At 43.3% G+C, this 71,656-nt stretch overlaps 2 protein-coding genes across 3 annotated transcripts in view; both read left to right on the top strand.

The window, feature by feature from the left end:
- The first annotated feature begins 1,021 nt into the window (after positions 1 to 1,021).
- SLC38A1 (solute carrier family 38 member 1) lies at positions 1,022 to 37,292 on the top strand. Its single transcript, XM_065743445.1, has 16 exons — positions 1,022 to 1,157; positions 8,787 to 8,965; positions 14,452 to 14,527; positions 15,026 to 15,141; positions 20,206 to 20,279; positions 21,626 to 21,718; positions 22,015 to 22,096; positions 22,908 to 22,990; positions 23,516 to 23,574; positions 23,697 to 23,822; positions 26,061 to 26,140; positions 27,292 to 27,392; positions 30,394 to 30,512; positions 31,022 to 31,163; positions 31,271 to 31,368; positions 32,054 to 37,292. The coding sequence occupies exons 2-16, from the start codon at positions 8,847 to 8,849 to the stop codon at positions 32,144 to 32,146; spliced, it is 1,461 nt and encodes a 486-aa protein (XP_065599517.1). The 5' UTR covers positions 1,022 to 1,157; positions 8,787 to 8,846; the 3' UTR covers positions 32,147 to 37,292.
- A 25,422-nt stretch (positions 37,293 to 62,714) lies between these two features.
- The window catches only part of SCAF11 (SR-related CTD associated factor 11), a 34,886-nt gene continuing 25,944 nt past the window's right edge, over positions 62,715 to 71,656 (top strand). The window contains exons 1-2 of one of the 2 annotated variants that reach the window (XM_065743426.1): positions 67,029 to 67,204; positions 68,377 to 68,561. The gene's annotated coding sequence lies outside the window, so the exon portion shown is untranslated. Of the gene's footprint in view, positions 62,779 to 67,028; positions 67,205 to 68,376; positions 68,562 to 71,656 lie in introns of those variants that run through there. The other variant, XM_065743424.1, reaches the window with a different exon arrangement.

The raw sequence follows: 71,656 nt of genomic DNA on the forward strand, positions 1-71,656 counted from the left end.
TCCTGCTCACTGGTTGACAGAAGGGTGCTCAGCTCCCGTCCTTGTTGGGTGCAAGGCAGTGAATTAATTCACTGCTAATGCAGCGTGCTTCACATCCAAAGATCTTCCCTAGTGAAAACAAAAGCGCACTGCAATCATCATAAAGGAAATCAAACCTGTGCACGTAACAATTTGAATACCACGGCTTCATGCACACCATCTGCCTTTGGGCCTGACAATTAGGACACCCTGGAAGGCATCCTAAGTTCCCAAGGCGTGCTCTCGGCATCCTTCTCCCCTCCACCCCGGGACATCCTGTGTAGGCCATGTGCTGCAGAGCGGAACCAGGCCCTGTGGTCTCTCTCATCAGCCACAAAGACATCTTGCTCCGGGCTTCATCTTAGAAGTTGTTGGATTTTTTTCCACTCTGGAAAGCTCCAACAGTACTTTGTTGAGATAATTCTGGAAGTGAGAAGTTAAAGTAAATCATCTGTGCAGTAAATCCTCCCCTTATGTCTGAAAAACATGGCTTTCCCTCGTTGAGAATGCTTTCACCTCCGGCATCAACTGCTGCATTTCCACTCTATACATTTTGCATAACGAAACAGGAAATCGGTAAGGACGATGCCAGATCCTCCGTGGCCATTTCGGGGAACAGCTCCTCAAAAAATCCGCCCTCCTTGCTGGAAGGGGCGAGCCCCAAAGTTAAAAGAAAGCAAAAAAAAAAAAAAAAAAGAAAAAGAAAAGAAACCCCAAACGATTTTTGTTACAAAAAAAAACCCAACCAACAAGAGTCAGTAAACGTGGTGGCTGCGGCGGAGCGGTGTGTGCGCGTCCTGCGGGGTGGGGTTGCGGGGCCGGGGTGCGGCGCGGGGTCTCCGCGGTCCCGGCACCTGGCGGCGCGGCCCCGGTCCAGCGCGGCGGCGCGCCCTGCGCGCTCCTGCCGCCCGTCCACCTCCACATGCACACACCCGCGGCGGGAGGAGCGGCATCTCCCTCGCCGTCCTCCTCTCCAGTTTGATTTCCCCCGGCCTGATTTTTTTTTATTTTATTTTCGTTGTTCTGTTTTTAATCGTATTCTCCTCGGTACGATTCTCCTCCGGACTGCTTCCAGCCGCCTGCCGCCGGGAGAGGCTGCACCGCGCGCCGGGGGGGGGGTCCCCGCTGCTCCTCGCAAGGTAGGCGGCATCTGATGCAATCCCAGGGACGGGGACGCGGCGCCCCGCGCTGCCTTTGTCTCGGCGCCGGCGCCCGCCGCGCTTTGTCCCCGACCGTGCCCGGCTTCCAGCCCTACGAAGGCGCGGGGCCGGCGGCGGGGAGCCCGGCGGCGTGGGGCTGGGGCGGCCTGGGGGAGCCGGGAACGGGGGGGTGGGGCGGCCATGCGGCATCCGCCCCCGGGGCTGTGGGGCCGGCGGGATGCTGAGCCGCGGCGAGAGGAAAAGCGAAATATTAAAGGGGGTTCGGAGGGAAAGGGGGGAATTAAGCGTAGTAGTGAAAAAAAAAATTAAAAAATGATAATTTTCGAGGGGTAGGAGCCTCAGAACGTGATCGCTGCGAACGCTGCCGTGCTCCGTGTGCCGCAGCCCCCGTCGGAGCTCCGGAGCGGCCCGGCCCCGCAGCCGCGGCCGTGGGGAACTCGTGCGGCATTCGGAAAATGCGGGCTGGGCCCGGGCCGCGTGCGGGCGTGTGTACATATGTGTGTGTGTGCGTGTGTATTACACATGTGAGCGTGCAGCAGGCGGTCTGCTCGATTTTAACGAGCCAGAGGCGAGGACAAAAGTGGGGCTTGTGCGAGTGCATGTGTGTACATCTGCTCGCATGGGCGCAGGTAGAACCCCGCTGCTATGGGGTTGCGCCCCATTATTTCCCCGAGTTTGCCCTGCAACCTGTGGCTATCGTTTATTCACCCTCCTGAAAGAGGAGCTGAGCAGCGTGCAAACCTGTGCTTTGTTTAGGTGACGGTGGAAGGGGTGAAATAAAAGCCCCGTGGCTTTGTGCCCACCGCAGGTCCCTGTGTGTGTGGGGCCGTTGCTGCCAGCTGTGCTCAGTGCTGCTTTGCCCTTGGGTTTAATGCTGCACAACGTGGGCAGCCATTGCTGTACAAGCACGAGAAAAAGCTCATTTAGGTTGATCGAATTCTGGAGGAAATAAGTGTATATATTCTGGGTCCAGAAGTAAAGGGAAGAAAGAGAGAGCGTTGCTCCATCCAACTTCATTCCCCACCAAATCACAAGCTCAGCTTAAAACGCCTCCGAAAGGAAGTTCTGTCTGTTGCTGAAGGATATACATAACGTCAATAACTGCGTTCCCACATGGCACTGAAGTCAGCTGATAGCAACCTGTCCAAAATCCGGGCATCACCACACTCCCACTGAGCAGAGCCTGCTGCCGTGGCGTGGTGGAAATTCACTGACTCCAGTGGGATCAGCTTCGCTGCCGCACTGTGTGACTCCTGTGTGACTTTGCCTTGAGGAGGCTCTCGTGGCTGAGGAGGCAGAGCAGAGAGCACGCTGCCCCAGGCGTGCTGCTGCAGCAGCAGCATCCCCTGCCTGTCTCTGAGGCTGCCTGTCCCCCACCTGACCCCCGGCCATGGGATGTCACACAGCTTGCTGGAGACCATGGTGGGCCCATGTCCTTGTGGCCATATCCTGCCTTTCACAGGGGTTTAACACCTAGAAGGGAGGATGGGAGCTCTCTGCTGGTGGTGAGCTCCCTCCCCCATGTCTCAGTGCTGCTTTTCTGTCTCACGTGGGGACGCTGGTTTTTACAGGGGGCAGAGAGGTGACACAGAAGTAGCATACTTCTCCCCCCTGCACCCTGTCTGTTCCTGCTGGCTTATCCTCAGTTTTCTCCATTTCTATTGAAGCAAACTTAACACCCAGCAGAATAATTACTCCTGCTTTAGAAGTTCATATGATGAAGGTAAATGAGATGTTGTGGGGGAATTTAAATGTTTCAAGCCTGAATGAAGTTTCCTTTCTGGCATGTAATTATTACTGTAACCTTAATCCAACCCAAGAAGTCTGAGCAGCTAGTCATGGGAAAAACAGCAGCCTGTTCATGTTGGAAGTGCTTTTTACAGCTCTTTTCCAGTTAACTCATAATATTTGTGTAAGGTTATCAGCTAAATATCACTCCCAGTCTCCTACAGTAAAGGAAACTGAAGCAAAGAAATTACACGTAAACTGGGGGGAAAAGAAGAAGCGAGTTGCATATAAACCTACGCAGAGGTGTCTTTCTGTAGTACACAGTTTACTTCAAATTGGAATATGAAAGCTGCTATTTAGCCCTGTGGACTTCTTTTTCTCATTGCTTGCTGTGGCCTATCCTGCAGCACTCACAGTACAGCCCCTGTGCAGCACAAGAGTTCGTTCATTTGTGGTGGTGCGTCCTGGGACCTCTTCAGCAAAACCCAGCCTGTTAAGAGGATTTCACAGAGAAATATAATTAGGAAAAAATGTGACTATATTCCTCTGCCAAATGCCTTCCCTAAATTGACTGGGAAGGGCTCAGAACAGAAATGTACTTAAAACCATTTTCCTTTATGGCTCATCTTTAAGTGTTTTGCCTAAAGTAATGAATCACTGGGTGAATCAGACGAGTGTTTTATGATTTCTGATTTGCCTGCCTTTGATCGACTGAGGAGCCTGTCGGGACTTAATCTGGGACTGTCCCCCCTCCTTCATGCAGTGTGGAAGGGCAGTGAGATGGGGAACACTTTCCTGCTGCAACACAAGGTCACAGTGCTGAGGAAGACTGAATGCATGTGCACATCACTTCTTCCCCGTCACATCCTTTTCCCATCTTCCTCATCAAGTCCTCTCTGGCTTGTTGGTTGCTCCCCCCATCTTACCCTATAACCATTTCTTGCATTGGGTCTGTGTGAGAGAGGAGACTGTATGTGAAGGGTGGTGGCTTGCAGCTGCTGAGCCAACAGCCACAGCTGCTGGAAGGGCTGATGTGGCCGCATTGCTTACTCCTGGCAGTGCTGCCACAGGTGGCATGGGCACACTGGCACTTTGGTGGCACTCATTGGTCCCCACAAGCAGGGATCGATCAGGATGAGCCTGCTTCCTTCCTCCAGCTCCCTGGGCTGCAGAGGGGCAGTGCCGGATAGCTGGAGGCAGTGACATTTTCAGCTCCACAGATGTTTGCTCACTGGATGTGAGTCAGTCTTTAATTTATTTCCAGGCTCTTTGTTATCTCGGTGACGCTCCTCTCATCTCTCAATTTTGTCCTTCCTGTAGGTTAGGAGTAAAATGGGAACTTGATGTTCCAGATGTCAGGTGTCTCTAGCAGAAAGGCTTCCTGGTTTTTCAACGTGATACTGTCTAAAACCTATTATTGCTTTCTGTCATCTAAGTGAATAGTCCACAAGCAGTGTTTCAGGCTGGGCATTTCATTATCTATACTCATGGAGTCTTAACTGGTAATGTTGCAGTTCTTTGAAAGAACTTTCAAAAGTGCTAGCAAAGATGTATCATATCTCAGGCTTTGCAAGAACAAAACAGCATGTGCAAAACTCAGATGCTGCATTCTGATTCCTCCTAACCCACCAAGAGGGAGATTTCTTAACAAAACTCCTTCTCAGGAGAAAGTTGAGTCATATTTCTTTTAAGTAAATTGTCTTGAATTCCATAGTTAGAATTGCTTAGTGTGTCTTGGATATTTGCCATTCCAAAGACTGCAGGAAATGCACTGTGTATGGAGCACGTTGTGAGTGTGCAAGTTGACATGAGGAAAAGCACACCCCAAGATGGGCATAATGGTGTCCATCCCCACTCCACACCCTGTCACATACCGGATCAGCTTTTAGGCAGCCTCACATTTTAAGATGGCACTTCTTGAATTATGTCATTCACAGGGTATGAAAAATATACCTTGAGTTATGCCATCACCGTTACCATCAGGAGTGATGTTACTCTTAGAAATGCTGTTTCTGACGTGTTTCTAGAAGTGCTTTTCTTGTATTATGCCTCTTCCAGGTACTGCCTAGAAAAGATTCATGCTTGAGCCAGAAGAAATAAAGTTAGATTGTCTGTATTAACATATGTTTTCAAATACAAACTTTTTGAGCCCATTACTGCCAGTGTGGAACTTTTGACAGTCCAGAAGAGAGGAGTTGCAGAGCGCTTTTTATTTTTCTTTTGATGTTTCAGAAGGCAACAGAGAAAAAAGAGTCCAGCTCTTGGAATGTGTTTTAATGGCTTGTGAAGGTCTCCATATCCTTGAGAAAAATAAGCTCGTTTTATCTTCTTGTGTCATCTTACAGTCCTCCTTCTGAAGTCTGTGACCAGTTGTAATCTTTCCCATATTCTACAAGGAGCATGCAGGGAATAAATTATCCACTGTGGGATATGCAAGACATGTCATGGGATGTCTAAAGAGAAAGCCAAGCTCCTAGGCCAGTGCAGGGCTTTTTCTACTACACCGGAGGCCTGGATCAACTACCAAACACAGATGTTTGAGGTTCCTTTAGAAGTGTCTTTAGCCCTTTCCTGGTTTTCTCTTGAGGCAATTCATGCTTCAAGAACTATTTGCCCATGTGAGTGGGGAAGTTTGAAGTAAGGGCAAAATTCTATTTTTTTTTCCTTCCTGATTTAGTCTGTGTGTGTCTAAAGAGATGTTTGACTGCAGGGATCTGGAGCTTCTCTGTTTATAAGGTTTAAAGATGGGCTGAGTAGCAAAGTGCAGTGGAATTGCTACAGTTGCATGTCAGATTATTTCTAATTCACATTAAAAGGCAATAAATAATCAAGTTCAGTCTAGGAATTTTTGCCAACATAGCATTTTTATCTGAATTTACCTTATCATGTTGCTTGAACAAAAAGGTTTTAAGTAAATACAAATATCTTCCAGCTCAGAATCAACATACAATAACTACCCTGAGGTGAAGCATTTATTCTTTTCCTTCCCACATCAATGGCACCTACACCAGAGAAACCTCTGGCTTCCTTTCCCCGTACTTTTGCAGAGCCTGCATGCAGCGTGAAGGATGTAAAGCTGGGAACTCTACGCCTAGGTACTGTGGGTGTTGTTGAGAACCTGTGTGCCATTTGTCACTTCCATAACCTGCAACATCAATGGACAATTTGGGGGTGAACTGCATGTGACCACCTGTATCCAGGCCTTTGGGGAGTGGCTAGCTCTGTGGAAGGGCTTGTGCTGTGTGTATCTTAAAGAAAGCTATCTTTGCAAAATCTTTGAACTTCATTTGGATTTATTTTTTTTTCTGGGCATCACACATATAGCCCTTTCTCATCACTGAATGCTTTTGTCACTATTGTCAGCCCAGCTTTACAGATGAAGGTGCTAAGGACAAGGTAGTTATCCTTTGCCAAAGCCTTGGAATGAGTTCCTGCTGTGACAGTCAAAGTTTCAGGCCTCAGCCCCACATTTCTCTCTTTGCTGCCCTCATGTTTTGGCACTGAGATCAGGTTTTCTCATACTTGGAAGTGCAATGTATTATTTCACTCCACAGTGTTTTTAGTTTCAGGGTTCTGTTTTGCTTTAGTAAACCACTTAACCTAACAAGAACCCGGTACAGTCTCCAAGATGCTGTCATGCTGTTGCAGGAGCCACTCATCTGTCTGAAATCTGGAATCTGCTGAAGTTGTTGCTGGTGGGTCAGCTGGCGTCAGTTGCACCAGCATCTTCATTCAACCTTTTTTTTGGTAGAGTCTGAGCTTTAGTTAAAACAAACAAACAAAGAACTCACCGCTTTTGCACTGCAAAGATTCCTTGCAGATAAATCAGCCAGACACTCTCCTGTAGGTCCGGCTCTCAGCGTAGCAGCTGTGTGGCAGCATGAAGGGGAAGCGGGAGCTGCACGCTGGTGAGACATGAAGCCCACTCTTGAGCATGCTGTTTACCTCACAAAAGGGTGAATTTCAGCCCCTATTTTTGCACACACTCAGCATAGAATTTATTAAGCAGAAGCAGTGTGATTGGGAAAATCCTCCTGGGGGACAGAGATGCAAAAGAGCCCCCAAAGGGAAAGTTGCACTGTTTGAATTTTAGATGAGCCTCTGCATGGCTTTAAAATGCCAGATAGAGATCTTGGTACACATTGGCACTTCTATTAAGGTGCACATGTTTATTTTAGGAACTCATGGTCACAAGAAGCCTCAGGATTCAGCATGCTCACTCCTTGCTACCTCACAGCTGCTGCCTCCTGTGGCTTTATCCTTTTATAAAAAGATCACGCTTCCCTTCCAAAATAAGTAGACTACTTTATGCCCCTGGGAAGACTGCTCCAGAATGTCACCATCAGAGCCATCCCTTGTTCACTGGTTTGCAGCCGTTTGTCTGCAGCTGGCATCCATTTTGCGTCACACCACCACCCTTGTAAAACCTTGCCTGTGCTCTGCATCTCCTGTGCAGGAGAGCTGAGGAGGGCCTGGTCAGGGTCCCTGCACATAGTACTCCCCCAGCAGCCCTGTGCCCTTCCTGTGCCTCCACAGCTGGCCGTGAGCTGCTCCCATAGCCCGGGTGGGCCCCACTCCACCACCAGCACGCAGCCTGTGCCTCTGCCACAGCCAGGACACATGAGGAAGTTTTTTGAAGATTGAAGATGAAAGTACTTTTCTCAGAAACTTAAAGGGAAAAAGGCTTCCTTGCAAAGCTCCCCTCTGCGTGGGGGCATGCAGTGTAAATCAGGACTATTGAGCCCTGTGAACTTATTTGGAGCAGGCCGGTGTCACAGCCTGGGGACACCGCTGCTTCTCTGGCTGTGTTAGAGTAGCTTGGTGTCTTTGAGGCGGCTCTGCTAATTTGAGGAAATATCCCCAAATAAATGTGGTGTGTGGGCATTCACCAGGTACCCCAAGAGGAATTGCAGATCATTGCTTGGTGATGCAGCAGAACGTTCGTTCACAAAATGGGAACGAAATGACTGTGCTATGGAAGTTGATTTCTGAATAATGTTCTGGTGCCTCTTCATCACCTGGGCACTGTTGTTCAGCTGGGGAGTGGTCAGGCTCCAGAAAAGGTTGGCCTTCAGCTGATTTGCATTTCTAACAAGGAAACATGCCATAGCAGCCCTATCCAAATGGCTTTTGGTGCCTTTCTTGGCATCTAACAGCGGAGAGGCCTCCTGGTCGATAAGTAATAACTACTTGACACAAGATGTCTGTTATTCATTTCTCACATGAGATGTGTTCTTAGGGATTTATTTTTGTCTGGTTTTGTCCTTGCTTAGAATAAGTGCAGCCGTACACAGAGCGGCCTCTGTACCTCTTCTTTACAAAAAAAAAAACCTAAGATACTCAAATGCCTTGAGTACAGACATCAGTAGAACAGAGTGCCGCGAAAACTCTGCCTCACTGTTCCTCCACTTAGCAGCAGCATGGACTTGAGGTATTTTATATTTTTAAGTAAAGAGCAACATGGAGAATGTACTGAAGATGAACACTGAATAACTAAACAGGACTTAGGCAAGCAAATAATTTTTATTCCTTAACTTGTAAGTCATTAAGTCTCTTCTGAATCAAGGATGGTAGGTTTGCTCCCTAGTTTCAAACTACAGGCACCATCTCCTGCAGTCAGTTGTGGGACTGGGTAAATCTGTAAGGCTGGTGGAGTTGATCTCATTAAGGAGTATGAAACGTCTCTATTGGTCTGTATGACTTCTGTGTTAAAACCTGAAGTGTTTCTAACAGTATCAGATAGGGTGGTGAGGATGGTCCCTTATGTCCAAGTGTCACCGTGTTCTTCTGGTGACATTACCTACCATTGGTGTGTATATCTTGGGCTTTTTTCTTGTTTTACCTAGGTTGCTGATACTGTGGCTGCCATTTTCCCTCCAGATTACAACCAAACACTAACATTTCAAGAAACACTTGGATACGTACAGTTCCACACCCAGGATGCAGTTCAAAGCTGGATTAGAACTGACTGAGTTACAGAATATGACTATCCCTGAAGATGATAACATCAGCAACGATTCAAATGATTTCACAGAGGTGGAAAATGGCCAGATAAATAGGTGAGTATTTTTCCATTGACACTGCCTGTGCTAAGAAACACACTGTTTAAAAACAGCATTCTAATTTTCAGTATAAGTTTTGAATTATTCATTACCAAGTCATGCTCCATTTGAAGACGTAATTTGAATTTCATATGTGACATCTGTTGGGCATAGGCTGCAACAGCAGATAAAGAAAAGAGAGCCACAATTTATTCATCGTTTCAAATCTTTCAAATTAGTCTAATAAAATGCACGAAGATATAATGTAGCAAAAAAGCCCAACATTCTGAAACATCTACTTGCATACAGCAAAGAAGCAATAATAATAAATACAGTTAGATCAATAGAATAATTGGGAACAAATTGCTTTGTTGACCTTTTGATGACAGCTGAAACCTGCCTGGCCACGTCCACATCCCCAGGCTGGTGGGGATTTGCAGCTGGCACTGCTCAGACTTGGGGAGGATGACGAGAGGCAGCAGCCACTTCACCCCAGGGCACAGAGGGTGAGGAGCTGCTCAGAGACCTGCACCTAACTTGTATCCAGATAGGGAATGCAGCTTTTTGTCAGCTTTAGTAAAAACTGGCCAATTACTTTTCCTGTAGTATAGTAGCTTACAGAAGAGACTAATGCTGCATGGTGGTGTGTCTTCCAGGCCTCGCTGCCAGGCACCATCATCCCACAGGTGCTAAACTCCACTGTGTGCAGCATGGGTCTATTGCCATGCACCAGCTGGGTTTTGCAAGCTGCAAAGCAAGAAGCTGCTTTTTGACCAAACTTCCTGTCAAAGCTCTGCACCCCAGGGGCAGGGGCTGGTGCTACAGCCAGCTCAGCTGGGAAAGGTGTGGGTGGCCACCAGCTGCTCCTGCTGCAGTGTGACCATAGTGTGTCTGTACCAGTGGAGATTAGGGCTGATCAGTAATTTTCTGATGCAACCACTTTGAAGGATGCCAGGGCAAAATGCAAACCACTTCTGGTTTGTTTGTTTGTTTGTTGTTTTCTTTTTTGTTGTTGCTGTTTTGTTTAGCTTTTTTTTTTTTTTTTAATATGACTTTGTCAAAACAAAACTCAAAACCGTTCCTGTATGAACCTGCTGGCTTTGCTGCTGGCTTCTTTGGAGCTCAGGAGCTGACAGTGGTAGAGGTGTTTCCTGGGGCCTGCTGAGGATTTATGTCTTCAACAGGAGGAGAGGTGGCTGTGCCTCCTGAGCTCATCTGGTAATTGTCAGGGGAAAAGCCCTGTTAGCCCATCATCTTTCAGTGAGCACTTACAGAGGCTGAGCAGGGAACATGCTGCGTGTGTGTAACCTGCAGTGCTCACTGCGTGTTTTGTGGAGCTGTGGTGTGAGCATGGTGGCATCTGAGCAGGACTGTGTTGAAATAAAAACTGGGTGAGGAAAGTGTCAGAACTGAGACCGAATTCCTGAGTCCTGCTCTGGCTCTTCAAGCACGTGAATGTATTCCATCGTTTTCCACTCCCTGAAGGAAATCCCATAGCTATGTGAGAAAACACCCAGTCTGTGGAATATGAGGATAAGGGGTGTATGGACATTCATATTTTGTGCCGTCTGACACATGGTGTAAAGCCTTGTGAAATGCCCAAGTACACCAAAATCAGTGGAACTTTTTTTTGTTGATTTCACTTGTGCTTTAGATTAGATCTGTAATTTTCAACTGACTTATTTTTGTAGTTGTTTCAGCTTGTTTGATTCCACACACTGTACTTTGTTTTTAACCTTTTTCGTTTTTTAACCAGTGAATAATTTTTCAAGCAGAATGTAGAGCAGCATTTTTAAGGGTCTTTTGGGGACAATGCAGCAGTAAGAAGCTGATTCCAGGTCTGATTTAAACCCCAAATAATTCCTGATCTTAGGAAAGAATTCTCTAGTTCCCTTTAGATTTCTGGCATTTTCTGGGCCTGAATGTGCGTTTGTATATGCAGGAATGGGATATTATCTGGGAGGAGCCCTATTGGGAGGTGTTTTTTCTTTATGTGCAAATGTTAAATATTTTCTGAAGTAGTTACAAAGGAATTTACATCAAATTTAGATATGGATTTGCCATCTTTAAATGATTTATCTTGGTTACACCTCTTTACCATCGCTGAACATGACATAAATCAGTGCTTAGATGACCTACCCTATGATAGCAGGACAGATCTGCTAAGCTGTTGAGCAGGCTTGGATCTGTACCTGTGGTGACACTGTCAGGAAGCTGCTGGCTGGATGCTTGTCCTAGTCTGCAGCTACAGGTAAGTTATGATCACTCCTTGTTTGTTTGACAAGGCTGCTGGTAGCTATACCCAGATCTTGTTAAAGTTTCATAGTGTAAGCCAGAGCGAGCTTTCTTCTGCATTTCTTGTTCCTGCTTGCCCTGCAAATCTTTGCCATCGCTGAAGCTGCAGCTCCGTTTAAGAAATCGCCTGAGGATAGAGTTCTGTCATCTTGGCAGAATGAGCTTTCCCTAACAAATGTTTAAGGCATTGTCAAATATCTGTTTAAGTTAATTATGTTTAAACGTATCTGAGATGGCTAAATGGTTTTAACTCTGCTTAGCCAAAATGGTTAGCTCCAGGATATCACCTTTATCAAACATTCCTCATTTAAGTCCTTTAATAAATTAAATTTGGAGACTGTGGTTAAGTACGGTCCTTTTAAAACCACTTTATCAATAAGATTGAGTTTCTGCTTTTCACTAAATCAAGGCAGAAAAATAATTGGATTACAGAATTCTTTCCAAGCCAACCGCGAGGCTTCATGCATCACAAGGGTAAGCAGGTCATCTTTTGACCAGGATATTTTATAAATCCATCTGAAAAGTTTTGCATAAACTGTTCATGCTTGACTGTGATGTGGGAAGCACACCAGGAAAGCAGAAACATAAAGGAACACGTTATGACTGTCAGTGATGAGTCGAGCATTCAAAATAAAGACAACAAACAGCCCAAATGGATTTCATGCTTGTCAGGGGCCACAAGGATCTGGAGACATGGGCTGCCTCACTGTGCATTTTTGCAGGACCTGTCTCTGGCTCCAGTCCTTCTGTGGGCTGGGAGGACCCTCATAAAACAGTTGTATTGCTTCATTCAAATCCATTTTATAAAGGTCAACAATATACTGTTGTATTAAAAAAATCCTGAAATTAGATTAAAGAAAAAAAAAAAAGAAGTGAAATGTGTATTGAAAATAAGCATATATTGGGAAAACTTCTTTCACTTGAATCCATTTGACTACCTTCTCCCTCCTTTCCTTTCTCCTCCTTTCCTTTCTCCTCCTTTCCTTTCTCCTCCTTTCCTTTCTCCTCCTTTCCTTTCTCCTCCTTTCCTTTCTCCTCCTTTCCTTTCTCCTCCTTTCCTTTCTCCTCCTTTCCTTTCTCCTTCCCTTTCCCTTTCCTTGAGTTCAGCAGTGAATTCCATTTGTGACAAGCATGGTGTGTCTCACAGTGCATCCATACCACCTACTGAGCATGGTCCCAAGGCAACCTTCCTGCCTGGGCCTGCCAGTTCCATTGCCTGTACCAGCACATGTAGCCACAGACAGGCAGGTGGCCATCCCACAGCCCTGGCTGGTGGCCCTGTGCAAGCTGGGCAATGCTATGCCTCTCACAAAAGGTCACAGTGGCTGCGTTTCTGTTTCTGATTTTGCAACAATTTTTCAATTTTTTCTGATTGCATAGAGCAGACACAGAGGAAAGTGTGCAGTGCAACATGGTAAATGTGGAGTGGATAAGGAACACACCTTGTCATAGGAGATGAGAGGATTTTAACGTGTCTAACTCCAAAGAAAGTACTTTGGAATATCTCTTGGATGTTGTCTTTGTCATGTACTAGCTCTTTAACAACAATTTTCATTGATCTTTAATGCCAGGTGGTGGTAATGACAGTATCTACAGATTTGTTATTTTTGTGATGATTATTGAGCAGACTGAACGTGAGGGGCTGAGCAGGAGCAGGGGGAGTGAACCAGCTAACTTCTCCCTCAGTGACAAAATCTGAAATGGCACATTATCTCCATGGTTGACAGAAGAAGTCAAAGCCCACAGATGTTCCCAGCAACGCTCAAAACACAAAAGAGACAAAACTTCTCTCTGCACTCCTGCCTGTACAAATTGCCTGCAGGGTGTTTCAAGAGGGAGCTGGAATGTCTTTGTCAGACTGCTCATGCTCAGCTGCCTGCGCTCAGCTTTGAACAGACATGGAAAAAAAAAACCCACCATATACTCTGAATCTACAGAAGATCGGGTTGAGATTTTGTTCCATCAGAGTGAAGTGCCTTCCTGATGAGATTCAGAAGGTTAATTTTGGATCAGTTCACCTTAGCAGTGATTGTCTTTAACCCCTCAAAGCACTGAGGGAGGATCAGCCATATATATTCCAACTGCTTTAGGGCTTTAGAGCCTGGCTCGGTATCTGTTTTGCAGCAAATTAGTTTCTGAAGTTAACCGTTTAAAAATAAAGGAGAAGCCTATGGTTGGTTTATATTTATACAGGGCAAATTGAAGCAGATTGATTGGTAGGAATCAAAGTTACCACAAAGCCAGCAATAATTGCACGGTCTGAGACGGACTGGTGAGTCCTTGGCCAGGAGATGTTCCCAGCTGTGGGAAAGGACCATTAGGGCTGGTCTTTGTGTTCAGCTCACTGCTTGCTTTAAGAAGAGCCACCTTAATCTGCCTACAGCAAAAAGGAAGCTTGGTGACAGCCACTGGGTAGGTAGGTGTGTGTTACAAACGATGGCTGCAGTAAGCAGTGCCAGAGAACCATCTGTAAATTAGCAGAGATGCCAGGGACTTAATTGTGCATAAACCTTTGGAAGATGAATAGCTGAAAGAATGCTTCATACAAAGTAAAATTGTTTGCTGAAGAGCAGACCAGGGAGAAACTAACAGCTTACCCTAATCAGAAGTGTCGTAAATCCCTGGGATACTGACACAAAGGCAAGAGGCAAATCTTGCTCTGGTGACTGTGTGTATTAGGGATAGAGAGCAAGTAAAGCTGTAGAGGAGGAAAGTCATTCAGCTCATGTTCCCTTGCACAGAGATGTTTGATTTTGCAGTATGGTGAAGTTGGTACTGACTTTTGAAAGGCTTTTTGGTGACCATACAGCAGCCCCAACATGAGGCACACCCACAGAGCACGCAGCCTGATTCAGGATGGCCTTGGCAGCACTGCTGCCTGCAGCACCTCATCTTCCTCTTGACTCCAACCACATCAATCCCACAGCAGCAGAGGGCTTGTACTCAGCAACTTGTCAGTGCCCTTTAGATCTTCTAAAATACCACTCCCTATGCACATATTCTGATCTATTGATACCTTTACTGACACCCAGTCTGTGCTGGCATCAGGAAGGCATAATTGGTCTCCTTTAACAGCTATGAGCTTGACCTTTTCATGTGTACAGCATGTATACATTGTGTATTTTGTAATCACATGCCCCTCATGGAATTAGCTTGTTTGCATTTTCTAATGGCTCTTTGCTGTAAATAAATCCTCTGACTTCTTTCAGCAAGTTTATTTCGGACCGAGAAAGCAGGAGAAGTCTCACAAACAGCCACTTGGAAAAGAAGAAATGTGATGAATACGTAAGTATTTTTGTAGGTTTTCAGAATGAACTGTCCATCACGTGTGGTGACCCCTTAGACATGGTCCTCAAAAGTGCTGAGTGCAGGCATTTGTAACTTAAATCCAGAAAACACAAAAAGCATTTTTGGCTCAGGCAAGGGAAGTCCTCTGGCCCATGCTGGGCAGGGGGCATGGCTGTTCCTCATGGCCTTATAATGCATCACTCTCAGAGCTAAGATGTCCCATAGGCGTGACAAGAGATTGATTATAAAGTTCATCCTGTAAGTATGAGTTGTATATTGCCCATGCTGCTGATGTGAGTTTACAAAATCTTTACGACAGAAATCAGAATATGTGTGAAAAAGAGTGGCAGCCTTTTTTCACTTTCAAACCTCACAGTGTTCCCACAGCAATAACTGCTTCTATCTGATTGTCACATAGCCTGCAGGTTGGAGTGTAGTATCATTCCTGTGCTCTGATCCAAATTCCTGCTGACACACAAATTTTTGTTTCTCCAGATTCCAGGTACAACTTCTTTGGGAATGTCCGTCTTCAACCTCAGCAACGCCATCATGGGCAGTGGCATTTTAGGCCTCGCATTCGCATTGGCCAACACAGGAATCCTCCTTTTTTTGTAAGTGTGAATGTGTTGAGGAGCTGATCTCTGCACTGTGAGTGAGCAGAGTGATTTCTGGTCCATTGGAAATGTGATGTTATTTTTCAACCTGTTATAAGTAGCTTGGATTTCAGGGTACTGCTGGATGGGTCAGCTGTTTCACTCTCTAAAAATGGATTCAAATACTCATCTGCAGCTTTCAAGCCTAAAAACATTAGCTACATTTTTCAGACATTTATTTTTTTCAGACAAAATGGTGGAAAAAAAACCATTTAATTGACTACTGACCTGAGCCTAGCCAGGAACTTTTCCTATGGTTTATGAATTGCACATACATTGAAAATAGCAAATTTATTCAGTAGTAATACTTGCAGTGTGACAGTACTTCTTACTTGTGTCACAGAATCTCTACAGCTTACAGCAAGGCGTGATGCAATATCTAATTTCGTAGGCAAGAAAAAGGAATATTTATATTTTTTTAAATGTTGGATATAATATTTTCATCTCACTCCTACAGTTTCTTCAGTTTCTTATGTGAGAGTCCTTAAAAGCCAACATAAATATAGCCAAGATTTGAGTATAAAAAAAAGCTGAGGTACTTTACAAAAAAAAAAAAAGTGGCATTTCATAAAACAGAATTTTATAGTTTAAAAATGAAACAGTGCCAATGAATGAATAAGACACAGAATACTGTGTTATTTTGGTTTGCAGCATGAGGCATTTCATTGTGAAAAGTGATTGTTAAGAAATCACTAAGGAATTGTGTGCAGATTCCAGTAATAAATGTTCATTGAGGGAAGAAACACAATAATTTACAGTATTTGAGCACTGCTCAACATGGTTATTAAGTTTACAGATCACTCTACAGAGGTGTCATTTCTTAAATGTCAGAACCGAAAAATCTAGAACTTAACATTTCTTAGTTTTGTTGGAAAAATTATAATGTGAGCTCTGCACACAGCAGAATGAATGGCCAAAGTGGTATGTACAGCCATCTGCTCGAGGATTTCGTGCCAGTGTAGCTGCAGCCATGCTGCTAGAGTAGTTTGCAGTGGTTGGGTAAAATCTGGGAATAATCCGAGGAATTAATCCACTTACATTAAGAATGTACAAAGCCTCATTATTGTGTTGCAACTAAGCTAGGCAATAAAGTAGCAGGACTCAAATTTAGATTTTTCTTACGCAGAGGGACTGAGTTTACTTCAGTTTTGCTGATTTTAAACAACATGTGATACTAAGCTCTCTGTGATTCTCCTCCATGTTCTGATAAGCACACCTCTGAGAGTGGAGACAGAGGTTTGCAAGAACTCTTGTAACCAAAGAAAGCTCAGCCTAGTTGTGTCTTCTGAGCTAATAGTGTCAGCACAAGAGCAGTACTATCTAAATCTACTTCTTAAGAGGGCACCATATGCATCTTCAATTTCACCCCCAAGTGATTTATATTTCTGTAAGTACATTCTCCTCTCTCTCTCTCAGTGAACAGGTGTGGGTTTGTTTTTTTTTCTGTGGGAGTTTAAGTGAAATGCATTTGCTCTTGAGGATGTAGAAAGGCAGTTTCTTTCAAGATCAGGCCAGTGGTATAAACAGTGGAGAAACTTCTAACAACCTGTGGGGAGACTGAGTTCATCTTGGTTCGAGTAATGAGTGTTCAGATGTGAGCCACCTAACTGCACAAAATCTGCCAAAGCCAAATGTTTGGTAGTTTTGTACAGCAGATAACAGCACTACTCTCTTAAGAGTTGGATTGTGTTTAGGAGTGGATAATTGTTGTTGATAGTTTTATGATATGTGTAGGCTTGGAGATGGATCAGCCTGCTGAGATGAAAGATAAGGAAGCTAGCAGAACCTAGCTGACCAGTCTAGCGGAGATTTTGCTTTTGAAGCTTGGAGACAGATCATTCAAATGTGCTATCTGTAGTTATGCCTGAAAATTGAAATGCTTGATATATATGTATGGTAAAAATACAATGGTCTCATAGTTAAAGCTAGACCATTACTTTTACAGTTTTGATCATATTCTCATTCAGTGTGTTTTTTCAACAAACATATATTTCTGCTTGCTATTCCAAGTATATCTTAGAGCTGTTTCTTCTTTACAAGTGATAAAGGATAAAATCTTGGCAAAAAATCATTTGCTTTTTGCACACGAGAAAGCACTTACATTCATTGCTCTTGAACAGCGGAATTCTAGAAAGTTTCCAGGTTTGCCTTGCCCAGGTTGTCTGCCTGCCAGTACTGGCCCATGCCATCTCCGAACAGTAGAAAGCAGAGGAGGAAAAATTACAGCTGCATTTTCAGGGCTAGTAAAACAGACAAAACTGGTTTCCACTCTCACAACCTTTGTGCTTCTGCAGTGTGAAGAAGGTCAGTTCAGATCCTATATTCTTGTAGAAAAGAAATGTGGAGATAAGTGCTCTCACATGCCATTTGCAAAACTGATTGATGCAGTGAAGTGTCATGCTTTCTGGGCAAAACAGCTGAGAAAGTCAAACTTTATCCTGATATTGTTAACAATGGCAACTTAGATCAGAGAAGAACATCCTTTCTTGTATGAAAAAGGGAGGAAAAAAACTTTGTACTGCAGAAATATGGCACAGAAAGTTGGGGAGCTTCATTTGGGCCCAGCCAGCTGGGAATGGCAGGAGCACCCACAGGTAGCTCACCCTCCATGTGGTTTCATCCTTGTCCCAGTAGCAGAGTGACAGATCACGTTGCAGACATACAGGCCATCAAGCACAAGGTGCCTTCAGCCTGGCTTTAGCCTGGCTCTGCAAAGGAGCTGATAAGCTATTCTAAGACACACGGCTTGTTGGATGAGGTGTGGTTTGAAGTGACAACTGGAGCTTCACACTGCTCCCTACAGGCACCTCTGCTCACGTTGGCTGGAGGCAGTCACTGGGCTGTGGCCACACAGTGCCATGACCCTGCTCTTCATACTCCATCGCATCTGATCCCTGATGGGTTCAGAGAGTGAAGAGGGGACTGCATGATCCTCATTGTTCTAACCATGCATCCACAGGGGTCTGGGGACAGTACCCGTTTTCAGCTGCTTTGGTAATGCAGCTGTTGGCAGACAGCAGTGGTGTCATAGGAACAGTCTGTTCTTCATAGCCCTGTATCAGTCTCCTGCCCTAAGCTGTTTATTCTGGATTTGTTGGAAGGAGGTGACTTTTTCATGTGCTGGTTGCTTGCATAGCTGCCAGCACTACTTTAAAATTAGGCAAAATAATAAGCATTGAGACGGCAGTGTGAGCTTCCCCGCTTCTGTTTTGAATTTGCACAGGATGAGTGGTATGGACATTCTCATTCCCTTCCAAGGGGTGTTTCTGGCATGAGCGTCCTGACACAAACAAGTTCTCCATGCAGTGTTAATGAAAATGACAAGCTTCTCTGTATTAGTCCTACGGGGATCTAAGGACAACAGATCAGATAAATACCTGGCTGCTCAAGAGTGTTATTTTTACCACTGCAAAGGCTCCATGAGCTCAGTGCCTGAAAAACAGGAGCTTTTAATATTAAAATAGCCTTGATGCTGGCCCATGCAGCCAGAGCCACTTGGGACTGGGAGTGTTAGCCCGGCCATGGCAGCTGTGAGCACCATGTCTCCACATGGACAGGGGAAGCAGGGCAGCAGGAGAGCTTAGCACATCTTTAAAAATGGAGCAGCCAGTGCAGTCTCCTTTCCCTTAACCTCCCCAAGGAGAAATACCCTCTGGCCTGTACAAAAAGTGGTGTGTTATTGTGAACAGTCATTCTCTCCTGGCAAAAGAGCAGTTCTTCCTACCATCTCAGCATTTCTCCCCCCCTCCTCTGGCTCCAAGAAACCAGTGGGTCATTATTTGACACAAAGGCATTTATAGTCCAAAATAAGAAAAAAGGGGAGGGAGGAGGCTTGTTCTGTTCTATGTGTGCCAATGAAAGAGATGTGTTACTGTCTATCTGTGGCACTAAGTAGACAGTTTTCTTTTACATTTTAGGCTTGTTTTCTTTGGTGTCCCAAGGGTAGCTGTCATAACAAAAAGAGGAATCGCCAGCAGATTGTCTGAATGCTCTTCACACACATCATGAAAACATCACCAGGCCTTAATGTGTCAGTGTCGGAGGGGAAGACACACGTAATGTTTGGCTAAAAGATGTAGAGCAATGAACTAAAGTGTTTGTATGTATTTACCCCCCAGCACTGACTAATTATCATTTGTGCCAGCAAGTTCTCTACACAAACAGTTTGATCATTACTTCCTGCAATTCTTTTACATGCGAAGTCAAAATCCAGGGAGGAAATACCTGTCCCTCCCTGGATGAAGCACAAGCCTTTGGTTTCTGCTTTTACACCCAAGAAAAGGCAGTCCAGGCCATGAAGGTGAAGGGTCAGGCACAGGCTCAGCTGTCTTAATGCCCAACACCTAAAGCCCAGAGTACTCAACTCTCAGGATTTCTCATTGTGAGCATAGGGTCAGAATTGAAGCTTGAGACCACCTTCTTCATTGAGTGAGTTGAGTTCATGTCCAGGTTCCATTTGCACATCGGGAGCTGGCCAGAGCTAGACAGCTCTGTGCAGTGTTAGCCTTCCTCCTCTCCCCACTCCTGGGGCAGTGGGAGGTTACCTTTGGTAGCACGTTGCATGTGTCTTGGGGGAAGATGCTTACACTTGGCGTGGAAGTCCTTAAATAGAGGACTTCCCTCTGAAATTTTTGCTTTGCTTCCAGAAAAAAAAATTAAAAAAAGCTTTACACTGTGCGGTGAGGAACATATGTGGCTCATCCCTGCTCTGATTAAATCCTAATTCTTACATGTTGAGACATCACCATTCCTTCAGCTTGGGAGGGTATAACTAAATAGTAGGACATAGTTCTACTAAGTTTTACTTGGTTGAATTCCTCTGCATACAAGGCTTCATACCTCCTCTGTAGTCTATTAGAACTGCAAAAAGCATGTAAATCACTTTTGTTTATAAAGCTTTTTGCATTCTCAGAGGATTATAAAAAATATTTTGGCATCAATGGGAGTATGACCAAACACGTAAAATATTGCGATGTTAGAGCTCTGTTCTTACAGTAAGCTTTATCTTTCATTCTTTTGTAGGCTGCTTTTGGTTTCTGTGACATTGCTGTCTATTTATTCAATTCATCTCCTGTTGGTGTGTTCAAAGGAATCAGGTAATCTAGGATTTTATTGTACCATTTCAATGGAATTGTAAAGAAGAAGAGGTGAAAAGTGCTCAGAATAAAGCCAAATGCTTTGTAAAACACAGTAGAAAGTCCTACCAGATTTTGGGTCAGGAGCCCAGAATTAAAAATAATTTGTGTCACGCCAAAGGAGACCATCACTATAAAGAGATGCAGTTGCAAAATGTATTTCTAAACACAGAAATTAGGAATTATCTACAGGGTTAAATGACTGTGTGTGTGTTCTTAATCCAAGAGAGTCTTTCCTTGAGTAACAATCACTAAAGCCAGATTTTTAAAATTATCTGTACATAAGAGCACGGATATATTTAGTATGTAATTTGGATGCAGATGAGTTACTATTACGGTGTGTACAATGGCAGCAACTGCCTATTACATTAGGTGTGTAGGCCTGATTGTGAACTCTTTTGCCCCGTTAGTTCCCAGAATCTAAGCCCTGTTTTCTGTGCTGCTGGATCACAGACACAACACTACATTTAAGGTCAATCTTGTTGTTTATATGAGCTTCAAAGAAGAAATGTCAGCCATAAGGAAATGTAGAGAAAAACAAACAATGAGCTCCATTTTTAAAACAATCTGTTCAGTGTAACATCTGCAGTATTTCTCTTTCTGTTCTTATGAGTCTCAACAGCTTCACCGTGTCCAGTCTTATTTTTTTCTCAGCCTGAATCACAGCCAAGAAGAAAAAAAACCAAAAAACATTTAACAGAAGTGCAATCCAATTAATAGTGGAGTTTCACAAGCTTGACAGATATTTAAAATTAATTTTTGTTACAATTTACACTGTTCTTTGCTTTTACCAAAAACATACCACATTCTAGAATTCACAAGAAACGGTCATTAAAGACTGTAAATCATCCTGTACAACAGTGGCTGCCTTCATTTTGGTCATTTAGTCAAACCAAGCAAAATTACAGAATTAGAGTCTAGTGTCTGTTGTGGCCAGGCTGCCATTGCCAGCTTGTGGTCTCTGTTGTACTGAATTTGGTCAAGAGAAGGCTTTCAACCTCTCTCTCACTGAGACTGCAAACCTAGTAGGTCAGGATGTGGATACCAGGAGCTAAAATGCCCCCCAAAGGTATAGATGGACTCATTAAAGGAATGCCTTGGTCTCATAAGTGATTGGTAGCCAAAGATAGCATTTACAGATAGCAAGAAAACACTCCTCCCTAAGTTTCAGCCCTAGCAATTACAAGAGAGCTCTCTGTTCAGTTGTAACAGGAAGGTATGGTTGCAGAAAGGGAATCACAAGTGTTATGTTTCAGTAACTTATGCCATTGTATTCTTTACCTTTCTCTTCTGTTCTTTTAACTCAGGCTGCATGGTATATGAAAAGCTTGGTGAGCAGGTCTTCGGTACCCCAGGGAAAATGATTGTCTTTGGATCTACATCTCTTCAGAATATTGGAGGTAAGGAGATGAGGAATATTAAAAAACACAACCCCACAAACACCTTAATAAATTTATGCCTATTAACTAGGCAGGTTCCCTATTCTAGTAATGTCATAGGATTTTCATGCTTGATCTCAATAATGTTTTCCATGTGGCCTTTTTAAAATATTTTATTACTGAATGATCAGTAGTTTATAGTCAGTTACACGTCTAGATCTTCTAGCTTTACAGGCCAAGACTGGAAAAACTTCAGCATGTGCTTATTCCGCAAAACATCTCATCTGTTTCTTAAAGTGACTTTCTTCTTCCTCCAGCGATGCTGAGCTATCTCTTCATAGTCAAAAATGAGCTGCCTTCTGCCATAAAGTTTCTAATAGGAGAAGATGAACATTTTTCGTAAGTTAAATTCATTTGGATGATTTTAGAATTCAGTGTTGCATAAGGAAGCTTAAGTTAATGTTTATAAAACCTCTTAAGTATTCTCTAGGCTTGACTCCAGCAGGTCTTAAATATTTCTGTGAGTTAATAACAAGCAAGAAAACTTTGGGAAGGAGAGGAGGATGGATAGAAAATGAAAGGTGAACTCATCAGCAATTGCTCTTCACACAACAGATTTTAGTGCAGAATTATGACTCATATTTTACAAGTGTTGGTAACACTTGAAGGTATTGGGAACAATGCAAGTTTAAGATATTATATACTTCCTTGCATTAACATCTCACAGGACTTTTTTTTTTTTTTTGCCCCTGAAGCACTGTTGATAGTATTAAAATTTTCTATACTAATATATGACAATAGAAGAATATTATTCATAGTTTTCTTCCAGGTGTCACTTCTTGACATTTTCCAGCTTCTTTAGTAGAGGGATGGTATTCTTCTATAATAGTCAATACCCTTTACGCTGGGTTACCTAATGTAGTGTAGAAAACCAGAAGAAAATAGAAATCCCATTCCTCATGCTTCCATACTAAATTGGCCAGAACAGTGGAAATGCACACTGGTGCTGCATCTTATTCAGAGCAATGTTAGGTTTTAAGAGCTGGATGCTGAGTGATTCTGGTACTCTTTTGCAAAGTTCAGTCATGGTCCCCATCTCTCCTTGCATTGTGTAAGGATACAAAAGATGATTCTGTAACTGAAAGGACAACTGAGTGTAAGGAATGCCAGAAAGGGTTTGTTCATGGTACTTTTTAAATGTTTTACACAGGGTATGGTATGTGGATGGGCGGATTCTTGTTGTTGCAGTGACGTTTGGTATCATCCTGCCTTTATGTCTCCTTAAGAACTTAGGTAAGTTGCAAATGCCATTGAATGAATAAAATACAGGAGCCCAGTCCTTTTCAAATGTTTTTGAGTCCACAGGGGTGCTAGTAGGTACACTATGTATTTTTTAAACCCATATAACAAATTTTGGCACTGAATTCCTTTTGGGATCTTTCCTTTGAGAAATTAACCTGTAGTAAGCTCACATTTCTGCATCACAGGGAACCTGGGTCACATTCTGATTGCAGTTTCACATCTTCCAGTTTATTTCAATTACCACAGAAGTGAAATTAGTTAAATTGTCATAGCAGTGACCTTCAGGAAGGAAAGCATAAGTCACACTGTTTGGATCAAAGCTCTGCTCTGTCTGAAATCTCAGGGGCTTGCAACGTGGAAGGCACCAAATGAAGATGCTTTTGTCCCACCCAGAAGCCTATAAAACATATTAAATGCGTAATGCATTAAAATTCCTGCTTTGAGTAGAAAATTAAAAAGCAGGATGCATTTAATAAAAATATACTTTGTATAACCTTTCTTTTTAATTTCTTTCAGGATACCTTGGCTATACTAGTGGATTTTCATTAAGTTGTATGGTATTTTTTCTGATAGTGGTAAGTTCAGCTTGCTTTCTTTGTTGGATTAATCACTTGATAGGATATTCAGAATTTCTGGATTTAATTTTAATTTTAATTTGCTTTCAATTATTATTTTTAACACTTAGCTCTTGTTCCAGGTTATTTACAAGAAGTTTCAAATTACCTGTTATGAATCGGAGCTAAATATAACATCGCCTATCCTATCAAATAGCTCAGCACATGAGCATATGTGTAAGCCAAAGTATTTTACCTTAAATTCCAAGGTATGTTTCTTTATATTATACTTATTTTGATTCACATAATGTATGCACCTATACTTCACATCCTTAATCAGCTCAGCACCTCTAGGGCTTGCCCTCCGTGCTTCCACACGTATTCTGATGGTGAGTGCATGACAGGTGTCCTTGCCCAGTGTTTTGGAAGAACCATGATGCCTGTAGCTCCTTGCAGCCTTCCTCTGCTGCTCTGTTCCTCAGGAAACTGAGACAGAGTAAGCTGCCTTGGTAGCAGGCATGCTAAGACTTGAGCTGCCACTGGATAACAAATGCTTACTTTATGAGAGTTTTCCTTTCTGCTGCTTCTTACTTTCCATGCTGCAATTGAGTGCTTAGGCTGTGGTTCAGCAGACACTGTAAGCCATGCCTGCATCCAAAAGCTGAAAGTAATCCATCTGTCCTGCACACAAACCACCTTTCTGTGACAGGGATACCACCTCTTTGTGACAGGGAATGTGTTTCTATAGCTGTATGATGAACAAGATGAGGAAAAAGGATACAGTTGAAAGCAAAAATTGGATGGCCTTTCAGCTGGACACTTTCCTTGATCACTGGACAGCTGCACAAAATGTTGTGCCAAGAGAGTGCAAAAGAGCAATTGGCTGTAGCTGTCAGAGCAAGGGGATTTCTTCTTACAGCTCTGCTGGTTTGCAGTGCTTCTTGAATGGCACCTTATCCAGTAGGGCATGCTCCTCAGGCTGTCACTTCTGCGTTCGTAGAGATCACATATGCATAGTACGTGCATAAAAAATTATTATTTTTTTTATAATTTATCCTACCAGCTTCAGTGCAAGAAGCCAGCCTGAGTTAACATGAGCACTTTCATTCAGCTGGGGGCAGCTATCAGCCCAGACCCAACGTGACTGACTTGCCAAGATGCAGTTAACTGGGTGTGCAGTAGCAACACAGCTGTAGGTACAGTTCAGGCAGTGGCAAAGTGCAATCTTGTTCTCCCGAAGTAAGGGCTAGTGTTTACTTCAGAGCTGATGGATGCCCATCAGAAGGAACGGTCAATCTGAATTAGGCACACTGGACCTGAGCTGTAGAGATTTGCTCTCAAGGCAAACAGTTTGCTAATCACTTTAGCAACTTTGGTACATGAAAGGAGATCCATTTTGAGGCTGGCAGGACCTCTAGGTCCATCTGCTCCAGCTGGGACACCCAGAGCAGAGTGCCCAGGATCATGTCCAAATGGATTCTGTGTATCTCCGGGGAGAAGATTCCACGGTAGTACCCTGGAAGTGAGGCAGGGAAGGCAGCACAGGCCAGGGTGTAGAAGGGCCCCCACTAGACAGCAGCCAGTGTGTTTTCTGAATCCTACCTCACTGGGCAGCCCCAGAATGGCTTCTGTGGTGATAGGTGTCCTGTGGCCAACATAGGAAAACCTCGTAGCACCAGGGGGAGTTGCTTGTAGAGATCAACTCCTTTTATCCTAACAGGAGGACATTTTTCATGTGATCTCAGCTCATACTAGTTTCTTGGGGAGAATGGAATTGCCTGAGCTCTGAGATCATTTATAAAGCTTGGCCAGATGCTGACCACTGAAACCTGCTCAGATTTTTGGTTGAGCTGTGGGTGGGGTTCGCTTCAGAGGCCCTCTGCACTTCATGGTGACATAACGGTCTCTCTCTTCCCCCAAGGAAAAGCATGCTCCCTCCACAGTCCTCCTAACCCTTAGTTAGCCTGGGAAATGAAGGGGCTCTGTCTGGTACCTTGAAATATCCATTTATTTTGTAAGATCTGGGTTCCTCTTTAATTCTTACAGTCTGGATATGGGTTTCTTCTCCAGAACTTTAGCCTTAGCACAATGGGAGTTCACTCCTCTCTATTCTGAGGTAGGGTAGTGAAGCTGTGGTCCACTGTACGTCGCTGTTACACATGGTGGCATGCTCCTGGCAGTGACAGTAGCTGGGCAGGGAGACCCCTGCCAGGGCACAGTGCCTCAGCCACATGGCATCCACTGCTGTGTGCTGAGGACAAAGTCAGGACTGGGCTTGGATGGCCAGTGTCAAGATGTTGGCCTCCTCTTGGAAGAGTATTTGTATCCATATTTTGCTAAATATGTGCCAGCTGACAGGTCTCCTGCCTTCTCTGAAAGGGGCTCTCGACATTGAAGAGTCCAGGTAGCTGGGGAGCTGAGGCAGTTGAACACGGATCATTTCTTTCTGTTGCTGGGGAAAATACTAATTTTTCTTAACTTTTTTTTCTGAAATTCTCTCTGAACAGACTGTGTATGCTTTGCCCACCATCGCTTTTGCATTTGTGTGCCATCCATCGGTCCTTCCAATTTACAGCGAACTTAAAGAGTAAGCCTTTCTCTCTTTTTTTTTTCTAGCTAATTGTTTTCACTGTTTTGCCTGGAAAATGTTAGTGCAGAGGTGCTCTGAGTCATTCTTGCCATTTGGAGGAGATGTGCTTTAATAAAAGCAAACAAGTCAGTGAGTGTGGCTGTCAGCTAGGAAATCTGGACTCCCAGGGGTGCCGTTGGGGTGGAGAGAAGCTGAGGATAATGCAGTACTGTGGGAGTGTTCTCTGGAAGTACATGGCAGCCTGGGGAGAGCCAAGTTGTGCCGACTGCTGTTATTTTGCATAGGAGGGAGACGTGTGTTCAGCTCGTGGCATTTGTTCCAGTGTAACTAAAAATCTGGTGTGGTAGCAGGCACAAAAATGATTTTCAGCCTTGCCTGTGCTACAGTGTTGTCACTGGAATGGCAACTTGTTGTGGCCTTGGGCAGGGTTGTGCAGTGCTGGGGCTTGGCCCTGCTGCAACCTGGCTGGGGCAGGGAACAATGTGGGGCCCTGGAACTGGGAAGGAGTCACCAAAGGGAGGATTATGAACAGACCCCATGAGGGCCCTCAAGGGTGTGCTCAAAGCTGGGCACTTGGTATTTCACTTCAGTTATTCAGGTTCTCTGGTGCCTTCTTTAGGCTGTCCCTGCATGTATTTAAAAGCCTCTCTTTTATATACTGTTTCACAACAAATTTCTAAAATTGAAATATTTACACTTAATCTGTTTTACAGACTGCAGTGGTCTGTATACATCCGTTATTTTCTTCTCATGGCAATATGATTTTTTTTTTGCAAACACTCAGAATATTGTTTTTGGAGATTTTTTTCTGTGTTTATGTTTATTTTCTCTTTATTTTATCCTTTCAGTTTAATTACTGAAGTGTTTAAGGGCTCTCCCTGCCCGCTCTACTTTTCCCTTTCCTCTGTATACAAGAGTATGGCTGGGGAGCAAAGCCATGGGGTGGTCACAGCGTTTCTGGGCTTAAACTCCAAGTAAAATCCATTGCTTTCTTTTCCTTGTGCAGCTGAATTCCCATTTTAAATGAAAATGAGCTCATGAGTCTCTCCAGAATTGATATGTTTATGCAAAGTCTTGATACATTTTTAAACAGCTGTTCAGAAATGCAATCCAATCACTTTATGTGTTCCCTTCTTTTCTTTTTCCAGCCGTTCACAGAAAAAAATGCAGTTGGTTTCAAATATGTCATTTTTTGCCATGTTTGTGATGTACTTTATGACTGCCATATTTGGCTATTTGACTTTCTATGGTAAGTATGCAGAAAGAGAATACACATGAAATCAATAGCGAATCCCAACTGGAAAGTCCCATTCACTTATATTAAAGTACTTTTTCAAGTATTTTTCCTTAGGGTTTTCGTACTGAAGGTACAAACCCTTTCCTCTCTCCCCCTGAGATGAGAAGCACAGGTGAAAATAGTATTTACAGAAGGCACATTCAAAATATGAGGAAGATTTATTTATCAGAACTGGGGATTAGCTGGGCCCTACCAAGGCTTTTGTTCCATGGCCCTAGGAATTGGATATCATATGAGCCATTTCAGGATTTTTTGCTTTCTTATTGACATTTTCATCATAGACAAAACACCACATACTTTCCTTGTGTCCCTAGGGTTCACCCCTTCAGTTGTTGGTTAAATAAATTGGCTGCAAAGGTGGGGAAGCTCAGAGGGTTGTCCCAGCTCAGCAGCCAAGCGTGGCTATTGCAGCGTGGGACTTGCCCTGTGTCTCTTCATAAATATTGGTTAAGTTAGCAAAACAAACAAATTGTGTTGTATATGCTGTCCCAAAGGAACAGATATAATTATTAAGTAAATAGGATAAAAAATGAATGTGGCCCAGGAAGCTACTCCCATTTCCCAGTGTGATGGGAAAGTCGAAGCTCACTGTGTTTGCTCATAGGCCATTGAGGGGTTATGAGACAGATGACTCAATTGACATTTGTCTTTTATCTTAGAGTCACCTAAAGGTCATCAGTCTTCTCCACTGTATATTCTATATTCCAAGTGACCTTTTTGTTATAATCTCCCCATTTGTGACAACATTTATTGTGAGCCACATATTGCAAGAGAAAGAAAATAAGTGAATATGAAATCTGGCTTTTTTTTTTTCTTTAAAGGTGTACCTATCTCAATTTTCTCAGGCTCATAACGCCTTGGGCCTTCTCGTGTTGAAGTCATTTGAGGTCCTCAGTTCTAATTTTCCCAGTAAAACTGATGGAAGTGAGAGGGTATCTGCTGCAAGTGACAGCAGCAGCAGCTGTTCTCATCTGTTTGCTGCTTGCTGGAACATTTACAGAAACACATCAGATCCGTAGCCCCGGGAGGGCAGTGGGAGTGAATCAGCATGGACCCTTTGTCTTTGGAAGGAAGGAAATTTTGGTGAGGTCACCCCAGGGATGTGAGGAGGCAGATACCCATAGGGAACTCTCTGGGAACCTCTCACACCCCACGGGGGAGGTGGAGGCTGTATCCTCCTGCCCCCTGGGAGGGAGAGGAATTTCCCTAGTGGAGCAGCCATCTCTGCACATGGACACCACATGCTTCCACACAGCTCCACTGGGGCTCGTACAAACACTGGCGATCTCAGAGTTAGTGCCACAAGAAACAACACAAAAAAAAAAAAAAAAAAAGGAACCTAGGAAACATCAACCCCCTCCACTCCTCCTTGCCCTTGGGACTGACAAGATTTTGCCTTTTGTATGTGCACTTAGTTTTCTAACCTCTTCCCTAGCTGGGTAAGACCAGGGTTTTTATTTTGTCCATTTCATTTCTACACCAGTAGTGCTTGTCTGTTTGCTGTGTTCTCGAAAGTGTTGCAGTTATGACTATATTTACATTGCAGAATTACAGAAAAGAGGTGTTTTTCTTCCCCTAAAAGGTCACTGTGGTTGGGCTCTGTGGTGTATCTAGCTGAAAGGAAAACAGACCTTCAACTGTAAGCCTTGCCTTTCACTTCCTACCCGGCTGCAGCCCGTGAGCGGTACAGAAGTTGCAGTCTGTGCTCGCAGGAGCAGAGTAAGCTCTGTGTCGCAGAAGCTGTGCATGTGCCCGGCTTGAAAATCCCACTCCTAACCTGCAGGGAGGTGGGAGAGTGTTTTTTTTCTCCTGGTTGGAATTCAGGCGCTGCGGAGAGGTGTTGAGAGGTGGTCTTGCCCCAGGAGGATGCCCCGGGGGGAGCACAGGAGTTTCGCTGCAGGGCGGCTCTCTGCCTTCAAGAATAGAGGAGGTTGTACCAAGATTTTGATCTACACATGCCCACCGAGTTCCACTTAAGGACTTCGGTTTAAGAGCTATTACAGTTTACTGTCAGCCTTCTAAGATTAGCAGACAGAAACAAAACAAAACACAAGCTGCTCTAAAACAGGGCAGCGAGTGTGGTTCTGTGGTGTGTTTCACAGCCACCTCCCCGAGTTGCCGTGCCTAAATACTAGAAAGACACAAAGCAAGCACGTAGGTCCTCCAGCAACTTGCTTTCCCTGTCCATTATCAGTATTTAAAGAGAGTGCAAAGGAAGCATTTTTGCAGGAGGGCTTTTTAAAGCATGGCCAGTGCCTTCCTGCTAGCACCCCAGCACGCTCCCTTGGGCACGCTGGTTGTGCAGAGCGCACTGGGTATGCTGAGGGCACTGCAAAGGGCAGCAGGTTCAAGAGAAAATTCAGAAGGGCAGCCCTCTGTGGAGCTGCCCAGGGGTGTGAGTGCAGATGTCAAAACATCCCACGGGGAGCTGCCCTCAGACAGGTTTTGTTCTTGTTTGAAAACAGAGGCACTGCTCTGTGCTGGGAGTTTATTTGCTGTTTTGACTAATTTAGCTCAACCGTGTAATTTATATTTAACTCAGCCATTGCAGTGCATGTGGTTATTTTTATATCATTTCAAACTTCAAAAAACAAGCCCACAGAACTGATTAGAAGTAGCTTATTTCACTTATTTTTCATATATATGTATATATTTAAGAAAGTTTTGGTGTATGTCTCACTGTTGTCTTTCCTACAGTGAAAATCACCTTAGACTTAAGCATGTGCTGTCTTGAATTAGGATGCAGTCCTTAATCAGGCCTCCAAAGGATTAATCTGGAATAATGAGATCATTAAGATTTGGTTCAAAATGCTGTTTTAACTCAAGAACATTCATTCCATACTCTTGTTTGCAGATAAATCACTTGTTGTTCAAGAAGTCTCTTGTTAAGCAATGATTTTTGTGAACTAATTGCCTCCTTGCCAGAACGCTTACCTAACTGTCTTTTCCATAGACAAAGTGCAGTCAGATCTCCTTCACATGTACCAGAGTAAAGGGGACATCCTCATCCTGACGGTGCGCTTGGCTGTGATTGTTGCAGTTATACTCACAGTGCCAGTGCTGTTTTTCACTGTAAGTAAAAGTCTCCACACGATTTGGAAGTAGGTGATCTCTGTACACACTGGATTATTTCAAGATGCAGTCCAGCCATTTCCTAGTCACTAACATTGCAGCTACAAAACAACTTGAGCTTGGATCAGTCTTTTCCCACACCAGATTTGCAGTAACTTCTGGAGAGCTTCTCCCTGCAGGAAATAAATGAATCACTTTTTAGTTTTAAATTGAATCCACAAGGACCCTCTTTTCCTTCACATGATTTCCCCGGAGCGGGCTGAGAGGTGAAGTTCATGATCCCAAAAGGCATGGTAGAATGGGAGGAATATCCTCCTTCAGATGCATCTACACATGTTACCAGAATAATTGCAAGGATTATTTCAAAAGGCGGTATATCAGAGCCTATATATTTTCTGCCAGATCCATGTACAGCTTGTTGCCACATGTAGAACCAGTTTAAAATCATCTTGAGGAGCCTTAAACTGGCTGATTGACTGCTCCTAACAAAGAACTCTCTTTTCCTACAGGTGCGTTCATCATTATTTGAGCTGGCAAGAAAAACAAAATTTGACTTATGCCGTCATGTTTTGGTTACTTTTGTTCTTTTGGTTATCATCAACCTGTTAGTCATTTTTATCCCAACCATGGAGGATATTTTTGGAGTCGTAGGTACAGTATCCTGCCTTTTTTACTAATACTACAAAACTGTTGTGAGTTAGCAACATAATAATTATGGTGTTGACAGCTAACAGTACACTTCCGTTTGAATTTTGCAGGGGTCACTTCTGCCAATATGCTGATTTTCATTCTCCCTTCATCGTTGTATTTAAAAATTACACATCAGGATGGAGCAAAATTTACTCAGAGGATTTGGGTATGTGTTCCTTTTTGGCCAATGCAAAGTATCTTGTATGTCATACCTTATAAGGGGTTAAATCGAAAGCCTACCTAATCTGAACACGTGTGAGCTGTTTCTCCTGACTTTCCCTTCTTGCCTCCATTAGCTGGCAGCCTCACTTGCCCCTTTTCATTTTCCCTGTGGGTCTCCTTGTTCAGGGCTCCCCCGTGCACCAGGGCCCTTCTCTGTGGAATGGGGAATTCTTCCCTCTGGGGGACCAGCAGCTCTGCAAGCAGACATGGTTTTAGCCAAGGTGTGGGTGTCCCTCCAGCTGCCTTTGGTAACCCTTGCAGCCCAGCAAGCTTTCTGCCTTTCAGTATGCTGAATCAGAAGGCATATAGCACATTCTGCATCTAGGCTTTGAGGAGAGTGAAGCTGATAAGTCCCAAAGGCAGACTCATTTAATCCTTTTTAGGGATGGTTGGCATTGAACAAGTGAATTGAAAGGGGAAAAAATTGTTTTTTATGTTCAGCCAGTAATTATTAATGGCAGTAATCTGTTTAATTATCTATGGGTCTTGTCTTTACCAGAAGACATATCCCATTTTAACTCATGGTTTTGATACGTCACCTTGTAAATCTCCTTAAGAAGAAAAGTTAACACATTTGATTTAATTGTCTTTTCTTTTTGTTCATTAGTTTTCTCTTCTTTTTGTTCCAGGCCTCCCTTTTCTTGGCACTGGGGATAATGTTTTCCCTAGTGAGCATCCCACTGGTCATCTATGACTGGGTGCAGTCAGGAGGTAGTACCTAAGGCTGCTGAAGTTGACCTTCTGAAAAGGAGACATGCCTGTTTGCTACACACCAAAATCTCAACCATCCGTTCTGTTATCTATTCTACCTTTTGTGAGTTTACTCAAATCAAATCCAAATAATGATTTTCCAGTACTGAAAATGCTCTTTTGGGTATATTTTCTTGCAGAAAACAGACCCGTTATTTCAACAGGCATATCACTCTGTCCCACAATACTGAGTTATCAGATCAGCATAAATTCTATGTTGTTTGCAAGACTATATAGAGCATTGCTCATAGGAATTCATCACAACTTGTTTTTCCTCTTCCACCCATGAACTGCATTGTTCTGTTATTATTCTTAGCCCTCGAACCATGAACTCTGCTCCTTTAGTGAAGCAACATTTGTTGTTATCAATCCCAGCTGGAGTGATTATCCCAAATGTCATCAGTTCATTCCCTTCCCCATTGCATTTTAACGAAAACTCTGCTCTCAAATTGTATACATTTGGTTTGTTTGTTTGTTTGTTTGTTTGTTCTTCTGCTGTTTTGTACACCATTTGCCTCACCAATTAAGTGTAGCATTCTGGATACAAAAAGCACCACCAGAGCATAAATGAGTGCTGTATAAACTTAGGTCCTAAATCTGGTGCTTCTCTCTGTTATGTTGCGGTGAAGGAGCCAGCCCTAGGCTTGGCTCATTTGTTGCTTTGAGAAGCAGGCCTGTGTGTGTGTGTGTGTGTGTGTGTTTGCAAAGGGGTAAAAGGAGCTGGAGTAGAATGATCATCATCAGACACCATTTCTCTGCTACATTTCAGTTTGCACCTGGCCACCAAAAGCCAGGATGCTCAGTAATGAGCACCTGAACCTGAAGAGAAGCAGGTGCTCAGAGATTTCCATAGGAAGTCTGTGTTTCTTTCAGTATCAACTGCTCACTAGTGCCCTGCTGCTCTTCTCAGAAAACAGTGGCAGGCTCCAGTTTAATCAGAACCTACGCATTTAATTATACCTCATGCCTTTTGCATTCTTGGATTCATCTGTACACACCTAGGGTGACCTTGTAGAGATTTGCTCCTCTCGTGTTTCACCCTCGTCCCGCTGAAGTCAGGAGGGTTTCTGACAGCAGCTGGAGCAGGATCTGACTCACCCTACTGAGCTACCAGATTTCTGATGGGATTCGAAGTCTGTAACGTTTCTTTCAAATAACATAAACACTTTGCATTACTGAAATGTTCTGTTTACATTTCACATCAGTTCTTTATAACAATTACAGAAAAGACATTAAATTACTACTAGCAGCAACACGGTAACTTGTATCTGTTGTCCACAAAGTATTTGCCTAGTACCTTATAGCTGGTATAGAGAACTACTTCTAGAGATTCAAATGCTAAGCAGGTGATTGTTGACCATCCTCAGCAGACATCTATTAGTGCACTGCCAGCAGCATAATTGTGTTCACTTCGTATCATTCATCCCGCGAGCTAAAATATGTCTGAGTTTCGCTTTCAAAAGATGAAACTGGCTCCTACTGATAAACAACCTGAAGGCTGAAGGTCACATCCAAGGGCTAAGTAATGCCCTAAGTAATGTGTGTTTTAGATGTACCTGTCAATGTGCAGTGCCTCTCCAGCTCCCATTGTAACTAAGGGAGGAGCCTGTTGTTAGCAGCACTGCCTGTGGGTATACTGTCATCATAGCTTGTTCTTCTTAAGGTTGGGGATGGAGATTTCAGGGTCTTTGGATTTCTGTGAGTTGCTGAATTACCTCAGTTGCCCCCACATTGTCCTACATGGCTTGAAGGCACTGAGAGTTGAGACCACAAAGCCTTCTCAGGACCTTGAGAGTTGGTTTCTAAGGGTAACATACAGAGAGGTTAGTCTGGGGCCTTACTTGGAATTTAATCATCAACATCTGGAGAGGTCCTTGGAGCAGCCTGACAGCAAAAAGAAAGCTTGAAGTCCCCTCCTTCTAACAAAAGACGGTCTGTCCTGACCTGCCAGATTTCTATTCCCAGCAATACAGGCTCTCAGCAAAGTCTCCTGTGTGATGTCCTTCCTCTCATGCAGCCTGGTGTTCAAAACATGAACAGTTGAGCTATCTGGGCTCCAGGGCTGAGGCAGACTGAGGATCAGCTGCTAACACTTTCCAGCAACTGACCTATAACCTGTGCTATGACAGCACAGTTCACCAGATCTCTGTGTACCTTCTCTTTATATGACCACTTTCATCTTAGGTGGGCCCTCATTCAGTGTAGCCTACAAGTCCAGGTGATAGTGAAAGTCTAGAGACAAGAATCTGTGCTTGCCATCTCCTCTCAGCTTGTTCCCTGTATCTTCCAGCTTGAGATGTCAGTTGTGGCTTCCCTTTTACAGGCACCCTAAAAGGCAGCCATAGCAGGAGCCTGGCATCTAACTTTGAATCACAAATACATGTTACCAAGGCTTGTAGAGACAGGACACGGGACAATGGTTTTAAACCAGAAAAGGTTAGAATTACATTGGATGTAAGAAGAAGTTCTTTGTGATGAGAGTGGTGAGGCACTGGAACAGGCTACCCAGTAATGCTGTGGATGTTTCGTTCCTGGATTTGTTCAAGATCAGATTGGATGGGGCTTTGAGAAACCTGGTGTAGTGGAAGGTGCCCCTGTCTATGTCAGTGGGATTGAAACTAGATCATCTTTAAAGATCCCTTCCAATTCAACCCATTTGATCACTCTGTTATTGGCTTGCCGTGATCACATGGTAAGATTCAGGGCACCTTATAATCTCTCTGGATTTCATCCCAATAAACCTAACTCAGACCTGAGAATACTGTACAGCATTATCCTCAAAATTTTCCAGGGCCCTTCTGCTCTCCTTCCCCCTTTATCATTCTACTACTGATTTATGAGCAGTGATGCTCTGTGCACTGGGGGACTGTGGAAGAGGGGATCCTGGGAGTGATTTTCAAACACCCAGGTAGGATCTTGAGGTCTGATCTACTTCACAGAGTCCCAGCAAGTCCACAACTATGTTTTCCCTTCTGTTCCTCCCCCATATTACATAGTCTTGTGTTTAAAATACTGACCATGGAATTTTGGTACTCATCTCCCTTTGACTTGAAGGGCTGTTAGGTGACTGATTGCTCTTTGCATTTTCCTGAGCCTCCTTCACAAGCCCTCTCCCTCCTCTCTGTTCTGCCTTCTTCCCTTTTCTTAGTTTATTTGTATAATGGAGTTATACTGGATAAATAGGGAGAAGAATGAGCTGGGTGGTGTGCACAGAGTGAAATTACCCAAGGTACCGTAGCATCAAAGCATATTTTAGATACTGAAAGACAGATACCTGAAATACTGAGTCTTCAAGTAGGCTTTATTTCTGGGTCTGGAAAAAAAAAATTGAGGGAATTTTGCTTAGGCTGATTACTGGCATCATATTTATCGATATTTATGGAAAGGAATCATGTGTTTATTGATGTCTGTGGTAATGAACGTGAAATAACGTGCTTTTTGTTTTCTCATCAGGTTTATACATTCTTAACAGAATGCAATAGACCCTGCTGTAACTGTCAACATCAGTGATGGATGACAATATTTGTATGAGGTTATCTGTAAAATGTACTGCTGTTATTCAGTTCATTTGGAATAGTGAACTTGTAGCCAACAATGTACGAGTCCCACATTTTAGGTAGGATTTAAAGAGCACAGTGAAATGCTGTAGGAGTTTCTCTGTTGTTAAATTAATAGGATCCAGAGTACCTTATCTACTTAGTCGGTGGTAGCATGCTTTCTTTTCATAGAGAGTTTATCACTATCGTGAGCACTGCAAATTTCATAGACTGAATGAAAAATTGCTCCTAGGAAGTGCAACAAAATACTTTAAACTTCTCTTTTGCTTAATAGCAACAGCTGAGTGTCGAGAGACAAGAATGGGGTAATTAGCAGGGGCTTCTAGGAAGATCACAGGAGTTAATCATACACTGAAAAGACAGACTTGCTGCCTCTCCTAGTCCACAGCACATTGCAAAGAAAATAGTCTTGAGCTTAAACCACCCTTTCAGCTACCTTTCTCTGACTGGCAGCAAACTTGCCTAATAAGTAAAACACAGTGGGTTGTTATTTGAGAACGGTGTCTTGAAAGCTGTGATCTCTGGGTGATGCTTGCTCCTGGTCAGAGGGCCATTGCCAAACATGTGCACCAGCACAGCTCTTTAGTAGGGCTGATACAGACCCAAGCAGTGCCCGGCCCCTCTGTGGAGCTGGGAGAGGGAAGGCCAGCCCTGTCCCATTAGAGCAGGGACATTCACCTGTCCTCAAAGGCTGCTGTCCCAAGCTGCATACAGATCCATAGCTTGTGCTCCCCTTGGAACAGGTCATTTGTGCAAATGCAGTTCTGACGTTCCCTGGGTTTTGTGTGTACATCATTATGTACATACAAGGCATAAGAACCACAGCTCTCTCTGATACTGAGTATTAACAATAGCAACCAATGGTATCTCTATCTCATCGTTGATTTGTTTCTCTGCTTGAACCTTACATTAAGGCTAAAGAGCATCTTGGTAAAAACAAAACTCTTTCCATGTGGCGTTATCCCACCTCCAGTCCTAATGTCTCACCCCGGTGCCTTTAGGAGAGAGGCACAGCAGAATGTATTCAGGTCCATCAGCAGTTCCACGAGATGGCTTTATCTCCTGGTACCAGGCTGCTACTTAAGCAGTTCCCAAGAGCACTTGGCATCAGGAAAGTCCTTATTTCCTATAAGGTACACAAAGAATGTTTTATTTGTATCTAATGTAAGGATTTCTGTAACAAACTGTGAAAAAAAAAAAAAGAAGATAATTGATTAATAAAAAGTACAGGGCTGGAAAGGTCTAGAATTCACAAATTGTACACATGCCTGTGTTTCTGAAGACAAATCTATGCAGTTGTGTTTTACTGTAGGAAATTTCATTTTTATGTACATATATATATTGTAAATAAATAGGATGCTGTATATTTTTGCAGTTGTTTATCCACTATGATATATAAGTGTTCAGATAGGCTCTGCATATTAAGAATAATTTTAATAGAAATACAAATACTTTAGCTTCAGACTTAGCAAAATCTATATCTTTTCCTTTCTTCCAAGAGTTGGCAATTTAAATCCTAAACTTGAAATTATAATTACGTTGCTAATGTAAAAAGAGCAAACCAATAAGAAAAAAAAAGGAAAAAAAAAAAGAAAGAAAAAAAAAAGGAAAAATTGAAGAAGGTTCAATGAAATTGCCAGGTATAATTGCAGCACATCTCCCTGGTTTCTCCACAGCAAGTCTTTCCTAGCATAAGAGGCATATTTAGTGCCCTCAGTTCCTCAGCTGAGGTCAGGTGGCAGCAGCATGCTGACACAGCCTTATGCAGAAAGTGGAGTAAGCTGCAGCCAGCAAGCATTATGCCACTTTGGTTTTCAGGCATAGGTATCAATACTTTCCACATCAGGCAACAAGAAGTCAGGCGAGGACTTCTGCACTTCCTTTTCAGCCAGCAAAAACTTAGTTGAGACAAGAAGTGTCCCATGCCAGGGTAGGTGACGACCACAGCAGTTGGTGCAGCTTTAGCCTGTGCCCCACAGCTCCCCCACCGCAGCACCAGGCACGCTGCTATCTGTGACCTCAACACTAGCACCTCCTGTGCTGGGAGAGCGTTGCCACCCTGGGATGGCTTCCACATCCCTTTGTATGCATGATGGGCCAGCACTTCAATCAGGGGATGGCTGCATGTCCAGGGTGCAGGTGATGGAAGGGAACCACAGTTGTGTAAGTCCTGAGAGTGCCTCCATGGGTGCATCCTCAGTGCTGCAGGCATAGAGTCTCACTGGTAAAGCATGGGAATGTGTTTTTCAGGATTGATGGAAAGTGGAGGTTTGAAAAATTTATCTACAAATAATTGTATTTTTTTTCCATGCTTAGCTTATGGTCTTGGGTGAAAACGAAACTTGAAATAACATTTGCTTTCACCATGAGCACAAATTTGAGGAAAAATTTATATGCAGTTGCTTCTACGGAGCTTTTCAAATTAATGTAAGTGTATAATTGTTTTCAGTGTTACAGCCAACAAAATACAAACCGTAAAGGTATATTTCCACAAGACTTGAACTTGTTTATAGAAATTTGTTTATAGCATACCAAGGTACGTTAGGGCTCACCCAGACTCAATGTAAACAGTACTGTTTGAAAAATGTACATTCAATATGAGCTCATCTCTAATAGATTGTTGAAGTGAGTGATTGGTAACATTTTGCTCCTGCTTACATCACCATCTTTTGTGCTCTTCATGTTCAAATAACTGATGCAGTTTTCAGTTTCGGTGTGTAAATAAACAAAAGAAAAATGTATTATGTTCTGTAATCTCTCTGTTACCTCTATAGTTTTTAAACATTAAAACTGTGATCTAAACTAATGTCTGGGCTGTAATTATTCTTTGAAAGAGATGAATATATATCATTTTAATCCCTTGAACAGGATGTGTTCCCAGCTCTTACGCAAGTGTTTCCACTGAACTCAGGGCCTGCAGCTCTGCAAAGCCAGTTCTGAAAGACATGGTGCAGAATATAGAGCACAACATCAATACATGGCTGTGGAGATCAACATAACATTTCTGACACAGCTTTAGAGGGACATAAAGCCAATTCCTAATCCATCAAACAGTCCATCTTTCAAATCCACATCTCCAATTTAGAGAGAAGGATGTGGTGAGGAACCACGTCAAAGGCCTTGCAGAAGTCCAGGTAGATGACATCCATCGCCCTTCCCCCATCCACCAAAGCCATCACTCCATAGAAGGCCACCACATTGGTCAGGCAAGATCTGCCCTTGCTGAAGCCATGCTGGCTGTCTCAAATCACCTCTTTGTCTCATTTGTGCCTTAGCGTAGCTTCTAAGAAGATCTGCTCCATGATCTTCCCAGGCACAGAGGTGAGGCTCACCGGCCTGTAGTTCCCCAGGTCTTCCTTTCTCCCCTTCTTAAAAATGGGAGTAATATTTCCCTTTTTCCAGTCTCTAGGGACTTCACCAGGCAGGCAGGATTTTTCAAATATGATGGAGAGCAGCTCAGCAACTACATCAGCCATCTCCTTCAGATGGATGTCATCCGGTCCCATGGACTTATACACATTCAATTTCATGAAGAGGACTCGGACTTGTTCCACCATTACAGTGGGACAGAAACCACTCCACACATCCTCACCTAGAAGCTCAGGGTCCTGGCAGACACAAGAAGTCTGACCACTTGTGAAGACTGAGGCAAAGCACTCATTGAGTACCTCAGATTTTTCTATGTCTGAGGAATCCAGCTCTCCATTAACCTCTCATCAGGGGGGAACACTCACCTTGGCCTGTCTCCTACTGCCTATGTACCTGTAGAACCCCTTCTTGTTATCTTTCACATCCTTCTCCAAGTTCAGCTCCATCTGTGCCTTGGCTTTCCTAATCTTATCTCTACACACGCAGACAGCAGCCCTATATTCCTCCCAGGCTACACAACCCTGCTTCCACTTCCTGTATATTTCCCTCTTTTCCCTCAGTTTAAGCTGCAGGTCCTCGCATCGCCATGGCAGTTGTCTGCCTTCCCTGCTCGACTTCTTCTGCTGGGGTATGAGTATTCTCACAGGCCTTGGTAGAAATGGTCCCTACTGACTGTTAGCAGTGCTCTTACACAAGTTTTCAGGCAGCCTGGTACTTGTCCTTTGCAAATATTACGTACCAAGCAATTCACTTTTAAGTTACTGTTAAAGACAATGAAGTCTGTGTGTGTTGCACTGCTAAATGCCACAGCTTTGGCGAGGGAAAGTGCTGTTGGCTTAGCAGGCCTCATCCTTGCCATGGCTTACTGCTTGAAAAACATGATCTTATTGGGATTCTTGGAAAAAGGTGTAGTTCGACTGAAGTTGAGACAATAGAGCTATGAAGGTAGGTTGCAGTGGGCTGGCTGCCTACTCCTGGGCAAAAGCCACCATGTCAGTGCACCCATCCGCAGAGCTAAGTTACTCCACTGGCACTGTTGCCCTGGAGAACTGGAACCAAAACATACCTTGGAGCCCTTCTTGGAAAACACTGTCCATGTTGAGGCCTCCCGTCCTCTTCTCAGAGGTGGCCATAGCTCCAGCTCCCTGCTTGTCGTGCCTCTTTGGCAGTGCATTGGCCCAGCAGCAAACAAGCCCTGCTGGCAGCTGTGAAAAGCTAGTGACGTGTCTGATGTGTGGCAGTGAGCCTTACTGCAGGCCGTACCCTGTGAGCACACCAGGCTCTGACCATGCTCATGTCCTGTGAGCTCCTCCTCCCTCGACACCTTCTGAGGACCTGTTATCAGGTACCTCCTCAAAAACTGTTCATTTTCCAGCAAGGCTCGGTGACTTCCCATACTGCTGGCAGAGCATATACACATTTAACGTACAAAAGCACAGCTGCCTCAGGCAGAACAAAATCTCAGCAGGTGACAGAACGTGTGACAAATTTTAGGCATGCTTTGAGGCCACCTGAAGGAGCTTACGTGCCACTGTAGGGAGCATTAGGCACAAGAAAGACAGGGGACTGTTCAGGCAGTGGCCTCAGGCCTGCACTGTCTCATTACTGCCTGATATAGTCCAATTCTACACCCCAGGCAGAGCTGGCACCACTTTGCTTTACCCAGGACAGTTTCAAGTGGTGTGTCAGGAGGAATTTCTTCACAGAGAGGGTGGTCAAGCACTGCAATGGGCTATGCAGGGAAAAGAGGGAGTCCTCATCTCTGGAGGTACTTGAGAGATGTGCAGACATGGCACTTAAGAGACATGGATTAGAGATGGGACTCGGAAGATCAGGTTGATGGTTGGACTTCATGATCTTGGAGCTCTTTTCCAGCCTTTTTGAATGATTCTGTGAGAATGTGACAGCTGAGGTTGCTCAACACTTCCATTTGCAGTTTCTTTTTTTCACACAGCATCAGATCAAACTTTATGCAGAGCTGTTTGGCAGTGACGGCCGAGATGAAAGTAATGAACCAGATGTAGGAGCATCAAATGCTGCTTTCTCTCCACAGTCCAACTAAGAATGGCTAGAAGAGGATTGCCAGGGGCTCCATGCAGGCACCCACTCTCCCTGCTCTGCTCCCAAGACCTGCAAGAAGCGAACCCATGCCTCACCACAGGCACAGTGCATTTTGGGGTCTTGCTGTGGCCTTCAGCATCCATGATCCTGTGCAGGATGAGGTACAGACTATCAAGAAGAGCCTCTTTGACAGATCTGGAAATGCTTCTCCAAAATGCTCTGTCAGACAGCTTTCACCTCTGATGTGCTGCCTCATCTTTCCTTTGTGTTTCTATGGAAACTGGTCTCACCTCTGCTTGCTGCAAAACACAGCCATCAGAAATGTGTTGTGAGCTTTGGGGGCTGCAGGGGAGCTGGTGGGCATCTGGCGTTCATGCAAGTAGGCTCTCCTAACACACACATGGAGAGTCCTTGCTTGTCTGTGTGCTCCATAGTACAACTTGCTCCCTCCTTGGTCTGCTCCCAGTTCCACCACCACCACTACAACATCACAGCTGTCACACAACTCTTTTCCATCTGCAAGCAGGTAGTAGGAAGAGCATAAGATGGCAGCTTTGTGCTACCAAGCTTCCACACACAGCCCAGAGCATGGAGGATCTGCTGGCCAAACGTCTCTGAGCTTCTGGGAGCAGTTCTGCAGAGCTCAGCTGTGTTCCAGGATGCTCAGCCCACAGCAGCAATGTAGCAAACATAGTGCTCAGCAGCTCCACTGAAGGAGCAGGACATGACAAGTATAAAAAAGCATTGTTGTACCCCGGGTAATTATAATGGAGTAGAGCGGAGCTAGGCGCCAAGGTATTGGAAAGTGTTATGATAACAAAGAAACTCATAAAGAGGGTGGAGAAATTTTTACGACGTGACATCAGATTAATGACCTGTACAATGACTGCAGTAAAAACAGCAACATACAGATGCTACAACATTTGTAGAACACATTTCTTGAAGCCATAAGTAAAGCCTGTAATTTCCTAGAACGTAAAAAAAAATAGATATATATGCTTCCTGACAAAGGCAGTTCATGCACTCTGAAGTCTCCTCAGTCTTTGTGCAGGCAACAGCTCCCACTAGTACTTTTACAGGAAAGCTGGATCTCCTATTAATTTTCAGATACCATTTGTAGATAATCAGAGAAGTGCCAGATGCTGCAGAAACAACTTCCCTGCCATAATGAGGAATTATATATATCTGGCAATTAGATCATCATAAAATAAAAGGAAAACAAGCATCAGTCTGCCATTCTTGTATTTAGTGGCATTTAAACAATGAAAGCAGTCTCTTTTACTACGTCTGGCAGCCCTCCAGCAGCACTTTGAAAAGGCAGTGTGGCCTCCGTGTAAATTGATAAACAATCTTGTTGAGCAACAGGAACAGGAACATTCGAGCCTTTGTTAAATTTTGACTCTAGTGGAGCACTAATTGGCATCTCTCTGGGCAGAACAAACAGGGTCAACCTCTTTGCTTTACACAGGCAGATAATTTTAACCAGAAGCCACAATCCTTACAGCTAATGAAACAAAACCCAGGAATAGGGGTACCAAGAGTAATTGTTTGATCTCTTAAAGGGTTCTGGTATAGCGCAGCCAATCATATTTGGCTGATGAAAAAGCCTGAATAACTGAGATTTTGCCATGTTGACTATTTCAGTATGGATTCAGGATCACCACGAAAGCAGGAGTTTCATCTTTGCAGGGGGTATTAATTTGTTTCTGATCACTGACCGTACCACCCAGGACCAAAGCAATTCAGAGAGAGGATAAAACCATCACCTCTGCTCTGAGCTAAGGAACAGAATTATTTCATACATGGCAGCCAGGGCCTGCCAAGATGCAGGGTAGCCTCTGGTGAGCAGGGAGAGAGCTCAGACACCAGCTACTTATCTCCCATAGTCCAGTGCTCCCACACATCCCTGCCTGCTCCAGAGCACACCGGGTCAAGGAAAACTTTGAGCCCTGCTAAGCAAAAGGAGCACACCACCTGGCGGTCTGCAACCCCGAGGGAGGCACCTAAAGCAAGTGACTGGCCTTATAGCACAACAGGCTATTTGACTTGTCTGGGTACAAGTTTACTAAAAAGAGGGGTCAACTATAAATCAGTTATTCAGGTAGTAACGTATCCCTATTTACATTACAACCCTCTGTCAAGCACAAAGCACAAGAGATCATTAGTCCTGTTTATTACAGAAATAACCTATGCTTCCTTTGAGGGCATCTAAATACCACTTGGGATCAGCTGTCTAAAACTGGAAAGACTTTTTAGATTTTGGTATTTACAAACAGCCCAGATGAGAGTAAACAAAATAGGTCAGAACTAATAGGTAGAAAAAAACCTCTTGCAATATGCTCCTTATGTACCTGTGAGAAAACACTGCGGTTAGCACAGCTGAGCAATGTAAACAACACCCACAAGGAGCAAGAGTCATTGGAGCCAGCCCCAAGAGCTGTGTTTCTCAAGGTGGCAGACATGATGAGGGCATTTACCCACAAGGAAGAACCTGCAGTGTTTCCAACCCTGCTATGTTGCTGAAGGATAGATACCAAAGGAAGCCCTGTCCCTGCACACAGCCCTGTAAGGGAAGTACTAACTTTGGGATGTCCAGCAGCTGAAAACTGCAAGAAAGTTCACGTGTTTTCACCACTGCTCTGCCCAGCAAGCCTTTGGTCCCAGGCACATGTCAGGAAGGTCAGGATGAGACAATGGCAGAAAACCCATAATCTAGTTATAACAAGCCAGATTAGCTATACAGCACCCGTATACAAATGCTGTATGTTTTCAAAGAATGGAAAGCAAATTGGCTCCTAGCAAAGACATGACTTAGAGTGTTCAGTTTTACTAATAAAGAAATTTAGCCACAAAGATGTTGGGTTGGTACAGAGCTCATGTCACAAAGGTCACCAGCAGATACCCCGAAGTGGTGAGAACCCTCCTAAAAGGGATCATACTAATTTGCTGTTTAGATACACAGACCTACTCCTGAACATCACTTCCACAGACCTCCCAAGGTACACAGCCTGCTGCAAAATGGTTGTTCACTGTGCTCAGCTGAATCAGCCTTAGTTTTACATGACTGGATTAAAAGCCTGGATTGGCACAATCTGAAGAACTGCCTTATGGGGTGTCAGAGCTAAATTATGGGCAAATTGCTTTGAAAAGGGGAGAGGGGAACATTAGATAGGTTTCAAGTCTTTGTGTCTTTTACTGATGCTTAGGATTTATATTTTATTGGTTCCAACCTTAATGTTAAATGAAAAATTATCCAAACTGACTCTAATAGGTGTGGAAAATCAAAAAACAACCAGGATAGCAAACAGCAAAGGATAGCAGTGACACATTGCCGAGGAAAACATTGGAAGGAATGCAAACCAGCACCATGGGCTTGAAGGAGCTCCCTCCATGTCTTTTAGAGCAACCTTACTCCAAAGCTCTAATGAGGAAGTGCGGGTGTAAAGATCAGCAAGGCTACTGATGGCTTTGCAGCAGTGCTGCAAGCTGCAGAAAAATGCATCTGCCCTCAGCACCAACTAAACGAGGTCACCGGGAGCATTTCCTCCTGCACTATCATTCTGTATCTGAACATGCAAAAACTGCAGCCTACAAGTTTCTGCTGAACTGTGGGACAAACTCATCTCACCCAGCAAGGAAACTAGAGGTGAATGCGGTCCCCAGAGGTACACACAGCATTCTTCATAGCATTAGGTCTGGGATAAGAGATACTGAGTGTTTTGCTTTGACAGCTGAAAGAAAAATAGTCATAGCACAACTCTGATGCGTGCGTGTCATTTAGTAGCCCAGCTCATGTTACTTGTGGTGGCCTTAACTGATCTGCAAGACAGCGGGTGCCTGCTGCTTTTTCTCTTTCAAGTCAGCAGATGGTACTTTCAGAAGCACTGTCTTCCATCTTGGCTGCTTCAGAGCCAAAGGAGCTAAAGTAACCCTGTAGAGCCTCAGTGAGCAGCACGTCACCTGGAAAGCCCAGAAGGAAGAAAGAGATGGTGCACATGTAACCTTAATAGTGGCCAAAGGAAGGACTGACAGAGGGTCAGAAAGCTATGCATGGAAATACAGGTCTCTTGATGAACACTATCTCAGCATTTCATGGTGCTGTTTCTCAGCTCCAGGTCTCAAACCACATTCAGTGCACAAGCAGTAAAGATGGTGAAGTCTGTGCCCACGTGTATGCTGTATTCTGTAGAAAGGCACTAGAGGAGGAAAGTGCCCAGAGGCAAGGGGGATGCTGCTCAGCATGTGGGGACCTCAAGGAGGGCAGTGGAAGAGAATAAGGTGGCTCTATTTGTTTATGCCTGCCTCTTAACTCTCCTGTTCTTTTCTGTCTGACTCAGCCCCTGCCCTGTGGTTGGAATTTCAGTGTCAAAAACTGAACAATTTGAATGCAATTTAGTAATATTGGTGTTAACATTATTCATAATTCATAATTAATTCATTGTGTAACTCACTAAAATATGCATTGTTGCTATCTTACAATGTGTATTCCATGTGCCTATTTATTGAAAAATTGTCATTTCTGTTAACTTTTATGAAAAATTCTGAGATGTTTTTGCACCTTCCCTCCCTGGTGTGACAGATGGATTTCTGCAGGGGCAGAGCAGACCTGAGGCCTGAGTGATGGCCACAACCTGGGGCCACGTCTTCCAGCAGGCAGGACAGGCAGTGCTGCCTCTGTGGCCCCTGCCTTACTCCTGACTCACACAAGAGCAGAAGTGCCATGCTGTGCATGCCAGGCCAGCTCACCAAACCATGGCCAGGTGTGCAGTGTGAGTGTTAGGGCAGGCTGTCCTGTTGGTCAAGCACCCCATTCTTTTCTTGTCATAATAAAAACCACTATATTTCATCCCTTTCCTTCATGCCCTTTTGCTTTTGCTGAGCTGTCTCCTACCTACATTGCCAGCAATTCATACAAGAGATCATATACCACAGCTTGTGTGGCATCTAAGACATGGTGAAGACTTTGTTCAGCTACTTTCATCTTATAGTACACTGACACTGAAACAACAATAATAAAAACAAAGACACGCAGCTTTTACAGGTCCTTTGCCAGAAGTGAGAACTAATGCAAATATTATTTTAACAACATCTGTGAAAAAAACAGAAGTTTCAGTTCTGTATGGAAAACAGTTCAAAAATTAAGAAGTTCTACACTGGTTTTCTTGCTGTTTCACAGAATAAACATTGTCAGGAGTATTTTGAATTTTAGCCTAGCTGGTTGGTGATATCCAGTGCGTTTCATAAGCCTTGCAAAAAAATCAAAGCAATTGAAATCTAATTCTGGGGTGCTCATTGGATACTCAAAGGAAACCACAGATGGGTATTAGTCTAAGCGTGCAGAAGTTAGTCAGTATGGCTCTCTTGGTACAGTGCCACAGCAAATGACAACACAATACTGATACTAGGCAGAAGACAGGCAGAAGATCTTCAAACACCAAAAAGGAGCTGGCTCTCTACTGTTGCCTTCGCTGTGCCTCCTGCAGTTTGTTATAACATCATTCGCACATGCAAGCAGATGGTATGCTACGTATCAATTTACTATGCCTCTCTTTCACAGACTTTTTCAGCTCCGTCTGTGCATTTTTAATTCAAAAGGGGACCATATGGTCCCTGTGAGGTAGTTTATAAATAATTGTATATTTACAGTAGCAATCGAAAGCAGAGTCACATGCCTACCTTCAGGAAGGCAGCTGAAAGTAGCTGGGTATTACAGGAGGCTGAATGATTTTCTCCATACAGCACAAAGATTCACAATGAATAATTAAACAGAAATTTATTTCATAGGGCCTCCCTGATGGCATTTGTTCTGATACTGCTCCGAAACACTAGGTTCCTAATGGTTAAAAAGAGATGGGGCCATACGTGCTTCAGTCACATTGCCTCCATCCATTTCCACCAGCTGGAGCAATGGCCTCATGCCCCTGTTCTGCCAGGAGCTGGATGAAGATCTCAGTGAAGGACCGTGTGAGCAAGGTGGTGCTACACCTCCAGGAGACTCTTCTTTCCCTCACCCTTGAAGTTTGTGATGGATGTTTGAGCCTTTGACTCAGTGCCCTACCCAGGGGAGCTGTTTTCAAGGTACAGGTGGCTGGAGGACAGCAGAGGCCTGGCCAGCACCACTTTCCCAAACACTGAGGCTTCTGTGAACAATCACCATGCCTCTCACTTCCCACTTCCTCCCCGTGTGCTCTTTCACCATCTCTCCTTGCAAATTTGCCTTCAGAAAACAAGTGTTTGCATAAAACCTCAACCGTTTTCAGTGTAGGGATGGCTGAATCAAGGCCAGCCCCCACCTCTGTGAACATTTTCAGAACTGCCTTTGTTTTCCACATATAAAGCCAAAGACAAACCCACACCTCCCAGATGACAAGGGAGCGTGAGCAAGGTCAGACTGCCCACATGCTGTCTCTTCATTACGGATGAATTGCCAGAAGAGCTCAGCTCCTTCTTAGGTCAATAAATAAGAGTAGATTTTTTTTAAGTGCCTCACATTGCTATTACTGGCCATGATATGTTCATAAGACCTCTTTCAGAGAGTTTAATAGCTCTTTGTAAATCTCTATTTGTTTGTGGGTTTAGCCAGGGACATGGGAATAAACATGTTTTTCAGGCTCCCTGCTCCCTAATTCCACACCTTACAAGTAAGATCCAGGCTTGTCTGGTCGGAGAAGATACTTTATCCCAGTTCTACCTCATTTCCCTGCCCTCAGGCACTATGGGTTTTTTTTGTGTGCAGGAATTAATACAGGACAAAAAGGAAGATAAAGCTGATTCAATCTAGGTAGCAAAGTTACAATTCTCTTTACTTTCCTTTCTGTATCACTTGCTCTGCTGATCAGTAATGAGATTTTCTTTTCATCATGATCCTCTGAGTTGATGCCTAAGAATAAGGCCGTGGGCTGTGATTTACAGAGCTGAGAGGCAGGATTAGGTGTGTTACGTAAGTAAGACAGCAAAATCAATCACGAACAAAATTCAGATTCATTCTAATGTTATATTGAACCCTGCCCTCTCCCATTCAGCTTTAGAAAAAAAACGGTAGAGATCTGTACAATAATTTCAGAAGTTACTTTCAGGCTTCATTCTTCCTCTGTGTTTGAGCACTGCTGCTAACACTGCCAAATGCTGCTGAGATCTTTTGCATTGGTTATATACAGCACTTCCATCAGTACCACACACAGTAATGTGAGCTGATGTGGTTCTCTCACGCAAACATAAAAGATAAGTTGTATAAAATACACACGGTCCCAGTAGATTCCTAAATCCTCTCACAGGATGTTCAGTGATAAGTCAATCTGGATTTGGCTGATATCTTCTGTACTGCTGGATGTAAGCTTTCTGCCTACTTTTGTTATTTAAAGAGTGAGAAAGAAGTTTTATTTTGCACTGTTTTTCCTTTATAGCTTGACAACCAGACTGTTCAAAGTAACAGAATTAGGTACAGATTAATGTGTTTGCATTACCAGGACTAACGGCTGACTCCACAAGGATGTAGAGGCTCCTAATAATAAACATGGACAGCAGGCTTGCCCTAGATTTCAGAATTGAAATGCAAGAGACGTGTAGATGCAGCAATAAGGGACATGGTTTAGCAATGGGACTCAGCAGGTCAGGCTGATGGTTGGATTTGATGGCACTGAAGGTCTTTTCCAATCTTGATGATTCTATGATTCTATCAAGATCTGGGACTAAGTGGCCATATCAGTAAAACCAAGAAACTATTTATACACAGAAGGCTTTAAAATGTACTGAACAATCAGTTAAAAAAAAAAAAAAAAGAGATTGCTTTATCCTAATCCTTTCCATTAATTATTCTCTTGTTATTCATGATGATAGCTCAAACTGTTTTTCTTCTGGTGAGACCCCCAGGAATGCTTCAGTGTAATGTTAAATACAAATATGGTGGACCAGTACTGGGCTTCTGCAAGAACTTTATGACAGTAAAACCGTCATAAAAATGAGAACCATAGACTTTTGCCTAAGCTGATTTACTGTGATAAAATGAGCAACCAAATAGCTAATAGTACTGAAATTTAGAAGTATAGTTTCTTCACAATAACTTATATAAAATTGGTTTAGCAATCATCCCTTAAATATATAGACCTGTGTGAAATATACAGAACCAGTAGTAGACCAATGTAAGTAATACTTACATGGATTTCATCAAAGTGGTTGTAATGTCCTAAATGACCATCTGATCCAATAGTATCTGGCCTCTATTTTTAGCTTGACTCTGGAAACAAACTCCATTGTTCCTGCTGTAGTAAAATGACACCTTCTACAAAAACAAGAAATTCATTGACTTCGTTTTCTAAACAAGTTACTGTTAGACTAAATGGAATTCTCTTAACTCTTAACAATAGCAAGTCAGATGTATCTGACCTTTGTGGGTGGGACTTTGTGTTTAAGAAAGTACAGTACTGTAATAATATTATTCACCACATACCAAGAGTTCCATCAGAGGGTTGACAATCACAGGAAATAATGATGCACATCCTCATTTACAGTACTGCTGACATGCTAAATATGTCCGGTTCTATAATGCCTGACCATGTGAAATTTTGGCAAGGCTACTTATTTGGAATTGACAACATCTCTGCCACTCCCTTTCCCTAAGGGATGCTCATTGTGCTCATTCACAGCTTGCAGCCTTTAACCCTGCCTAAAATATAATCACTTCATTATTTATTTATTTAAAGATAACTGGAGTAAAACCCCAGCAATAACAAGAGTTGTCCCTCTTGTAAAATGAAGTGTTGGTGGGAGGAGGAAAGCAGTGTGAATACATGGTTATCTCGAGGGGAAAGACAGAGATGAGTGATTTGTAGCCTGAAGAAAGCCAGAAGGGAGAGGAGAACTGGTGGTTTTGCAAAATCAAAGGCCGAAGGCCTTGTGGTCGCTTATGGTGGGTGACACCAAGCAGGATACCTAGCGGCAGCTCAGGAGGCAGCCTGTCATCCCTCACGCCATCACATCCCTCGGGATGCTCTGCCCTTCCTCTCCGTAGAACCAGCTCCACCATGTGGCTGCTTGGGTCGGTTTGCAGCTGCTGTAACGAGTCACGCTACGAGCCGCTCCTAACTGCTCTGCCGGAGCTGCACCAGAAACATCGGCTGAAGCGGGTTTCCCACCCCTGCTCCTGGCACCCAGCTGGGGAAAAGGAGCGATTCGAAGATGAGTTTGCATCTTTTCTCGCAATTGAAGTCCTCCTCCAAGCTGAACAGCTGTCCCCGAATATAAGCGTTGCATTTGTGGAACGTTAACACTTGATTGTATTGTGCACTCCGTAGCAGAATGGAGTTGTGTACTTACAGAAAGGACTCTAGGCAGCAACGTTCACATCTAGCAAGCTACTTCTACAACATTTTTAGAGCTACAAATCAAGAGATTCAGAATAGGAAGTATTTTATTCTTTAGTAATTACAATGAACAATTTGGCCTTCATGCATCGCTGCGCATCACCACCCATGCTCTGGGTGCCTCAGGCCCACTGGGCGAGGGGAGGGGAGGGGATGTCTCCTATGGTCTGCACCATGCGGCTTCAGCTTCAGCACTGGAGGTTTGGGTGCCGCAATATAAGGACATAAAGCTGTTAGAGAGCAGACAAACGAGATGGTGAAGGTTCTAGAGGGCAAGACATGAGGAATGGCTGAGGTCCCTGGGTGTGCTCAGCGCAGAGCAGAGGAGCTGAGGACTGCAGCTCCTCATAGGGAGCTGAGCTGAGCTCTGCTCTCTGTGACAGCAACAGAGTCTGAGGAAACAACATTTCTTATTTAGAAATCCCTGCACACTGCCACTCCAGGCAGCATTCCCCAGTTCTGGGGCGGCTCGCTTACAAACCGGGTGGCAGGAGGACTGCTTGCTCAGCTCATTCCCCACCACCTCTAAGGAGCAAGTGACACTGCTTTGTAGATGAAGGGCTGCCCATCTCTCTCACCACAAACGAACAAAAAAAAGGGAGCACCCAGCAGCTAACAGCTGCCTTCTGATAAACTAACTCCACCCTTAAATTTGTTCCCTCTCCATTCTTGAAAACCTTTTGGAAATGTGGTCAGTGAGACAATAACTGCACTCACCAGCAGTAGTGCCCTTCCGGACAACACCCCACCAACCTCCCATGCGAGCTAGCATGATGCTGTTGTGGTAGCAAAGATGACATCAAGGAAACATGGCCTTTTCAGGGCCAGAAAATTTACAACCTACTTAACTTATTCCAGAGGGGTGAGCTGAACAAATCGTACCCAGCCTGTCTCTGCTGGAGACGTGCAGTCTCAGTGCTGGATCTCATTTCTGTTAAAAAGGTACAATGCTATATTTTGAGTCTCTTTAGCATTTCTATTACAGGCTTTAAAGCAGTTGGAAGAGGTTGGTAGGCAAAAATAATCACTCTAACACTGCGTGCTTAAAATGTTCCTTTTGCACAGTGTACACCAGTGCTTGAAACTTAAGATCTGTCACACCTAAAGTATGGACTCAGCCACATATTTATTGTTGAACTGAGCAAGTCCCTACTGATTCCCCATAACAGCTTAGTGTTAAGAACAGCTACAAATATATAATGTGCTCCCTCAGCAGAAATGTAGCTTTCTGTTTTATTAAAACTTTATAACATTTCCTTCTCACTAACCTGAGAGGTTGGCATTTATATGATCTACTTAGCTCTCCAGCCTCCCGATTTGGAAATTTATAAAAATGCTCATCTATTTTTATAGCTTTGTCTTTTTTTTTTTTCCCTGTACTTGTTCAAAAGCAGAAAAGGACCCAGGGGTCCTGATGAACATGGGCCAGCGATATGCCCTTACTGTGTGGAAAGGCAATGGTACCCTGTGCTGGATTAGGTGAAGTACTGCCAGCAGGATGACAGAGGTAATCCTTTCTCTCTGCTCGGCACTGATGAGGTCACGCTTGGAGAGCTGGGTCCAGTTCTTGGCTCCCCAGTACAAGAGAGACATGGATGTAGTGGGGAGAACCTAATGAAGGGCACGAAGATAATGAAGAACAGGAGCATGCCTCCCGTGAGGAGTGGTTGAGAACTGGGACTGTCCAGCCTAGAGAATAGGAGGCTCATGGGATATCTCATCCATGTCCATAAACATCTGAAGAGTGTGTGCAAAGATGATGCCAGGCTCTTTGCACTGCTGCTCAGTACTGGGACAGGACACAATGGGCACAAACTGGAACACAGAAGGTTCCCTCTGAACATCAGGAACTGCACTGTGCAGGTGATGGAGCACTGGCACAGACTGCCCAGAGTCTATCAGATGTTCTCCTTGGAGATCTTCAGCAGCTGCTGGGATGTGGGCCTGGGCACTGTGCTCTGGGTGTCCCTGCTGAGCAGGGTTGGGCCTATTGGACCCTGAGATTTCTGCTAGCCTCAACCAATTACATGATTCTGGGAATTTTAGCTGAGAAATAAATTGATGCACAACAATTCTGTGTATGTTAGAAGGATATTTTCAGTATAATAATCGGACCATGAAGGGCAATATCTCACTAAGGGATTGCTGCAGGCAATGAGGGCAGCTTACTGCAGGCACTCCACCTGAAAAGGTCTGAAGTAGCAGGAGATTCTGGGGTAAGAAGATACCTCAGATAACATTGGTTCTTTTGATAGCTGCTAGCTAACTGGGTTTGACAACTCAGATCCCTTCTGATTTTGGATGTGATGTAGTAGTTGTAACCTAGTAGTGTATTGGTTTGCTGCTTGTTTATTGTTCTTTGTTTGTTTGTTTGTTTTTTTACTTTCCTGGCTCCATTGAAGAAAAAGTTGTTTTTCCATTCAGACACTACCCCAAAATTGATTTTTCCACTCAGAGGCAATGTGAGATTTGCCTGGGTGCTAGGTTTGTATCTTGGTACTTCTGCTGCTTCTCTGTGCAGAGCTGAGAGCAGCACGCTTGAGCTCAGCACACGGTGCAGCCATGGCTACACAGGCCCACAGGACTACAGCAGAGGAGGGCATCAGAAGGTGTCCAACTTACTGAATTTCTATGGAAATGTTATTTTACTACTTTTAGCTATTAATTACGAGTGTAAGTGTCCTCACAGATTTGGTAAGATCACTGTAGCATTTAAAATTCAAAAGGTGAAGATGCTTCAAGTGGAAGAAGTCCCACAGAAAATAAATGCTAGCTTAACTGCTGAAAATCATTGTTGTCTGTAACCATAGGAGGAAAACATAGAAGAGTCTAGAAAAAACCCTGAGGCTTGTGTTGATTGGACCTACAAATAATTACTTAGGTGTTCAATTTTATATCCTGGGAGTAAACTCAGTGATTCAACAAAACTCTTTGCAGTGCTCGAAGTTACGGATCTCCTTCACCGAGGACGCTGGCTGCATTAGCTCGATCGCTGTGGCATTAACAACTCCTCCACCTAGCTGCTGTTTTCCATAATGCCAACACAAGCAGCTGCAGGCAAGCACAGACTCATTGAAGAGTTATTTGGGGGGAAGTGCCAGAAATTATTTATTTCAACAGACTTTTGAACATACTGTACTAGTATTCTTAGAGTGTATTAAATGAGTTGTACTTTCAGTTGAGTGGATACTTGAATGCTTTGGGCATAAAGGTTGTTTATTTTGCACTAAAAATATACCAGTGGTATTATATATGATTAAGGGATGTTCTTTTTTGTGATGCACTTATTAGCAAATCTGCTATGAAAAATGTGTTTATTAGACAGCTAACAGAACTTCAGTTTGTGTTGGACCGTTAGCTAGCAACCTTATGGGTGACTCTACTGCCATTTATGGGTCATCATCAGAGTATTATTACCTAGGAACTGCAGTTAACATAACCCAGTTTTTGGTGCAGTAAATCACTAATGTCTGAATTAAGTTATCAACATATAATATTTGATAACAATAAAAAGCTAAATGACTGCTTGGAAAATGTGATGATGGTGGTTTTGGCATTGATAAGATTCATGTGAGCTGTTTGCAAATAATTCAAAGGCTGAACTGATTACGTGTTTTTGGTGTGTTTTTTGTTGGTTTTTTTTTTGCTAAAGTTATAGCCAACTTTTGTTCTTAATTTAGTACTTTGGATTGTTGCCTGTTGTGCTTAGAACCTGACATCTGCAGAATGCATATGCATTTAAAGAATGAATTTAAAGAGACATACACCACTTTAAAGCCAGCTAGAAGTTAATTTAGGAAATGGTCTGTTAGTCCTCTGAGAACTGCTTCTTCAGAGCAGCTACTCTTTTCAGTTGTGTGACACTGAACTAGATGTGTTTTCTGCCTTCTCTGTGAATGACCCAAGCAATAAACAAATGGAATCCACAACCTGACTACACAGACTGAGACTTATCAAAAATATGAAATAAGCCATCTCTGAAGAGAAACAGTGTAATAGAATCATTTTTCCTTGTTACTACCTCACTAACTCTACCAGCATTACCAAAATTGAATGTGGAATGCCTTTATCAGAGGTCTCCAGACAAGCCTGGGGCAGCTCACATGAAGCATTCAAAGAGGATATTATCACCTCTAGTTTTCTGCTCTTCCCTTTTCCTGATGACCATACTCTTTAATATCTTCATCAATTACAATGGCAGTGGGATCGAGTGCAACGAGTTTGCTGATGACATCAAGCTGTGGGATGCGGGTCAATACACCAGCGGGATGAGATGCCATTCAGAAGGCAAGATCTTGCACCTGGCTGGAGGCAACCCAGACTATCAATACAAGCTGGGGGATGAAAGCATTGAGTGCAGCCCTGCTGAAAAAGACTTGGGGGTAGCGTTGGATGGGAAGCTGGACACGAGCCAGCAATGTGCCCTTGCAGCCCAGAAAGCCAACCGTATCCTGGGCTGCATTAAAAAAAGTGTGGCCAGAAGGTCAAGAGAGGTGATCCTGTGCTGGTGAGGCCTCATCTGGAGTACTCAGTCCAGGAGTCCTCAATACAGAAGAGACATAGACCTGTTGGAGAGCATCCAGAGGAGGGCCACAAAAATAGTCCAAGGGATGGAACACCTCCCCTATGAGGACAGGCTGGGAGAGCTGGGGCTGCTCAGCCTGAAGAAAAGAAGGCTCCAAGGTGACCTGACAGCGGCCTTTCAGTATCTAAAGGGGAGCTACAGGAACGAAGGGGACTGTGGTGGCAGTACAAGGGGAAATGTCTTCAAGCTCAAAGAGGGAGATTTATGTTGGATACAAGGAAAAAGTCTTCTACAGTGATGTTGGTGGCACTGGAACAGGTTGCCCAGTGATGTGGTTGATGTCCCCTCCGTGGAGACATTCAAGGAGAGGCTGGATCAGGACCTGGGCAACCTGACTTAGCTGTGGATATCCCTGTTTGTTGGAGGGGAGTTGGACTAGATGGCCTTTAAAGGTCCCTTCCAACTCTAAGGGTTCTATGATTTTATGATTATCATCCCATAACAGTCAGAAGAATCAGTGTTTCAAACTGTTCATCATGCTGCATATTTATGTAAGATGTTGAGCAGTTTGGGATTTTGATGTTTCTTCCTGAGATGGAGGGGATGTCTTGAGGGGAAAAGACAGTTCAGACGGGAAGGCAAGGTAACTTCTCTAAAAGACATATTGTCTGGAGACAAGGCTGTACATCACATTCTGTAATTTCTCTTAGACAAGATCTAGTTGGCACTGGATGCTGAATTTCAGAGAGTCCTGTTCACTCTCCAGTTACTGCTGTTACTAAAAAAATGGAGTCACAGATACAGAATTCCTCAGCAGGGGAACTGCAACAGTAGTAAACTTCAAGAAGTTTGCTGTAATCAAAATGTCAAGGAAGGGCAAACCATACCACGAGACTCAAAATGTTGGACAACTGAGGAGGAAAGTTATTTAACATCAGATTATTAATATTATTATTTTTTATGAGCAGCATTGAGCTCTAGTAGTTAATCAAGACTTTGGAGAAGTCTGTGCTAAAGATTCAGGATTTAAAATTAAGTATATGGTGCTCTTATGCAATAGAACTGTCAAAGGCCAGAATAGCATTCCTAACAACGTGAAGTTAATTTAAGGAAAAAGATGAGACAAATCAACCCTCCCTCACTTGTGATGTAGAAAATCAATTATTGACCCTTTTTCATCTGTTTAAAAAATTAAAATCCCATTGATTTTCATGTGAGTACAAAAATACTGATTCTAGTTAAAGAGCTATTAAGTTCTAGTCTTATAATATTCTCTAGTAATGGTTCAGATTGCATAAGCTCTTGATAGATGTGATGTTTTCATCCCTCGGCGTACACAAAAAGAAGGGAAAAAAGAAGGAAAAACTTTGTTTTATAAGTTTTTTGATCTAAGAGAATTCAAGTATCCAGTGGAAGGAGGGTTTCTGTATACGGACTTAAACTGCGTGGTAAACGTTAGGAGTCAGCATGCAAATAACAAAATATCTATCAATCCTATCATGTGACAAGCCTCAGAGAGGCTTAATTTCATAATAAGACATGAACTAAAGAAGTCAAAGTTATGAATTCACACTTAACAATTGCTTTCTGTAGCTGAAGTACTGTAAGATACACCAGAAAGGTGTAGTTTGCCTAGTCCCTTGTTAATCCACACTAATGGGTATATTCCAGAACATTAATGGGTACATTCCTACGTCAAAAAAGGGAAAGAAAAGACACAAACTTGTATGAAGTATATTAGGAATTGGTCATTTAAAATTCGGTATATAATTTTAAATATTCCTTTTCTAACCCTCACCAAACTGCATATTTAAATAGTATTAAATGATAAAGAACATAGGTGTATCTTGAAATCACTATTCATCTACCATTTAAGTAAATAATACGCAGAGATTCGTGATAAATAAATAAATAAATAAAGGAAACTAGAAATATAAAACAAAAACTACTACTTTTAGATAGAAGAGCGTGAAGAAAGCAGAAATTGGTATTTTCTGCCATCCTTCAATGTTTTGAGAGTGCAAGGTCTTTGAAAGAGTGACCTATGCAGCTGCAATCATGTAGCACATCCTTGGGCTATATCTTGAAAGTAATCATAATCATAGCTACAGCTTGAAACATGCAATCCTCCTCTATAGCTGGTAGTGCCCCCAGTTCCTAGTAAATATTGTAGCTTGAAAATGTACAGCTTGTTCACGTGTCCCGTGCTGGATTTGTCACAGGCTTTCCTGAAGCACGTTGTGGTTGACTCACACGTTATGCACTGCTACACCATCTGATGAAAGTGGGAGGATAACAGTGTGAGATCTTACAACTCTGTGTGAGAAGAGGCTGATAGAAGAGTAAGGAGTCCCGCGTGACATTTTTGCTTATTACATTTATTTGCACAAATGTGAAAGACTCTGCTTCCCTAAATACTTCAGCTGTACTCTGAGCTTTTCCTTGGCATAATTGATTAACTCTGCTCCCACTCAACCTCCCTCTCACTCTGTGGCACACACACACTCAGGGCTCAGTTCAAAACACAGCACAGCAAAACCTCTCTACCCAGAGTTCCAAGTCCACGTATGCCTTTGATTTGAGTTTAACTTGGCTTTTGCAAAGCTATCACCTATGGTTCTTCCAAGAGATAGGTGATAGTGACACCCACTGCTTTCAATAATATTTATCACAACCTGCTGAAGCAAGTTTGCATGAAACCAGTACGCCTGTTCACGTTTGTAGGGAGGAACAGTGCATTATGGGGTTCAGCTTCAGTCCAGTGTGCTAATTTAGGCAGGTCAACATCCCACAGATTAGAAAACATGATTTGAAACAGGAAAAGAATGCCATTTGTTTTCACTAAGAAATGCAGTGTTGAGTTTTTGTTAGAATTTGCAAGGTATGTACATTTTATATGCTGGTGTTAAAAGTTCCAAGCATTTTTTAATTCAAAACTATGAATGAATGTGGTTTGTCACAGCCCACTGCCAGAATATTTGTAAAATGCTCATGGGAACTTTTGGAATAATTAAAGAATGGTGTCTCCATGACAGGATAACACCCGTCCCATTTCTTCCTGAGGAAACAATATGGTTATATATTATAAATTATGGCTAATTATCTCACATCCTGTTTCCTCATAGCCCTAAACACAGGAAACCTTTTCTTTTTCATGATGTTCAATCTTGCTGTTAATAACATCTTTCATTTCTACGGTGGGATTTATTCCAGAGGATTCCAATCCATCTCCACGGAGTACAGACAAAGTGTGACCACTAACTGGCATACAGAGAGAAAATACTGGCCAAGAGCATTATAAAATTCCTCTGATCCTGTATAAAAGGATTGCTGCTATCCACAAAGAACTGAGAGAGTCTTGTTTTCTAGGGTTTTATCCAAGATCCTCCTCCTCAGCTTCAGAGCCAGAACATAACTTTAATTGAACAGGAAACTCCGAGGAACTGATGCACGGCTCCTGGATACAGAAACACTGTGAACCTGAAATGTGTACTGCCAAATCTTATCTGATTTGATCCCATCCATCAGATCCTTCTGAAGATGAACACTGACAAGATTAAACCAACACTTTTTGTATTTAGTTTACTAAATGGTAAACGTGCCTGGTTTAAATACTAATAGTAGAATCAAAAGTAACTGATGAGTCCCTCTAATGAGTTATAATAAAAAAATTTAAAAGGAAAAAAAGAAAACGAATACTGTACTAGCAAAACAAGTCTAGTATCAATGCCTGAAAGGCAGAAGTACCTTGTGTGAGATGGAAGCCCTAAAATGAGGAGTGAACCAAAGGTTTGATAACTCTGTCAACTCTAAAGTTTCCAGCATGGTCCCTATTAAAACAAATACAAGAAAACAAGGTTAACTGAATTAGGTATTCTCCCAAAACACATTTTTTTTCAGATTTTAGACCTACCTTTTGCAGACCAGCCTTTTGCATTCCCTCTGGCTAAAATGCAGTTTTAATTCCTCATTGGTGTGTGTTGACTCATTCTCTTCTTTATGGAATATTTTGCTACGTTTCCAAAGAAGTTTACAAGCAAAGACAAGCTGCATGTAAATAACAATAATAAAATCAATCAAATAAGAGCTTGGAATAGTAAAGAATGAAAAGTTTTGCAAAACAATTTTCTCATTACAGACAAATATCCAAGGCATCTGTTGACAAACATCTTGACAAACAGAATACATAGCCTACTTACTTGGATATATACACATATGCTTCAGAACACTAAAATCAGAAATTCCCTAAGAAGTAATGAGAATTCAAGTACCAAAGACAGAGACTTCAGGATACCAAATTATTAGAAAAATGAGATACGTCACCTAGCTTATTTCTAGAGTTTGTTTTTTTGAGTGGTATCTAAATACAACCCCAAGTTGAGTCTGAAATGAAAGCAATGATGAAAATTCATTGCTGGGAAGTGGAAGAAAGAGAGTTCCAGAAAATGTCTGGAGAAAGTCATCAGGCCATCCACTTGTAAGTGCTTCAAAGATACTAAGATACAAACATCAAATGATGTTATACAAATCACAAATTCATTGTGTAGCAAGGTAACAGGCCCTCTGGGTAGACAGAACATGATGTACTTGATTTTAGTAGGCCTTACAAGGCTATTCAGCAAAAAAAAAAATAAAGACTGAGAAAAGCAGATAAAAATCTGCTACAAAGGGAGAAGAAACAATGAGGTCATGCTGAATAGGACTAAAACGTTGGGCTTCAAATGCAACAGGAAGGATCCAAGTTATGGACAAGGAGCAAACTTCCAGAAGTGGAAATTTTTAACCTGAGAACTAGCCTGCTTGAAGCTTTGGAAGAGTCCACCTCCAGAGATCTTGAAGGACAAACTGAACAAAGAAGTAATACATACATGACTGATAGAGCATGGGGATAGAAAGGGTAAATGAGCTCTGAATAAGCTCTCAGAGTCCACTTGACACTTTTTTTTTTTGAAATGTATCTACATTCTTCAAAAGCTCAGAATACAAGTGCCAAATAGATGAAACATTCTTTACTCGAATAAGCATCACACACTGTAAACCCTACCTTCAACCGTTTTAGGAAGATGTAGGATGAGAAAATACGACCAAAAAAAGATAGTAGTAGCCATCTTCCTAGTCCCAGCTTTAGTCTAAGAAAGGTTTTCTGAGTTGTGGTGTCTACCTTCATCTGGACAATCTCTAGCATCACTGCAAGAATATTTTAAGCTTATTTTAACAAAAGATTCATCTAGTAAGTCTTCTTAACTATTTGGTGCTCCCGGCTTTTCCACCAATCAAAAGTGAAATGATTTACTTCTGTAGCTATTCACATCAACTTTGTCCCAGCCCAATACTTCTCTTCCCGGCCTCTTCACGTCTATTCCCAATATTTTATCACTCCCTTCAGACCACATCACTCCCCCTTCTCAATTTTTAAGAAAAATACTAATGAGTACCTGAATGAGTGCAGTCTGATACATTTATGAATGTGCCTATACCGTAGGATTTGCACTAGTAAGTAAGAAATCAGAATTCAAGACCCTCTACTTGTACGCCTCAGTACAAAATCTGGACTCCTCACTCTCTCTTTTGTCATGCACAGAGCAGACAGAAGGAGCCACAATTCACGCTGACTTCATTCTTTAGCAGAACTGACTGCCAGCTCACCCTTGACAGGTTGGTTTTGGGAGCAGACATCCAACTAAAGACCATTACCTTTCAGCCTCAGAAGGACTGGAAACCTCTGAGGGCTGGAACTTTGTGGACACATAGAAAAAGTCAAGGCTGACAGCAGTGAAGTCCCATGTTTTTCTCTCAGTCATAAACTGTGTGTACATGCAGTACATATCTCCAAAGGTGGATGAGAAAGGGCCAAACCAGCTGTGTTAATACAACATACTTTGAAGTTGAATGAGTAGGTATAAAGGTCAGTGCTGAAAAGGATAAGGATGCTTGTGTTCTGCCCATGTAAGACACACAATCAGAGGATCAAACAAAAGTACAGACAGCACCTTAGACATGATGAGTGTTTCTTCTTGCATTCCTCTCTCTCACAGATAGCACTCTTCAGTTTCCCTGGCCCCTCTGTGTAACGTGATCTATGCAGCATGAGTAGATGACAGCAATGTCTTTTTGACCTGTGAAAGAAACAGTGAATACCAAGGCTTCCTCTGCACCTCTGAATCCCAAGTGATTAGTAGTCATTTTAATTAAAAAATTCAACAATAACTAAAAACATACAGCAGTTCTGTATAGTATGACCTCCTTACAACCAAACCTTAACTCAGTGGTTGGGTAGTCAGAGACAGTTGATTTCCTCTATCATTCCCCTTTCTTAATTGCTTCAGTTCCTGGTTTGAGGGTCATCCAAGATTTCAGTCTATTCAAAATGCAGTACTGAAAGTCATCTGTCTTAACCTGCAATGGGGATTTCTTTAATCCCATCCTTCAAAATAGCCTGTTCATTTCTTTAGATGATAGTGTTCATTAACCTTAATAACCCTTAAAGTCAATCCTACATTACACATTTTATCTTCCTCCTTCCATCTGTGCTTTCCTACTTATCACTATAGTCTTGCTTCTTATTACATTCCTCAACAGCCTGCTGACAAAACAAGTCTTTTCCTTTCTTTCTGAATTCCTCTTACACAGTGTCCCTACAGGCTGCTGTTCCTTAACTCAAACTCTCCTGAGATAACCCTTAATTTATATTCTGTCAGTAAGCATAGCAACTAATAAGGTTGCCAACAGCCATACACTTACTTTGGCCATTCTGAACACACCACAGCCCTGAACCAAGCACTGACCCACACCAGCCTGGACATTCCTTAGAAAGACAGTGCCATGCTCCCACTCAGTGAGGGAGGAATAAGGCATGACCCACGCATCCCACGTGCCTTCAGCAGCCCTGTATGCGTTCAGGGGGCACGGAGACAGGCAGCCTCCTAACACCACGGAGGCAGGCAGCCTCCTAGCACCACGCAGCCGGCAGCTCATAGCCCCACACCCGGCCTGCCACAACTCGTGTCCCTCTACAGCAGTCGCCACGTTACCCAGCGCGTGGAGACCTCCGTTATTGGCAGGGAGACTCTTCTTCCTACTCTGCCCTATCAGACAGACAGGCTACGTGGACGAATTTAGCTACCCAGAACCAACCAACCAACCAACCAACCAACCAATCTCCCTCCCTTCCTTCCTTTTCCCTTCCTTCCGTCCGTCCGTCCGTTCTTCCTTTCCTTCCTTCTATTCCATTTTATTTATTTATTTATTTATTTATGTAATCGGAAATATTCGGCGCGGGGGAGGAGAAAGGTATTCCCGCCCCACACACGTCGCGCTCAGATGACGTCACCGCCCCGCGACACCGAACCCCCGACGCTCGCCGCCAGCAGGAGGCGCCCCCGCCCGCCATCAGGCGGCGAGTCACGTGCTCCTCCGCCCCCCTTCTCCGCCCCCGCCCCTCCCCCCTTCAGGTGGCGCTGGAGGACCTTTCCCACAATGCTCTCGCGCCCGCGCCGCCACGCCGCTCAGCCCTCACTTCCTCCCGCGGCGGAAGACGGCAGAACAGTGCCCTCGCGCGGCCCCCGCCGGCACCGCCCCCCCCGGCACCGCCCCCCCCGTCCCCGGCCGCGCGGACATGTGGCCAGGCGGCCGCTGAGCCAGGCCCGGCCCTGCCCTGCCGGCCTTCCGCGGGCGGGGGAAGCGGAGCCTCCGCTCCATGGTGGTGACGGCGCCGCAGGCCGAAACGGCGCCAGGTAAACAGCGGCGGGCGGCGAGCCCGGCACCGGCGGCTCCGTCCCGCTGCTCGGAACCCGCCCGCCCCCTCCGCGGCCCGGGGGGCGGGGCCTGGGGTTCGGCTCCGGCGGAGCCTTCCCGGGGCCGCCGGGACGGGGCGCGGGAGGACAAAGCGGCCGGGGGGAGGGTCGGCGGGGCGGGAGGAGGAGCGGCTCCCCGGCGGGCTCACGTGGAGCCGCGGCGGCGAACAAAGGTCGTCCGTCCGGCGGGAAGCGTGCCGCCAGCGGGCCGGACAGCGCCTGGCGCTCCGCGGCCGGAAGTGGCGTGGGGGGGCCGACATCAGCGCGGCTCCTGCAGTCCTGTGCGGGACGGGGAGCGGGGCGCGTTTGGGCCGCGGGCTGTCCCGTCTGACGTCTCTTGGTGAGTACCGAGCAGCAGCGCGGGACGCGTGCGGAGCTCCGCTCCGGCTGTAACTTTGAAACGGGACAGTTTTGGTAAGGCTGAGCCCGGCCCCTTCCCTCCCATGATGCTTTTGTGTCAAACAACAAGTCGGCTGTAAGCTGTTCGTAAGGACGCGGTAACTCGGGAAGGCTGAGCAACTTAGTTAACTTAGCCACTGGGCTCTAACGCTGGAAAGAAAGAACCATCTTCTGAAAACGTGCAGAAGCTATTATGGTTGCTTATGCCGCACTTGTGGAGTGGATCATAACACCTCTTCTAATCGAAAGACTCCTTGAAGATCAAAACTGCTTATGGATTTGGGGCTCTGGTAACCTTAAACGGAAGTCAGGTTAGCTCAGTGGCTTGTGTTACACTTCTGTTTCACTGAGGAATTGAGCTCTTAGCTCTCATTTGCATCATAGGGAATGGTAATTACACTTAGAGCATTACTGTGGGCATTCAAACCCTCGTATCATGGGAGAAGAATGGGGAAAGTCTTTAGTCAGTTTGTCACAGTTTCCTTTTTAAAACAGTGATTTCTTTGAATGAAATGGCAAAATGACTAGAAATTGCTGTGACTTTATTGATTACAAAGAGTAATGCATTTTTCATTTTTAACTGGGAAGCTGTATTTAGAAATGCACAAAAAAATTGCTCTTCCCATGTGGAAAAGAGTTTTAAGTGATTTCAGCGACTTCAGTTAGAGATTTTAGGAATATTATGGGTTTCATTGAGGGAGGGGCTGTTCAGGCTTTTACATGAAGTCACAGTGTCAGACTTCTGCAGATATTTTCTGTAGCTTACAGTTGCTGACGTGTTTAGTTCTAGAGTGGTAAGTGGACCAAATAAGAAATACACAGGATTCCTTTCATGGTTCACTTGCCCTAAAGTCACTTGTGAGTAGTCAGAATGGACAGTAAATTTGTCTTTAGAAAAACATAGGGTCACTTGAACGAGAGAGATTAAGAAAGTGTTTTCTAGACATTGTCTCAACAGTAAAACTGCTGATCAGTAGCAGCTTAACTCAGGCTCAGATCATACTCAAGATTGGGAAAGCTCCTGGAATTTACTGAGGTTTTTGAGCTATAGTGTGCAGTATTTAAATACAATATGTGACAGTTGCTGAGTTAGCCTCAATATGAAGGTGCATGTTTGTGTTCTACAGTTACTCATCTGTCACTTCTGAACCAGCCAGGTGATGTTTTTCTGTGCTCACTTGACTGTAGTTTCAGTCACATCTCATGTATGAGTTCTGGCCTTTACCTTGTAAATGGTTCTGCTCATGATATGGGATGCTTTAGTTACAGATGTGTTTTCACCTGTTGCAGGAGTTCTTTGCAGAATGCTCTCAGTCTTCCATCATCCTGAGTGTAGAAAAATGTGCAAAACCTATTTAAAATTTGCTTTATAATGTCCTTCCACTTCAGTTCTGCTCTGAATAAGTTGCAGTCTAGTTCCTACTGACATCTGAACTGATTCTTCAGTGCAACAGTGTGTATGAATGAATTCTAAAATGGTTAATCTGCCAAATTGTTGAACAGGAAAATAGTTCTGATATTTCTAAAAGCTGTTCTTATTGTCTTTATTTGCCTGTTTTGCACACTCGGAGTTATTAAGCCTTAAAGTTTCTTCTGCAGCCATCTATCTCAGAGGTTTCTAATGCGTGTGTTATGTAAAGAGTACTTCAGAACAAGGGCTAGTTCATAGCTTTTCATCAGCACGGGCACATGTTATTTCATCTGTATATACTCTCCTTACCTGGAAGGGTAGTGAGCCCACCCTGAGAGGATATGAGCGTGGTGGTTATTATTAAGCCAATGGTGAGGCTGCAGGTACAGCTTACAAGCTGTGAGCATCCCTTTCTGGCTCTGAGGGATGAACCAAGTGTGGATGGTTCCTTTGAGTGGAAGGTTGGCTTTAGTCATAAAATAACATGGAGGGCTGCAGCTGCTGGAAGGTAGGTGAATGCTTGTTTGTCTTTCTGTTCCCTGAAGTTGCTGCTTTGCTGTCCTGCAGTTATCCATCTCATCTCTACCTAGCCTAGACAGTGAGCCAAAGGCCGAGTGACTGTTGGAGGGCCTCTCAAAGGTTGTGCACAATCTGTAATTCTGTAGCCCATAGCAGATCCAACCAACAGTTCCTCCCCGTGAGGAGATTTTTATTTTGGTGTTTGTATTTTGTTTGTTTGTTTTGTTTTTAAAGCCTGTTGCTTCTAGAAACATACTGCTTTCCTACAGCTTATATTTACAGCACTTCTGATTGTTTCTCCAACTAAAAGTCTTAAGAGAATCTAATTAAACATAACCAAATGTGGAAGTTGTCATTTTGAGGCTGGCAGAATTGTTAACTGATATGGCAAAGGATGATTGAAATACTGTGTTTATTGTCTATGAAGTAGGCAGAATTAAAATATCTTTTGTATTAAATGCAGTTATAAACAACTCTGTATACACCCATGGATATATGAGTATCTACACCTTACATTTGTGTAGGTAGTGCTAAAGTTGAATATTTTCATCCATTTTCTTTTTATTAAGTAATGCTTTCTCACAAATTATATTGGTGAAACACTAGCACTTTCCTTCTATTTCCTCAGGAGAACATGAAATTTGAGTTTTAACTTACCAGGTTTTGAAACATTTTCATTAGAGGTCATTTGGTTGTTCCTCTCTAAAGCTTTTTTTTTCCTTCCTACTTTTGATGTATTTGTGGTTGAACAGGTTTGAGGAAAACTTGGTTAATAACCTGTGTGTTGGGTCACGGTTTGGCACATGGCTAGTGTGCAGGCTGTGCTTATTCCCTCATCACAGCAAATGTGTGGAGGTGGTGTTTTAGTTTGATTCTGCGGCCGGTGGCATTCTTACATTCCTAAGATTATTTTATGTCATCTCACTTTCTTAGTATCAAGTAGAATACTGGTGAAGTCTTCTTCAAAAAACTGTTTCTAGACTTATACTGCGGTCAATTGCAGTATCTGATCACTTCTGTTAGTCACTAATAATAATGTCTGTCTTAATGCACTTGATGTAAGGATTGGTGAGCTCCCACTAAAGTTCACTTGGTGCGTCTTAACTGTGGATCCTCCTCCAGAGGTACTGTGTGTGAGTTAATCTGGCTGATGCTCTTAGTGTTTGGAATTTTTCCAAACTACAATTAAATTGCTGAAATCAAGTGAGTTAACGCTTGTATTCCTGCTTGGCTTTAGCTTGACTGGCATTGAAGATGTGTCCAGGTGCTTTGCTCATGTCCACCCATACCTTTAATAGTGACACAGGATAGTGATGCAGCAGCAAGTACTTTGTTCTGCCTTTGGTGTGCAGAGAAGTGGAGAACTTGAAATGAAAGTGGGCCACAATGATACTCAGTGCTTACATTCTCAGGGAGAATCTCAAGACAGATGAGCAGTGTTAATCGGACTGCTCGAACAAATTACTTGGCTGAGTGTGAAGGTCCAGGAAGGAGAAACAGTAAATACTCTGCTTTCTATACAGCCACTGAATAAGTGCTTCTGTGCAGTTTTGCTTTTCTTAAATGTTCTTAGTTTGCTGCTCGTGACACAAAAGGTGGTTGCCCCTGTGGGCAGATAGGTATAACAAAAAGTAATTGCCAGTTCTGTGAAACAATTGAAGAAAAACTGCCTGTTAGGTCTGAACTCCCTAAGGTTTTGAGATGTTGCCAAATAAAGATATCTGTGGCAAAGAGGGTAAAGTATATCCTTCTCTCTAGGTCAACGCACTTGTGATTTTTGGTATAGGTTTTCAAGCTCGGGTCTGTTGGAGGCAAATCATTCCTGTTAGGTTTTGTCTGTCACTGTTGGCATTAAGGAAACCTTCTCACACCCCTTCTTCTATTCCTGGCTGTGTTTTTCTAGCTTGTTTTAAGCTATCTTGAAAGTGATCACTGAGTCAGAACCGTGAAATCAAGTGAACAGTAATTGGAACTGCTTACTCCCCATCTGTCTTACTACTTCTCAAGTGGCATCTAATGGGTTGTTCTACAAATACTGTAAGTGATTTTGTGCAAAATACAGTGGTGCTCAAAACTGTTTGGATTGTCATGATAAAACATTTGTAAGCTCTTTATTTCTATACTGTTTCCCGAAAGTAAAGCATTTCTGATGCAAGATTTATAGGTGGTCTTTGACCTGAGCTTACAGAATACTGTTAAAGTGAAAAAGAGCTTTGAGGACTGTGTTTTTGACATCATAGCTTTCACGTAATGTTTTTCTAAGAGTATGCTTCTTTGAGGGATAACATGTTTGAATGGCTGTGTTACTTTCTTTATCTTTTTGATTTGTTTCTAAATCAACGTCTGAACACTTTACATGTAAGCTGAAATTACTTCTTAAGGCAGCACAGCTTGTCATAGCTACTAAAAGAGCATATCGTATCACTAAATGCTTTATCTGATCTTTAAAATGAACGAGTAGAAGTCTTCTAATAGGAGATGGCATTCAGTATAGTTTTAACAAGAGGGTGGGGATGGTTCTGTGGGATCTTTTGCAGTGCATGCTGCCATTGAAGTAAATCCATACAATGCTACGTGAGCCCATGGGTTATGTAATTCCATTAGAGGGATGTCATTCAGCTCACAGGAGATCAGCATTTAGAAGCTGAGAAATAAGACTGCCATCCATGATGTAGATGAAAGAAAACAATGATAACCTTAATTAAACAACTGTATGCTTCTCCCTTTCTTTTGTAGCTCAACATAATTTTTCTAACCATCTACCACTCTGATTTTGCTGTCGTATTAGCTTTATGTGTGAGTTCAGTCTCTTAGTGCATGTTGCCATCCTTTTTCCTTCCGTGGCAGAAAGGTCTCAGCTTTTCCAGTTCTCACTGTCTTTGCAAGGTCTTTTTAGTTCATCTCCTGCGTGCCTGCTGTTTAAGTCCAGCTACTTGGGCGTGTTCAGGATGTTATTAAGAAACATAAAGATGTCTTCCTGGCTTCTTTAGCACCAGAGAAGTGATTGCAGCAAGTCCTGCTGTGTTGCCATAGCATTGGCTCAAGTATGCTCATTCATCTTGTGGGAATGTTGCATGTGCAGTGTAGCAGTGGGACAGGAACTTCAAGTCAGTAATGTATGCTGAACACGGATCTAGTTTATGAGGGGAAAGTAAATAGAATGACTAGTGAAGTTTTCTTGAGTAAATGTAGACTTCTTTTTTTTTCAGGTTTTTGACATGGCTGGGTTTGGAAGAGTTGCTTGTGTGGCAAGCATATTCTTGACCTCAGTAATCTACTGCCAAATATCTGCTCTCTGGTGGAAAGCATGAAAATATTGATGTTTCCAAGTGGGTAGAAAAAAAGCACATTTTAACCGTTCTTGGAAACGACAGAGCCATTTCTGCTGACTGTGGTATGTAATACTAAACCTTATAGCTGCAGAAGTATACGTGTGACTAAGGACCTTCAGCAGCAGAAGGCAGGCTCACAAGTTTGTGCTGATTGGGTTTAGTTGCTTGAGCGATATGCACCATGACAGTAGTATCTAACCTGCAATTAGTTCTGTTATTTGTATATCTCAATTTCACACTATTTAGTCACAGGCTACTTAGAAGAAACTCCTGAGAGTGAGAGAGTGTTACGTGGTCTGTTTTCCATTGCTTGTTGATTTGTTATGTTTATCACTGTGTTGTCCTATCATCAGCACACAGAGCAAGCACAGTGCTTATTGCCTTATATTGAAAGTAATAGTTTTGGAAAGCAAAATGGAACAGTCTTCAGTGAATATACTTTTCATCACCTTGTATAAGTCTTCAGAACCTTCTGTTCATCCTCACTACTGTAAATGAACCGGCTTCTGCACGTGGGCAGTTAACTTTGGCTCTGAGACAGGCATTAAAGCCAACGAGCATTTGCTCTGTCTTAGAGCTGCTGTGGGCCAAGCCATAAATTTCTGTAAAGGTTAGGGATTTGTCTTTGATTCAGAATGCTTCTGGAAAGCAGTGTTATGAGTGGCAGCTTTATTGCAGTAGCGTTGTTCCAGTGCCTAGGGAAGCTCAGTGGCTTTGTCCTCAATACTTCTGCATCCTCAAGAGCTGCCAGAGACTTGGCTCTCCTAGTTTGTTGCCTGTCAGGGGAGAAAAGGGTTTTCTCACAGACTTGAAAAGTTTCACTAAAGAACCAGAAGGGATACAACATAGCTCTGAATTACAGGTTAGATATCAGCTGTGAATGTATCCATCAAATAAAACGAGACTGCACTGTTGCAACTCTTAATTGTTGTTTTGTTTTTTTCCTTGCTAGCTAACAAGCCTAGCTTAATTTTATTCTAGGTCTGTGAACTAGGTTTGCCTAAGCAGTGTCCATCTTGGTTGTCAGTGGTCGCCCTGAATGCACCAGTGGTGCAGAGTTGTCACTTCATGAGCTTCCTTATGAAATGGAGCTCAGCTGTGTGATAGCACAGTCTGTACTCATGTGTATAGCTTAACTTTCTTCAAATATATGGAAAAAAAGAAAAAAAAAAAAACACTGAAGAAAGTTAAGCTCTGTTTTAGGGATTTTGGTCAAACATGACACTTTTCCTACCTGGCAGGGATGCCAGTGTTTATGTGGATTGTCCCAGTAGCTATGTTGATGCTTGTGATTTTGATGGGTAGCACTGCTTGGACGTGGCTTGGTGCCATGACCAGTGCTCTGGGGAGTTCATTCTGTGTTGGCCATACTGTTGTTTCCTTCTAGGGGAGAAAGTTTGAGAAGAAAGTCTTAGCTATTCTAACACCTTGCTGCTGTCAAAAGGACAATCCCATTTTGTCTTTCCACTCACCCATTCTGTACCTTGCTGTTTCTTTGGCATGTGTGGATTTCTTAGCCGAGCCTACTCACCTTCATTGTTAGTGAGAAACAGAGTTGCTTCTTTTGGTGGCAGCTAGCTTTTATGTTAACTGTCTTGGATAATTGTATCCTTAGAGGGTTTGGAAGGACTTCTAAAAATCAGCAGCATCTCCTTGCCTGAATAGCACTGATTCTTTAGACTCTGGGTCTGCATGAATAGACTAAAACCACCTGTAGAGAAAAGCTGCTTCTTCATTCTCCAAACGGTAGCACTGGTTTCTTTCTTTCTCTTTGTTGAGTCTGTGGAATTCCATTTGTGAATGAAGGCAAGGTGCAAACCAAACAGACAAAAGTAAAGATCCTCTTTAAAAGGTCTCCTTTGAGCGTGCCTGTTGGTTCTGTTCTCGCTACGTTCAGGGCCTTGAGAGGTTTTCCTACACAAAGGAATAAATCCAGATTAAATTCCAGATCTCTAGTTCTGTCTTCATGAATTGAAGGGCAAACAGTGTTACTTGAAGCAAGTCAGCCTTTCAGGTAGTTTAGACAGATTGCAAGTTTTTTCAAATAAAAGAAAAGAACTGGAGGTTCTTGATGTGCACTTGGAAACACCCAGTAGTCCTTTTTCTGGAAGTATGTGTTTTGATAGACTTAAGTGTTACAGGTAGGTGAAAAGCTTTTCAGATGTTCAGCTGCCCCTGGAAATGCCATTTCCTCAGTCCATCTCTGGGATGGTGTGGAGATTCCAGCAAAAGTTCTTAAGATGTTCATCAGCAGTTGAATGTTTGCCTCTCAGTGGTCCACAGGGTCCTATCATCACTTTCTAAACTTCTGTTTTGCATGTTTAATTGTCAGGATGGTCCCTTTCAACCCAGGCCATTCTATGATTCTGTGATGCTTTTTTCTTTAAAAATGTGACTGCTGAGGAAAGAGTCTTAAACCTTCCAGGTTTTCTTAATAACCATCAAAATGCATAGGGCTGGATACAGCCCTACTCTGTGCTACCTAAAACAAAAAGCAGTGATGGAAGTAAGGGATGTTATTGTCATCTTATTAACCAAGTGTGTTCCCATACATTGAATGTGTATCTGCTTATAGTTCCAGTTTTGAAACTGTGCTTTCAGTTATTAAAGAAATAAAAATGGAACTAGATGTTCTCTTTAAGATGTTTCATATGAACAGAACGGTCGAAACAAATCACTCCTTTGAATTCAAATACATCGTGTGCCTTAAGTTGAAAGATTATATACAGATGTTTCATGAATTTTGTTCCCTAAGGCAACGAGAGTAAATCACTGTTGGGTATCATTTTGCGCTTGCTTAGTAGAGGTGTTGTTGAATGATTTTTGTTTCTATCCTTCAAAAATGAAGAAGTGTGCTTCTGTTTAGGCAGGTCCATAGACCGTTATTGTATTGGAGGATGTGTGTATCTAGTTATTGTTTACTGGGCATAAAGAAAGTTTATGGAAAGAACCAGAAGCACGATGACTTCATGTGTCAGCTGTTACACCTCTACAAATTTCCTTAGATTTTTTTGTTTTATTCTTCCTTCCCTCCCCTAGCTGACTTGATTCACGTGTTCCTCTGGGGGATAATTGAAGTAGTAGTTTCTAACAGGAACATTGATGGCATTTAGAAGTCAAACTACAGATTTCTAATTAGTTTCACAGTTTTGACCAC

This window comes from Cyrtonyx montezumae, unplaced genomic scaffold (genome assembly GCF_038088225.1).
Source record: "Cyrtonyx montezumae isolate F1298 unplaced genomic scaffold, pur_monq_1.0 scaffold_3, whole genome shotgun sequence".
Lineage (NCBI taxonomy): Eukaryota > Metazoa > Chordata > Aves > Galliformes > Odontophoridae > Cyrtonyx > Cyrtonyx montezumae.

Bases quoted from the DNA above. Each gene is read 5' to 3' on its own strand.
- SLC38A1 (XM_065743445.1), top strand. From the start codon at position 8,847: ATGCAGTTCAAAGCTGGATTAGAACTGACTGAGTTACAGAATATGACT. The intron at 15,142-20,205 runs GTAAGTGTGAAT...ATTCTTTTGTAG, and splicing joins ACAGGAATCCTCCTTTTTTT to GCTGCTTTTGGTTTCTGTGA. The intron at 22,991-23,515 runs GTAAGTTGCAAA...AATTTCTTTCAG, and splicing joins ATGTCTCCTTAAGAACTTAG to GATACCTTGGCTATACTAGT.